General features: G+C 35.6%; 3 protein-coding genes, 2 long non-coding RNA genes and 3 pseudogenes across 18 annotated transcripts; 2 read left to right on the top strand and 6 right to left on the bottom strand.

Moving 5' to 3' along the window:
• Nucleotides 1–1,022: 1,022 nt before the first annotated feature.
• On the top strand, nucleotides 1,023–2,061 carry LOC149391311 (ethylene-responsive transcription factor ERF017-like). The gene has a single exon (XM_089621258.1). The coding sequence runs from the start codon at nucleotides 1,120–1,122 to the stop codon at nucleotides 1,687–1,689; it is 570 nt and encodes a 189-aa protein (XP_089477384.1). The 5' UTR covers nucleotides 1,023–1,119; the 3' UTR covers nucleotides 1,690–2,061.
• An 18,055-nt stretch (nucleotides 2,062–20,116) lies between these two features.
• Nucleotides 20,117–25,675, bottom strand: LOC149391312 (clathrin adaptor complexes medium subunit family protein). 2 transcript variants are annotated; one of them, XM_089619225.1, is made up of 12 exons: nucleotides 25,537–25,675; nucleotides 24,272–24,329; nucleotides 23,922–23,961; nucleotides 23,599–23,822; nucleotides 22,769–23,011; nucleotides 22,501–22,681; nucleotides 22,083–22,393; nucleotides 21,729–21,924; nucleotides 21,485–21,638; nucleotides 21,162–21,224; nucleotides 20,951–21,047; nucleotides 20,117–20,473 (listed from the first exon to the last, which is right to left on the bottom strand). In XM_089619225.1, exons 2-12 carry the CDS (start codon nucleotides 24,272–24,274, stop codon nucleotides 20,384–20,386), a joined length of 1,602 nt encoding a protein of 533 aa, XP_089475351.1. In that variant the 5' UTR covers nucleotides 24,275–24,329; nucleotides 25,537–25,675; the 3' UTR covers nucleotides 20,117–20,383. The 2 variants fall into 2 exon arrangements, with proteins under 2 accessions (XP_089475351.1, XP_089475350.1); XM_089619224.1 differs by having other exon boundaries at nucleotides 25,327–25,646.
• Nucleotides 25,676–30,510: 4,835 nt separating this feature from the next.
• LOC149391313 (uncharacterized) lies at nucleotides 30,511–34,528 on the top strand. 10 transcript variants are annotated; one of them, XR_016300185.1, is made up of 7 exons: nucleotides 30,511–30,646; nucleotides 30,804–30,964; nucleotides 31,203–31,345; nucleotides 31,538–31,618; nucleotides 31,779–32,087; nucleotides 34,034–34,092; nucleotides 34,296–34,528. It is a non-coding gene; the product is annotated as an uncharacterized LOC149391313 (long non-coding RNA). The 10 variants fall into 10 exon arrangements; XR_016300184.1 differs by having other exon boundaries at nucleotides 30,511–30,964; XR_016300187.1 differs by having other exon boundaries at nucleotides 30,511–30,964; nucleotides 31,788–32,087.
• On the bottom strand, nucleotides 32,374–33,348 carry LOC149391314 (proteasome subunit alpha type-3 pseudogene; annotated as a pseudogene).
• Nucleotides 34,529–45,994: 11,466 nt separating the features above from the next.
• Nucleotides 45,995–46,925, bottom strand: LOC149391315 (uncharacterized). Of its 2 annotated transcripts, none has more exons than XM_089621136.1 (2): nucleotides 46,803–46,925; nucleotides 45,995–46,557 (listed from the first exon to the last, which is right to left on the bottom strand). In XM_089621136.1, the coding sequence occupies exons 1-2, from the start codon at nucleotides 46,897–46,899 to the stop codon at nucleotides 46,148–46,150; spliced, it is 507 nt and encodes a 168-aa protein (XP_089477262.1). In that variant the 5' UTR covers nucleotides 46,900–46,925; the 3' UTR covers nucleotides 45,995–46,147. The 2 variants fall into 2 exon arrangements, with proteins under 2 accessions (XP_089477262.1, XP_089477261.1); XM_089621135.1 differs by having other exon boundaries at nucleotides 45,995–46,574.
• A 1,168-nt stretch (nucleotides 46,926–48,093) lies between these two features.
• LOC149391316 (carboxypeptidase SOL1-like) lies at nucleotides 48,094–51,634 on the bottom strand (annotated as a pseudogene). The gene is made up of 11 exons (XR_016300165.1): nucleotides 51,432–51,634; nucleotides 51,239–51,305; nucleotides 51,034–51,157; nucleotides 50,820–50,876; nucleotides 50,615–50,710; nucleotides 50,490–50,503; nucleotides 49,842–49,944; nucleotides 49,482–49,544; nucleotides 49,087–49,170; nucleotides 48,929–48,992; nucleotides 48,094–48,420 (listed from the first exon to the last, which is right to left on the bottom strand). The product of XR_016300165.1 is annotated as a carboxypeptidase SOL1-like (transcript).
• A 9,122-nt stretch (nucleotides 51,635–60,756) lies between these two features.
• On the bottom strand, nucleotides 60,757–61,654 carry LOC149391317 (uncharacterized). The gene is made up of 3 exons (XR_016300325.1): nucleotides 61,225–61,654; nucleotides 61,040–61,148; nucleotides 60,757–60,964 (listed from the first exon to the last, which is right to left on the bottom strand). It is a non-coding gene; the product is annotated as an uncharacterized LOC149391317 (long non-coding RNA).
• Nucleotides 61,655–62,399: 745 nt separating this feature from the next.
• On the bottom strand, nucleotides 62,400–67,837 carry LOC149391318 (carboxypeptidase SOL1-like; annotated as a pseudogene). Its single transcript, XR_016300118.1, has 15 exons — nucleotides 67,642–67,837; nucleotides 67,449–67,515; nucleotides 67,272–67,367; nucleotides 67,126–67,156; nucleotides 66,916–66,972; nucleotides 66,711–66,806; nucleotides 65,644–65,766; nucleotides 65,049–65,153; nucleotides 64,887–64,933; nucleotides 64,478–64,603; nucleotides 64,261–64,363; nucleotides 63,901–63,963; nucleotides 63,509–63,592; nucleotides 63,352–63,415; nucleotides 62,400–62,844 (listed from the first exon to the last, which is right to left on the bottom strand). The product of XR_016300118.1 is annotated as a carboxypeptidase SOL1-like (transcript).
• Between the last annotated feature and the right edge of the window lie 4,252 nt (nucleotides 67,838–72,089).

The following is a 72,089-nucleotide window of genomic DNA, read 5'->3' on the forward strand; positions in this document are numbered from 1 at the left end:
TGACAATTTTTAGGGATATAGCCAAATGGCTTATGTGGCAATAATTAAGTTCTGATTTGCCCTTATTTATTAACAAATTTGTCACTTTTTTCTCTCCTATTTTATTTTGCATCAAAACTTCAAAAATTCGTATTTTTTTCATACGAACTCGAAATTGAGTGATTTCAGATCCTACAAATTCGTGGCGTCGAGATCTTCAAAAATATAACACATTGTGTTTGATGAAAAATTATGTTTAATGCATCATATTTACATTTCCATTTATTTTTTTGATATTTAAAAAAAAATCAGTTATTTTCATATTTAAGGTAGTAACATGATTTTTCTACATCTACGGTATTAAACATGATTTTTCATCAAACAAAATAGATCTATTCTTGAAGATCTCGGCGTCACGAATCCGTAGGATTTAGAATCACTCAATTTCGAGTTCATATGAGATAGATATGGTTTTTTTGAAGTTTTTATGTAAAAAAAAAAGTGTAAGAAAAAAGTAGGAGAAAAAAAATTACGAATTTGTTAATAAATAAGACCAAATTAGGCCTTAATTATTGCCACATATAAACATGTTAGCTATTTCCCAAAAAGTTATGAAACGTAGACTAAAAACAAATTGTATAGTTTCATTTTGGTTATTTTGCTACACTACCCATATAAATGCTAAGATCATCGAACAAACTGAAAATTTTATATGTTCCAGGACTAAAACCGCATTAGACATAGAGATACAGGACTAAGACATGATTAAACAGAGAGTTAGAGTGCTAAATGGGTAGGTCTATATAGTATCAAGTTATTAAGCATGAGGTGAGAGAAAAGAACACGCACGTGGGCCAGAAGAAGAGAAAATAAATAGAAAAAAAAAGTCCAAGCCCCGCGTAAGCCACATCAGTGCTTCGATCATGATTCCACGTGTCAGGGCTTTGCGGCTTTATCCAAGTGTCTTTCCTACTAATACGCGCATACCCATCTCAGTGTTGACCAACAGTCCAATCTTCCACTCTCTTCGCATATGTATATATACAATCCAACACTCCCTCACACCCCCAACAAAAGAAAACACTAAAAGACGAACACAAGTACTAAACCGAATAACAGTCAATCAATTAACCAATTGCTATGGTGAAGCAGACTGTGACGGAGAGAGCGACGAGCACCGCGGGTAACTGTAGCAGCAGCGGCGACGAGCGAAACGACAGTCGTTTCAAGGGAGTGAGGAAGAGGAAGTGGGGGAAATACGTGTCGGAGATTCGGCTCCCCAACAGCCGCGAGAGGATCTGGCTCGGCTCCTACGACACGGCCGAGAAGGCCGCGCGTGCCTTCGACGCGGCTCTCTTCTGCCTGCGCGGCAGATCCGCCAAGTTCAACTTCCCCGACGCGCCGCCGGAGATCGCCGGAGGCCGATCGCTCACTCCGGCGGAGATCCAGGCCGCGGCGGCTAAGTTCGCCAACTCCGAGGTCGACCAGCGCCCACCACCGTCGCCGTCGGTTTCCGAGCCCTTGAACGACGCGTCGTTTATGGAGATCTTCAACAACGTTGATTCCGGCTATGGGCTGTTCCCTGGCTTCGACGATTTCGCCGGCGAATTTTTTGCGCCGCCGTTCTCCGCCGGGGATGATTACGCCGCTCAGGAAGATATTTACTTCGACGCGGCTTTGCCTCAAGAGTCTTTTTTATGGAACTTTTGAGGGCATTTCCGTAATTAACCAGCCCTGTTTCGCGGCTCAGGAAGTAATTTTTTTTTTTTTGTTGAGTCGCTTGGGTCTCTCTCTCTCTCACGCGCGGAAGATTTTTTAAAAAATTCTGCACGGGATGGACCAATTTTATTACGGACCGTCCTCGGTGATTATTAACCAAACCAAAGTTTGGTGTCTGAAGTTTTTATTTATTTATTTTTATTTGTTCATTTATTTATTTGTTTATTTTTGTTCTTTGGAACTTCGTACTTGTTACATCTATTACAATTGTAAAGCAGTGTCACAGTTGGTTTTAATTTTTTTTTGTAATAGTGCAATCTTTTATCTATGATGAGTTAATAGTATAATTACGCATGTTGCACATTTTTCTTATTAGTTTTGTTTATTACATGTTGGTGGGCTTCACTTGGACCTTTATATGGGTTCTTTTCTTTTTATTTCTTCCTTTTTAAGTGAATATTCTCTAGGATTTCCAAAAAAGGACAAAAAAAGAAAGCCCACGTATTTAAAGCACATGTTAAATATCTTCTTGGCGGCTGATTTATATTATCACTCCAACAACTACATCTCCAACCCGGAAGCTCCTCAGGCTCTACAGTCAGAAAAAAGGCTTGAAAAGAGCAATGCTTATCACTGGGTTGAATTTAATGAGCACGTAGAATTCAAAATAAGTATAAGACTATTCAAAAAAAAAAAAAAGAATTCAAAATAAGTAATCACACATTTTTGCTGACTTGTAACAAGAAGAAAAAACATTTATTCTGCATTAATGATTTAAAGAAAATTTAATTATGACACTTTTACAATGACTTTTTTATTTTATATACTCTTAAAAACATGTGCAACAGATTTAATTAATTATTAATTAATATAAGTGCTAGTTTAGGCTAATGCAAAAAGAATATACTTCTAAAGTTGGTCAGGCAAGCCTAGTGGACCACCCTTGTGGTTATTGAATTAGTGAAATGCTGATTTGTCGCGACCTGTTTTATCGGATATTCCTCCTAGAATGAGAATAAAACCCCAAAGAAAAACATTAAAAAAAACACTAAAAACTTGAGTTAATTTCTTATATAACGTTTGTTATTACTATATAGTCAACGTTTCGAAAAGTTTAGGTAAATAGTCACAAAGATGACGTCATCATATCAAGAAATTTTATGCTTTTCAGGTTTGTACTTATTTTGAATTTCAGAATTTTCGTTTAAAATTTGAAATTTTTTTCGTTTAAAATTTGGAATTTTTTCGTTTACTTTCAAAATTCAAACAATATATCGATTATTTAATTTTTCAATTAAATCCCTTTTTTCAATCAAAATTTATTTTAGCGCGGCTTTTTCTTTCTCACGCATAAACCTTCGAAGAATAGAGCAGTTTGATCCTCCAAGAAAGCTGGAGAGTTGAAAAAGAAACGCTCGAAAATCTGAAACAAAAATAGAAAGAAACGAAAGCTATGATTCGTATCAAAGCGAGGTCTCTGATCAACCGCCGCGCTTCCGCGGCAAATTTTATGGCCATGGTGATGGCGAGAGCGATGTCGAGCGTCGCTCCGAGAATTCAGACACCGCCTCCGCAGAAGCCATTGGAGGAGGTGAAGAGAAAATTGTCTCCGTCGAGTTCCTGGGGAATTTCGAGGCCGAAGATCACGCGTGAGGATGAGACTAAGTGGCCGTGGAATTGCTTCATGGTATTGATTATTTCTACTAATATATTTGTTGTTTTGAAATATTGTTGAATCTTGATTGTGTAGATTGAAGATCTAATGGAGTTTATTTTGTCGTTGTGAAATTTTTATAGCCATGAGACAATTATTTCGCTGATGCATCGATTGATCTGGGGAAACACCACGTTCCGAAGAGTTTTGCAGATATAGATTTGATCTATGGTTCCAACGAAGCTGCGTCAATCTAATCATTCTTTCATTTGGGAGCCTAGATTTTTCATTAATAGTTGTATTCAGTTATGAATAGTTGTAGTGTAAATACTGTTACATTTATGTCTTTCAGATTTGCCTTTGTGTAAATAGTTGTAAATAATAGTGTAATCAGTTGTAAGTAGCGGTAAATAATAGTGTAAATAGTTGTAACAATAATAAAAATTATAATCAGCAGTTTTTTTTAACTTGAATTTTATTTTTCGGAAATTTTATTGATTTTGAATTTAAATTTTTTCGATAGTAAATGAGAATAATAATATAGGCAAATTAGTTTTAATTTTGGAATTCTCAGTCAATCTAAAGAATATTTCCCTATTTATCGCATTTAGTTATGAGATTCAAGCCACTTAGTTTTAATGATACATAATATTTGATTGAATATTGATATATTACGTGTATTAAGCAGTTAAGCCATTCAATTTTTTATTTTAGGTAATTTAATTTTAAATTTGAATTATTCAGTCAATCTAGAATAATTCCCTATCAATTAGTATTTAGTTATGAGATTACGTGTATTTAGTCTTTAATGGTATATCATAGTTGATCAAATATTGGTATATTACGTGTACTAGACCATGTAAGTTATTCAAATCAATTTTTTTTTTTATTTTAGGCAATTTAGTTTTAAATTTGAATTATTCGGTCAATCTAAAGAATAATTCTCTATTAATTAGTATTTAGTTATGAGATTACGTGTATTTAGTCTTTAATGGTATAGAATAGTTTATCAAATATTGGTAGATTACGTTACTAGACATGTAAGTTATTCAAATATTTTTTGTAAGTCACAATTTGAATTACATAAAATTGTTATATTTTCCCAAAAGTTTTGTAATTATAAAATAAATAACTGTAAATGAGTGTTAATATATACAATTTTTAGTAAATATTTTGTGCATAACACAAAATTTATATTATTTTGAAGTAAATAACCATAAATTATAGTTAACCATATACAAATTTGCAGTAAAAACTGTGTAAATACAACGTCACATTAAATACATCATCACGAGTTTACAAAACTACAAAACGAAGGGGCACATAATTTATTGATTAACAAGCAATATATGCCTGCGCTTTGTTGCGGAATAGTTAATATATTTTAGTCTGAAAGAATAAATATACAAAGATATGTCCATAAATATTTAGGTTTGGAAAAATGTATTTAAAATTTTTTGAAAACATTTTTATTTTTTTTATAAAAAAAACTCGGTACGAATGAATACTACTTGTAGTAGGGTACAATCTTTTATGTTTTCTTAAAAAAAAAATATCACGAAACATTGTTCTCCTCTCCTTTATATATATCTATTGATTAATATGTCTCTATATCTACTTAAGTGTTCTGTAATTTTGATCGGCATTTTCTTCTGGTGTACTTTCATCGCCATATTAACATTCTGTGCACACAAGAAAATGAAGATTGTGTAAATAACTGTAAACAACTCATTTCCCGAACCTTTGCTAGAATCAAGTAAATAGTTGTAAATAACACCGTAAATCTCAGCTAAATATAATGTATATCTGACGTAAAAAATGGTGGCTTCACAAAATGGTAAAACTTGAAAAATGGGTCCGATTTACACAACCACCATAAAAAAAATGAAAGAACCCTAATATCTAAAACTGTAAAGATTTACAATATGAGTGAGAAAATTACTTGCGTTGGAAACAAATCTTGTCGACCAAAAAATTTCGTTTTCCCGAAATAATTTTTTCAGTTGGTTAGCTCTTCCTTTTTTCGCCTTTCTTTTCTTTCTGAAATGAGAAATGAAATGGATTGGATTGCGTGTAATATTTGACTTAGTAAGATATCTTCCCTTGATTTGCGTGAATATTAACTAGCTCGAGTTATTAATATTGGGAATGTTTTTCAATTAAGAAAAATAGTGTAAGGCGGAAATTTAATTCTGGGTACATAAGTCGTTTTACGTCTGTAAATATATAGAAGTGATTATTTACCTAAGATTTATAAAACGTTGGCTATTTAGCAATGTCAAATAGTGAAATTGACTATATACCTAATGGCCTTAAAAAATACAATAGCGACTGATTTATTCATTGATACATTATTATTACAATTATGTAGATCTTTATATAGCATTTGCATAACTAACTTATCAATTATGTATGACTTTATATAGGATTTGCATAACTAAGTTGCCCTCTAAAATAGTCTAGACCCTTACCTCAGGGTGTATCATTCTCCAATCCTTCGAAATCACATTGTCCTCAAGGTAGTAAGTAAAAATTACCGACTATCTCAAAGTAAATAATATATATATATATATATATATATATATATATATATATATATATATAAAAGCTTAATGCAAATTAAAAAAAAAAAGATACTTGAAATACCTAGGTCCAAGTAGTTTTGATAATAAACATTGAATGAACAAATCAGTCTCTCTTATTATATTTTCTCCAATTTTCTTTGTATTTTATCCCCACTCGAAGAGATTGGGTTGGATATTCATAATATTCATTCCAGCAAGAGATGAAGCAAATCAACACCATATTCAATCAATTTATGTCTTGGGTACTTGAGAAATAAAAAAATCTCCTTAGTTTCACATCCTACATATAATGTTCAGAGCGAAGATTACTTGTAACAACATCAGCGTTGGATCTAGCCACTTGTCATGTCTTCATCACCATGGACGTTGTAATCAGAAGAATAGAAAAACACATCGACTGCAGCCACAAATGAAATGTTTCAAGAATCACCAAATGTTAGGAAATTATTTTCTTTTAATGAGCTGTTATATTTTTATAATTATGATAGCGCTATTAATTTGTGATTTTATTTGGAAATGAATACTGATAAATATTTGTAATTGATATGGAATGAATGAGTAGATACTAAAAATTATTAATTAAGTGAGTTATGGGTTTCCTTAGTAAAAATATAGAGGCTCATACTTGGTTATGGTCCCCAATGCAAATCAAAATAATTTGTTCTCTTTTCATAGAGAGTTAGACCTTCAGTTTTCTTGTCGGAGGAATAAAGTGATTTTGCAAAGGAAGACCACGTACCACCCGACTCGTGTTCGTCCGACCACCGATATCAAAGTTTTTCCGCATCAAGTGGTGATCGACAAAGATGGATCCAAGTATTCTTTTAATCCTTAATAATCTAATAACATGTTGATTCTGGGAAATACTATTAGTATATAAGTTTAACATGACAAATCTCTTTGTGTTATTGCGAGTTTTTGAGACCTGTCCTTCATTGGCCCTCCACCTTGTTAATTTTGGCATCTCCCTGTATTTTGCTGCGTTGTTCCCGGCCTCGAGCCGTATCACACGATTTTCCCCGGTCTTTCACGAAGGTCAATCAAGTCATCTTCCATTGCAACTTGGTCTTACGTAACTAATTTTGGTAACTAGCGACCTCATTATAGAATACAGCGACTTCGTTGTGTCTCGACATTGAGGAATTCCATGAGTTTGAGGTACCATATGTTGTCTCCCTCGATCTTTCATGAAGCTCTTCGCCTACAGCCTCATCATTTTCTTCACCCCTGAGATAACGATGAAGCCGTAGAGAAAAAGCATGTCAAATCGTGTACCAACAATGCCAGTGATCTTAGAGAGAGAGAGAGAGAGAGAGAGAGAGAGAGAGAGAGAGAAGCATGACACCTTCACAAGCTTTAATTGGAATAAGAGTGGAATGAGGTCATTAATAAGATCAATAATCAATAATTTCAATTCGCGTTTATATTCGGCTAAAATTAAAAAGTGGTAAATCTCACCACGAATGAACTTGGAGAAATTTTGAAGCAGATCATGCGACACGTCATGTCTATTTCCACAATTCGTTTAAACAAGCGCGACTTATCACGTCTATTTCTTTTTGTGTCTGAAAGTAGCGTACATAGTGTATTAGTGTGACCATCTTTAACACTTTGTTTGGTTAGAAGGATGGAGAGTAGGAGGGGTGGATAGAAGAAAAAGGATGGAGATGATGGTGGAGCGAGGGAGAGGATAAGTGCTATCTTTCATGTTGTTTGGTAGGAAAGAGAGAAGAGAGGGAAGATTTCCCCTCCTTTGTTTGGTATTAGAAGGATTTTATGAAGGATTGATGAATTTTAATTTGTACAATTACTATTTTATCCAACATATTCTTGGCTATTGAATTGTGAAATAATGTTGCTATCATATATATATAAATAATAAATTTAAATCTATATATCCTTAACTTAAATAACTAAAGTTAACAAAAAAAAAAGTTATAGAAATAAATTGAACATTAATATAAAAAAAAAAAAAATACTATCACCAATGGAAGCCAATAGTTAGTATAATAATATTGATATTGATATGGATGTCAGCATTACAAAATATTTCAAGGTCTTACTGCATGTTTTAACAAAAGTTACAAAATATAGACATCAACAATACAAAACCATATCTCTAGACATATGTTCTAGAATCAAAAGATCTTATCTTCAGCTTTTTCTAAGTTTGATGTTTCATAGCTATGATATCTTCTTATAGAGACCAAAAAGAACATACAAAAGTCATCAAGTATATCCAATTGTCATCAAGCACAATCAAGAATCGTCAGCTTTGAGCATCATTTTGGAAAGCAATGCACACCTTAGTGCACTAGGGACGGCAAACAAGGCTCTTGTTTTTGCTAGATATTTAATAAGAAATAGAAAGGCGTCAAGTTGTAGATGGTCAGGAACACCTATGTTCAGTAACTCTGCATAAATATCTTGCTCTTCGTGAATTCTTCGTCGAGCCTTTTCAAAAGCAACTATTCCTTTCTCGGCAATAACATTTCCTTCTCTAATTGCTTCAGCCACATTATTAATACCAGATTGGATTGTTTCAACATGTTTCTCAAGTGGATCATGTACTGAGGCTTTTCTTTTTATGCCTTTGGAAGAGTTTTCGCCTTGAGGATTATTTTGCAAAGGTAAAATGCTAGGAGAATCTAATGTTACCTCTTCCAGGCGCTCAATATCTGGAAATTGATTAGAACTACCATTTTTTTCCCATCCTTGGACTTTTTCCTTTGCACTCATAGCACCATCACCGGTAGCTCTGTCCCTTGAAAACAACTCTGATAGCTTACTATAGTTTTGAATTTCAGTCACTCTCCACTTTTTTGCGTGAGGTTTAGCCTACAATTAAGGAAATAAAAAATTGAGAGATTTAGCAATGTACTTAATTTTTTTTCAAAAAAAAAGTGATGACTACAAATTTAAAAGGCACAAAGACTAACCTCAATAAGAGTATTCCATACTTCAGGTTCCGCTTCAAACATTTTTGTTATTGGATTCCAAGCAAACCCACCTAGACCTTTGAAAAGATTGATCTTCAAAGTTTTGATTCTATTTTTCAGATGATCTTTGTCAAATGGATATTTGAGTTCCTCTCGACAAATCTTGAGAATATTGCTATAAGCAGTAGAAGTAAATGTGCCGTCCACTCTATTTCCATTAGCTTGCTGCTCCAAGAGTACATCAATTAGGATGATATCCATATTCTCAATCCACTTCACTGTATCTTTTCTTTGTTGCTTGCCATCGTTATTTCCCTTTGCTTTTTTAGCCATTCTACCAATCTGTATAATCAAGCAATATTTAAAAACATGACAAAATATAACATGATAAAATATATAAGAACCAAAATATTATTAGATAACATGATATGCACTATAAAATTAAGAAACTAAGACCAACAAAAAGTACCAAACAATGGCACTAACACAATATTTTTCTAATTAACATAAATAGTTTTGCCACATTCTACATATAAGAAGTTCATTCTATAACATATTCTTGCCACATCCTTTGTGCTATCTCAGCTCTTATAGATGTTCCTTTTCTAGTCTCTTCATTATTGTTTTGTCTACTATAAAACTCTCCAATCGTAGAATTTTGATTACGGAGCTCTTCATCAATCAATTCTTGATTGGGATCTACGCCCATTAAATAGTTGTGCAATATGCAACACGGCAACACAATTTTTGTAACTGTTTCCACTTCAAAATGAGGCTCTGTTGCACCCGAAATGATAGGAAATTTTTTTTTTAGAACTCTGAATGATCTTTCTATAATATTGCGAAGTGACGAATGTCGGAGATTAAATAATTCTTCTAGATTTTCTGGGGCACGAGCAGAATATTCTTTTAAATGATATCGTACTCCTCGATAAGGTGTGATTAGTCCACTTCGTAACATGTAACCCGCATCAACCAAGTAATATTTTTTTGTCAACAAAGTTAAAATTTAGTCTGGTCATAGCTTTAATTTTTTTAAATAAAGAGAACAATTTTGATACGACTTATAAATTGTACCTCTTGGAATTAGAAGCTTATCATCTCTAACCAAAGCATTTTTAATAATTCTCGAGTCTGACGCGGTCCCTTATCTCGACAAATCATACGTAAATCTCATATCAAATCCACATGCGGCCATTACATTTTGAGTGGTATAATCTTTCCTTCCACGGTATCGTGGTGCTTCACTTTTAGAAACTTTTACCCGAATATGCGTTAACACAGTCCTAAAATTTAAATAACGATTTAGTATAAAAAAAATTAAATTGTTACCTTAAAATATGGATAAAATCTATGGTTGTTGAAAATTTCTTCAGGGACATCAACTCCGTTTGGTTGTCTTAAGAATTGGTCTTCCATAGAAATGATTGCCCACAACACTTCATGAAAATGCCTACTTATTGTCTCACCCGACCGACGAAAAAAGAAAGACATAGTACGATTTCTAACATTATGAGCTAACACATGTAGGAACTTTGCAACCCGTTCTTCAACTATTGAATTTTTGTTGTCTTTGAGTCAACCGGTATCTCGTAGTAATGCACACAATTTAGAAAATGCCAATGGGCTCATACGTATTATATCCTTGCATTTCTCACTTTTTATGAGTTGGCGCATAAGTTGATCTCGAACTATTTGACTTTCTTCACTACTATTTTTGAACTCGTCATCAACATATATAGTTAGAATGATGAAGTACACCCATAATATAAATATATTGGACCAAATAGCAAACAAATTGTATGGATGCCATACGTCTCTGTCTCTCCCAATCATTTAAAAACATTCTAAAACTTTGAGAACTTTGATTTATTTCATTGTTGTTCATACACTACTAGAAATATGACATTTAGCGACGGAAGTATTAGCGACGACTAAATCGTCGCTAATTTTTCGTCGCTAATCAACCTTTTAGCGACGATAATTCCGTCGCTAATTATTTGGTGCCAAAACTTCTAAAGTTTGGCGGCAAAGATAATTAGCGACGATTTTATCGTCGCTAAATGTGTATATTCGTCGCTAAGTTCGCGGGAAACAATTAACGACGATTAAATCGTCGCTAATAGTTTGGAATTAATTTCGAAATTTAACGAAATTCAAAGAGGGAAAAATCCCCCCAAAATAATTTAAATGAAACGATTTAGCGACGATTTTATCGTCGCTAAATGTGTAAAAAAATCTATTAGCGACGAGGAAATCGTCGCTAAATGCCTGTTTATGAACTGAAAATTTAAGTTGATTTAGCTACGAAATTTAAAGACATTTAGCGACGATTAAATCATCGCTAAATGTCTTTAAATACCAGGTCGCGACCCAGACCCCTCATTCGCTCCCAAACCCTAAAATCTCTAAAATCTCTCTCTGGTTTCTCCTCCTCCGCCGTGCGCTTCCTCCGCCGTGTGCCGCCCCGACGCAGTCGACGCCGTGTGCCTCCCCGGTAAGTCTCTCTCTCTCCTCACTTCTCTCTCTCTCCTCACATCTCTCTCTCTCCTCACTATCTCTCTCCTGTCTGCAGCTCCGCCGCCGCTCCGCCGCCGACGCCGTCGCCGCTCCACCACCAACGCCGTCCTCGTCCTCGTCGTCCTCGTCCTCGTCCACCGTCCTCGTCCACCGTCGTCGCGCGTCCACGTACGGTAAGTTTTTTTTTTTTTTTTTTTATAACTTTATATATAAAAATGGTTATATATAGTTATTTATATTATATAGTTAGTTATTAATTAGTATATAGTTATTTATATTAGGTAATTTAAATTATTTAAATTAAATTAGTTATAAAAAATGAAATTGTATGAATTAGTTATATATATATATATATATATATAACTTTATTTATATATTAGTTATAAATGGTAATGAATTAATTAGTTATAAATTGTTAATTAGCAGATTAGGTTTTAAAAATTGTGATATTATGCTTATTTGGGTGTTATAAATATTTATATATATATATATATAAGTTATATTTTATATAATTACATAATTTAGTAAATAGATATAAGTATTTATATAATTAGTTATAATTATATAGGATATAAGTATTTACATAATTAGTTATATATATAATTAGTTATAATTATATATAATTATTTAGGATATAAGTATTTAATCTATAATTTAGTATATAATTTAGTATTTAGGATTTAATTACGATATAATTTAGGATGTTTGATAATTTAAAATTGTAAATTAGGATTAGAGATTAATTATGTATATAAGTATAGTAGATTAGAGATTAATAAATTAGGAAATGTAATTTTGTTAATTACGATTAGAAAATTTAAAATTGTTTAAGTTTGTGTAGTTTATGTATGAATTAATGAATTAAAGGTAGTTTAACGAATTAGTTTAAAGGTAATTACTAACCGATTCTCTAAAGGTAACAAACTTAAATTAATGAATTAGTTTAACGAAAATTAGGTAGTTTATGTGAAATTAATTAATTGGTTATGGATTGAAATTGAAATTGGATTTAATTTTTGTTAGAAATGACTAAAAATGTGAAATTAATTAGTTGTTTATAGATTTAAAAATGATCGAACCACTGAGGTTTGATTTATTGTTAGTTTTAGGATGTTTCTATGCAGGTTTTAAAGTTAAAGGCTGATGCCGGGTTGTTAAGTTTATAAGGGAGGTTCTGCCGAAATTTCGGTAGGATCGTATTTTGTTTTCAATTCCAGATGGCTGCGGCTACAGGAGCTGGAGGCAGCGGAGACGGGGATGACTTCTTAGCCCGTCTCCCGAATTATTGCCAGTCGGCGCCCGTACGTGATGGCGTCGAAGAAGAAGACGAGCATATTGAACCGGCCGTGCGTGGGCCGACGGTCGGGATTCGATCTGAGCGTGCACGGCGCCCCGGGGTGAAGGAAGTCATCGTTTATAACGAGGAGTTTCAGTCGTTCTTGCAGCCAGAGCGCGAGATGGATCAGGATCTCGCGACGTTCGCGAACACGCTCGGGTTGGTCGTCCGAGACAAGATCTCGCCTACGGTCCCAAGGTGGACGAATGCGAACGTGGGGCCGGCGAAGGAGGCCGAGATCCGAGCAGCGATTCGAGACAAGTACGACATTCGAGTCGATGGTGATGCAACCGGAAAGAAGAAGGCGATTGTCGATGCGGCAATCATTCGAGACGCGAAGACTCGTCTTCGCGATTGGAGGCATACCTTGCGGTCATGGTTCGACATCGACTGCAAGAGCAGCGTACAGGTGGCGCGGTCGCTGAAACCGAGGACCGTTAAGCTCGATACCGAATGGGAGACGCTGATACAACGATATACGAGCGATGAATTTAAGGTAATCAAATCATTTATATTAAATATGTGTTTACCCTTTTATTAAACGATTTGTTCTTTACGTGTACGGTTACTTATATTACAGGCCATTCAAGCGAAGAATAAGGCGAATCGCGCGAAGAAGAAGACGAAGACTCGACAGGGGACGATTGGGTTCTCAACCCACCGCATGAAGAACGTAAGTTTTATGTTTATATGATACATCAAATCGTTAAAATTATCTAACACTTGAAGTTTTGTTTACATGCAGAAGAGCGTCGAGACAGGCGCATTCGAGAGCTTGTTTGCGAACTACAAGCGCCAACATCAGTCCGACAAGTCCGAATGGCTGACTCCTGAAGCCTCCGCACGTTATGTAAGTTTACATTTATTTTTCTTATTTTTCGATTAATATATACTAACTAGTTAATTATATCAGGATCGACTGGTCGCTAGGTTCAACACGTTGCGAGCGGAGGCTGAGCACCAAGGAGCGGACGTTGATAATTCCGTTCTAGAGCAGCAGGCGATCCGCGATATTATGGGTTCGCGGACTGATCACTTGACCGGCGTCGGACGTTTGGTGCCACAGGGAGCACGGATGGCGGCAGAAGTCGCCGAAGTCTACGGTTCGGAGGCTGGGACGTCGCAATCAGGATATGTCTCGCAGGAGGTGTTGACATCGACCATCGCCGCGTTCGCCGAGACAATACAGAGTCAGGTGCCCGGCCTCAACCTTAGCTCGTTCATGTCCCAATTTCAGCAGAGTTCGCAGCAGGCTCCATCATCCCACAGCCAGCAGACTCCGACGGCCGGCGTCCACACTCCGACACCCGACGTCCACACTCCGACGGGCGGCCAGCAGAGGACTCCCGACGCCAGCCAGCAGACGACGCCCGGAGGACCAAGTCAGTCTACTCCGACGCCGCAGCCTGCAGAACTTCAGCGCCAGCAAAAGAGCGTTTCACGTCGAGGAGGAGGAAAACGAGCGGCGGGACGACAAAGCAAACGTCGCGAGTAGTGTTTTATTAGAAATTTTGTGTATAGTACATATTTCTCGATAACCGAAAACGTACGTAATCGGATTTTTTTATATATTTCTTGATTTGGATAATATAATTTAGTTTTTATTTGATTTTTCATTTTAGATTTTCATAAACAAAAAACCATAAAAAATAAATAATTAACGACGAAAAAAAATAAAAAAAAAATAAAAAAAAATAATAATTAGCGACGACTTTGTCGTCGCTAAATATTATTACACAGACGTATTAGCGACGACTTTGTCGTCGCTAATTCACGCGGGAATTTTTCGCGCGTGAATTAGCGACGACTTTTTCGTCGCTAATTCCCTGTTTCAAAATGGAAAAAAACTTCTCGTCACGACATTTAAGGACGACATTATCGTCGCTAATATCGTCGGTAAATATTTAGCGACGATAAAATCGTCGCTAAATATATTTAGGCACGCATATTTAGCGACGATTATTATCGTCGCTAAAATCGTCGCTAAAGAGATTTAGCGACGATTACGGGGTTTTTAGCGACGAAAAAAATCGTCGGTAAATGTGGTATTTGTTGTAGTGATACTCTCATCTCCACTCAAATCCAAATTTCCATCTTCATCCATATCATTTTCGTTTTCCAGTCCATCCATCTACTAACCATATTCATATATTAAATATGCAATAATAAAAAAAATATTAAAATAATAGGATTGATGATATTTTAATAAGAAGTTAAAGTTAAAATAAAAGTTAAAAAGTAAAAAGAAGGTTTGATAAAGTACCTTTTTGTCTTGATATTTTGTTGAGGAAATACAGGGTGTGCGTAGAGAAAGAAAGAGAGTGTGGAAGATGGATTGAAGAAGATACAAATTTATAATATAAAAAAAAGTGAAAAAAGTGAGGGTAAATTTGTCTTTTTAGCTCTCTTAATATTCCCTTCAATTTTTTGGCTATCTCATCTCTTCATATCCCTAATGATTAATTTTTGTGGGACCCATTAATCATTTTCCCCCTAATTTCTTTCAACCAAACAATGGAATTCAACCTTCCTTCGACTCCTCTCCCTCCAACCCTCTCCCTCCACTCATCTAATCCACCCTGTCAAACAAAGTGTAAGAATTGATTTGTCGTGTCTGTTTTCCCAATTTTTGCGTCTAAATAGACGTGACAAGCCGCGTACGATTCCTTTCATCTTTGAAAGTATATTTTGTAGTAGTTGACTAGCTTTAAGAACTGTCTTGTAAAACTGACCATCTAAATTATTTGGTGATGCCACCATCTCTATTTTGTTTGTTTTTATATCTAATGAAATGTTATTCCATAATGACGCTTGTTATTTCTTTTGTGATAAGAAATATGATCTGCTTAAAACATTTCATTATTTATTACTCATAAAGATGCAATATTTTAAACAAAAGAAATACACGTTATTTTAGCATTAGTTTAATATTTCTTAGGTTAAAAAGAGAGTTTGAGCTGTTAAAAGTAAATCGTCCCTATAAAAAAAATTAAATAGACAATATTACATATTAATTTATTAGTGTCTTCCATGATATTTATCGGGAAAATGATGGCAAAAATACTCAATGTTTAGAAAAAACACTACTTATATACTCTCTTTTTTTTTCTTGAGCGAAAATACTCAAACTTTCAAATTTAGTTACACGTAAACACTTTGCCGTTTAAATTTATGTTTGAACTTAATGGTTCGAGTGATAACGACCTACTATAACGTAACATATGGTATATTTGCCAAAGAAAAAAAACTTTGAGTATATAAGTAGTATTTTGACGAAACATCACCATTTCCCCATATTTATCGTATGCATGAAAAAAATATTGACTGAACCATAAAACCAAAACCGAAAAATAAAACCAAAAAATCATCAGGGATTGGTTGCCTTGATTTATGTTTCTCATTTTTTAACTTGATTTTTATAATACAAAAAAAAAAACTAATAATTTTAGAATAGAAGATACACGCGTTTGGTTAAAAAAAAAAAACCAAATCATTTGGTCGGTTGAAGATTTATTGACATCCAAAATATTTATCGATAACAATGTCAATAAATCTTCAAACGAATTTCCAGATTTTTCAAACCAATTTTTTTTCTCAGATTTCCCAAAATATTAGGTATATACGAGATTTTGGAGGAGTGAAATAGTGAAGCACGTTGATATGGACATAAATCGCTCTCTCTCTTTCTCTTCACCTCCACGCCGATTCTTCTGCGCCGATTCTTCTTCTTCTTCTTCTTCTTCTTCTTCTTCTTCTTCTTCTTCTTCTTCTTCTTCTTATTTTCTGTTATTCTCCACCAAAAATGACAAAAAAAACACCATCTTCTTCTTCTTCTTCTTCTTATTTTCTGTTATTCTCCACCAAAAATGACAAAAAAAACACCAAGCCCAAACTCTAAAGTTAAAGCCATGATCAATAAACCTAAATCTTCGTCGGTAAATGGAGAGGCTCGAAACGAGATTGATTTTGGATGTGTAGTTGTTGATTTTCGTTTGGTTTGTTTGGAATTTTGAATCCACTTCCAGATTTTCCAAATTTCCCAACAAAAAAAATCGTAATGTCGACAATGTCAATAAATCAGATATATTATTGACGACTATGTAAATAAACTAGGCAGACGATATATAAAATAAAAATAAAAATATATTTCATTGAGGGTAGGTTTGTACCAACAAATATAAGGAATTCATACTTTTGGATTAATTTTGACATATTGGATTTTGGTCCAAAAGTATTGAGGAGATCATAGTTTAGGAATAATCTCTACTTAAAATAGCACAAAGACGGTTCAATTATGTATATCTTTGTATTATAAAATTCAAAAAATTCATGAAATTTTTTAATATGTAAAATATAATTGAAAACCAAGTGATTTACGAAATAATATTTCATCCGTTCTTAATTCTAGAAATATAACAAGAAGACAGGTTTATAATGATATAAGGATTTATAACATATGTAGTTGATTCGTCCAAAGACAATGCAGACGATGTTATGACGATTCTGCAAACAATGTATTAAAGAGAATTTGAATCGGAATATGAACATAAAACTAAAAAAATAAATACGAAAAAAATATATAAAAAGGATGTAAAACTATGAAAACCAGAATGAAGATGCTAAAACTAAGGAAACAAAATAGTTATTACGTAAAAAAAATTTAAGGATAAAATTGGTAATAAAAAAAGCAACCAAATATTTACTTATGGCTATTCAATTAAAAAATTTGAAAGGTTGTTGGCTATTACGTAATTTCCTAGTTTGATGTGGCTTATTGCGTGTGATTTATGATGATTTTCTTAGAATTTTAGCCCAAAATTCAACCTAACTAAAAATCAATCAGAACAGATAGCAAATGCAAATCTATAGGGATTCATGCAAGAGCCACATTTGTTTTATCATTATAATCAAAATTGGAAATTTGAGTACAATCCTCTCATAGACTAGGGGGGACACAATACGAGGTAGTTACCCGCGCGTTGCTGCGGGTTATCGTCTATGAACATTTTATGCTTTAGTAGAAGGTAGGTGCATTTTTTTTGCATCACTTTTTTTATTTGAAGGAATAAAGTATTATTGTGTTACAGATCAATATCTGAACAGATGATCATGTATATACAGACGGGATGTTGACATATATACATACAGATATAACGAATTTAAAAGCAAATATGCTATAGGTAACAAAAAGTATCCAAAAATGTTACGTATTGCACTACGTGGAAGACTGTGATAAGCCATCATAAACATATAAGAAGTAAACACAAATGATAAGTAGTACAAAATATTTAACCGCTAGAAATTTAAATTATATTCAAAGTTATATTTTGTATGGGTGAAAATATTCCTATAGAATTAATGAACATAAAGAATTATAAAACTTTTAGTAATCGTGTCTATGAAGCATAGAGATCCTAGAAACTTGTCTGTACCGAGAGAGAGAGAGAGAGAGAGAGAGAGAGAGAGAGAGAGAGAGAGAGAGAGAGAGTATTTATGATGTTCAAAGAAGAGCATGAACAAAGGAGGTTGGACTGCCATGAAAGACAAAGCTCTCATGGATGACATCAAAATCTATGGTCAGTAGTAGTTAAAGTAATTATTTAGTGAGAGTTCACATATAACAAAAAGTAGGTAACATACGCTTTTAGTTATGCTTTCATATTTACATAAATTCATACATGTGTATACATATAGCATATATGACTATTTATCCAAAAACAACTCTGTAACACAGTTGTGAAGTTGATTTCCAATTTGATACCTCATATTGGTGTCATGAGGTTTTTGTAGTTCTGCAAATACATAAGATGACATAAATAGAATCAAATTTTAAAAAATATGTTATTAAAATAACATGAGATAATGATTCGATAAACAACATAAATAAATAAAATCATAAAGATAAATCATGTAAACTTATAAATGAATTACAGTGAAGTAGTGAAGTAAAAAATCTGAGTGGTAAAAATTAATCCCAGTCTATGATGAGTATATGAATTGTATGTTGTGTGTTAATGTTACTAACCTAATAGACTTCTTCTTTAAATAACGCAATTAAATTTTAGAAATAATAAAACCAAATCATGAAATTTTAACGTTGACAAATGAAGAACATCAAGCTGTAAGTAGTTTATGTTATATGAAGTTGATTTTATAAAGAAAGAAAGATATACATATGAATATTTAAAATGATATAAAATACCTGAGTGGAGTGTATGAACGGGTTGGTTTTGCGCCAAAATTTGTCAAGCTGTTGTAGACATATCTATGTATATGTTTCTTATTTTTTAAAAAAAAAAAGTAGAATACATATACGGTAAGGTATTAGCGCTTCATCTTTTTCGGGTCTTTTTCTTCTTCTTCTTCTCCACTGAACATTAATATAAGAGTGAAAAAAAGTTTACAACATAATATATGGAATTCCATTTGTATACCTGTAGAGTTTCAGTTTCATAAACGTAGATCTTGTTGCTGATTTCTGAGCACTGTATCAGGGAAAAAGATTTTATTATGTCACAGATTTATAATCCGGTCTGAATATTTTATTAGAGTTTTGAATACCTTAGATTCATTTGTATAGGCTTTGGAGTTTTGGGGACAGTTTGTTTAATTTTTTTTAAAATCATATATGTAGATAAATGAAAGCTTAGAAACATGTTACACCGACTCTTTTCTGTCTACTCTATCCATATTCACAGAAGTAAATCCTAATTCTTTTTTAATATACACTGACTACTTTTTTATATTTATGGATAGCCATCACTTTTAATACTTAAATATTAGTTGGTTATTTTTTTTTTATATATACATTTATAAAAATTGAGCAGAATTAATAGCCAATAGGAAGAAAAAAATGTCCGAGTCATAGTACATATTTAGTGAAGACCCAGCTCACCATCCGATTAAAACAAAAAAAAAAACAAAAAAAACCACAACTTACAATATATTTACATTAGGATCCACACAAAAAAAAAACAAAAGTTCACATGCAACAATAATGACGTGGCACGCCATGATTGGAAAAGCCGTTGCTAGAGTGAAAAATCCCTTTCTTATAGTTACAAGTATAATTAGGCTCTACCACAAGTCAACAATCTCCCATTGGCTCTTAAATTCGAAGATTTTGCCTCTTGGTTTGGCTCTGGCCCTCCAGATAATATCAAGTCTGTCACACAACAATTGCCTTAATACTGGCTCTGTTTAGTGAAATTGTTATACCTTCCTGTAAGAAAAACGTCAAATATTCAATTACCACTCTTTTATATATATATATATATATATATATATATATATATATATATAATATATATCTCAAGCAAATCAAATGAGACGAATCATATGATTATTTTACTTAAACTGTGTATTCTATAAGTGGAGGCATGTATGAAAACAAACCCATAATAGGATAATAAGCTCATTTTGTATGATAAAATCCGAAAGGAAAAGTGACCGATACATCTTCAAAGATTACTCATTACTCTTATTACAAGTATTCCAAGAAAGAAAAAGAGAAGTCCATACAATCAATTCGCTCCACATATGAAAACATAAAAGCTAAGTTATAAAGAGACACCAAAACTATAAATGAGATGTTTAATATCCGCCTTAAAGATTAAAAGAGGAGAAAAACGCGGTGGTCGTTGTAGTACACTCAGGCGACTTCGTAGTTCTCTGAAACCAACTGCGTTCTCTGAGAAAACTTGGGTTGAGCTCCTCCTTTCAGGGGCAAGATATTCAAAACCTGAAGTAGAATTAGAAAAGTTGTGAAGACTAATTGGAATATTGACTGAAAGCAGAGCCATACTCAAACACAGACCTAATAAGAAAAACAAATTTCTTACAGATAGATCCACATATAGGAATAAACCAAAGCCCAAACAAAATTAGTTGTAGAAAGCTGGGCAACAAACAATTGACTTTCTAGTGGGAAAAGTAAATTTAAATGATTTTTTTTTTTTGGGGGTATCAAATGGGAGCACTAAACACTTCCAGGGTCAGGAGTGTTCAGCTAAGAATTTAGGATCAAGCATTGTAATAAATTGTTTATATTATCCACCTGATGAAGCTTACATTCCCTACAACACTCTTCTCGCAAGCATTATGTTTTTCCAATAAAGTGATGCAAGTAGATAACTACCATTAATGCAGAATTCAAGAAAAATGTCTGCCGCTCTAAAACCATAGTGATAGCTTGAAAAAGGAATGAGGAGCACATTACCTTCAAATCACTGAATGTATTGGTGGCTGAGAAGCGCACAGAAATCGGGAAAAATACAGATGAATCGGCCGGCGGAACAACAAACTCCATGGACCCGCTGCAAATAAAGGGACGATTGCAATTAGCATAGCATAAATTATCTTTTATTAGCATGCTGTACAAAATACAATTTTTAAAATTGAATGAAAAGAAAGGAAACGAAAGCACAAACCTGCGGTTTGAGTTATCAATGAGAAGTACGGACCACTCCAGCACGGAATTCCTCGTGTCATATCTAAAAAGTCATATAGTGCAAGGAAAGTAAGCTTCAAATGCCTCGAGGCTTAACAGTCCTCAATTAATGGTGTCTAATAATGATTCTCCATGGCGCAAAAGCATATTGCTTTTTTCAAGTGATACGGCGTTTTGAAGCTAAAAAATCCAGTTATCCGAAGATCAAACATAAAACGTGGTCATTAATCCAATTAATTGATAATCTCATGATTTCTCCAAGTTGCAGCTACAGTACTGATGTAGAGGGATTCAAATCCTTACCTCCATTCACCATCGATTTGTCTCACACTTGGGGCCTCGCGGAGAGCTGGAAGAGGAACTGAGATCACAACATTTCTCAGATCGAACATCGACGAAGCTTCGTACTCAATGCTAACATAAGTTTCATTTCCAGAAACAGATGGCCAACAGTTTACTGCAACAAACATACACATGTATATAACCCTGCAATGAGAAACAAAAAAAATACTTATAAAAAAATAATATAGAAGAGACATGAACCAACTTGTTAATGGAACCATGGCTTCATCAGCGCTCTGCATTCTCCACTTCAAAAGACCAACACCCGCTGCCTCGCCAGCGCCGTTAGGAAAAGGCCTAGAAGGGTCCTTCAGGCCAAGAATATTTTCGTTTGAAAACAATTCCTTGTTTATGTTCGGGTGTGTCTTGAAAAGGATGCCAGGATTGCCACCAGTTTCGATCTGAAATAGGGCAGAGAATATTTAAGTTATGTCAGAGAAACAAAATTGCATATGGATTTCTGGCCAGCTTGAGAATAGATAACCAAATGATGGTTCACTATTCTCCCAGTGTAGAGCAGGAGCGGGACCGAGTTGAACGAAACATGAACAGTCCGTACCTGAACTTGGATGTGGGCATCATCGGCATTAAGAATTTGCAACGACAGTGTTCCCTGTAAATCAAAGTTACTCACTCCCCCATCTCTTTTAAGTGTCACATTGAGTTTCTCTTCCACAGTCAAAGTGATGGGATCAGTGAGAGGCATGGCTGCCGATCTAGACTGGGCAGCTTTTGGCTGCACATCTTCGAGGATAACCTCTCCTTCTGCTTTCAGGGACTCCAAGAACTGGTTAGCTTTTTTAGATTTTCCCAACTGCATGCCAGAGCCTTTAGGAGGAGCATTAGCAGCAGATGTTGGGCGGCCTGAGGCTGTAAGGGAAGATTCATAAATATAAGAGTCCAATAATCTAACAGGTGTTAGGATAAAGAACGTATGTTTAATCAACATAAGAAACTACAAGCAGACATGGACAGACCTTTAGGCTTTGTAGAGAATGAGTCGGTATCACTGCTCAATCCAAAAGAGCTACCGCTACCAAAACCACCACCACCACCACCACCAGAGATGCTCATGTCACTAAAGCTGTTCTCAACTCTTCCTGAACCCATCGATTGTAAAGACATATACCCTCCCTTTTCACCTCTATTTTTCTCAATCTGCAAGAGATTCCAAAGACAGAATATTGTAGAGAAGACTTGAGGGGATAATCCAAGGTAAAAAGTCTTATGACGCTTAGTACATACCTTGCTTTTGTCAATTTCATTGGCTTTACGTTTCATGAGATCCTTAGTCTCATTGATCTTGCTCTGCTGCACCAGCTTGAACAGCTTTTCTTCATGACTCTCCATCTCACAGTACTGTTTAACCTGTGCCACAGTCACATTTTCCCTGTGTCCAAGTGATATGACTTCATCAAATGCAAAAATATGCTCAAAAGCCGTTTCGCAAATCCCTTCTTCGTCTAGTGACATGGCGTATTCAGGTACCTAGGAATAAATTAAGGAATAAACTGCATTCAAGTGAAACCGCAAGATACACCATACACATTTCAACATATTTGACACAGCAAAGAATAATAAATATAAATCAGGGAAAGATTAAACCAGAACCATATTGCATACACTTGAAACTAAATTTTACAGTGACGTGAAAAGACTCAAGAAGGTAAATGCAAAGCATCCACATGAAGCAGCACATGCACATCCAGGTTAAGAACGTTTTTTTTTTAATAACCGTGGTGTCCGGGTACACCCGACTAAAATCCACGAGGCCTGGCCTTATCAATCGGGAGACTACCCCAGTGGCCCCAATTGTTGCGTCCAGGGAGAATCGAACCGCGGACTTACAAGGTCCCAAGAATCGCCCTTACCACTAGACCAACCCCTTGGGTTCTTATTTTTGAATTTATTATATGGCGCATATATGTTTTAATGGTATTTTCATGCCCTAGAACATACTAATATGTGACTCTAATTTCTGTGTACGGAAAATTTGTCCAGGTCAGCAATATGCATGGGTATTATGTTCTAGCTTTCAAAGGCAAGAAAAAAACAAATCAGAAACTGAAGGATACAAGCTTAGAGAGTAGCCGCAGGGTCTCCAAATCCTCCAGAATATTGCTCTGTTTGTTTGTCACAAGTAGCAGATACAGTGCCTCAATAGGCTGGTAAACGTATCGAACATTTTCTGTCTCAACATATGTGTGTTGTTTTCCAGTTCCAACCAACTTTGGGAAGGCTGCAAGAAGACCTTCTATTCTTATACGATTCATCTCGACGAACTGCCTCGATACAAGTACTGTCAAACGAAGAAACAGAGCGATCAATTTCCTTTTTTTGTGGTTTCTACCCACAAGTAGTCTTTCTAATGAGCTACTACTGGCTACAAAATACTAACCTTTACCGGACTTGCTTATAATTGAAGCAGCAAGAACAACCTACGCCACAAACCATCAGAATATGTTACTGTAAAATAAAGGTTAACAACACCAAAATTCTAACATACTGGAATAACAAAATTAGTAAGATAATTTTTTTTTTCTTCAGCTAGATGGGTTATAGGAAGGGTGTAAAAGTGCAAGTATGATACAAATCTTCTTTCACCACAAAAGAGAATATTCATTACAAATGATTATAAAGGTCGTGAAGTCGAAGATGCCATAGAAAGTCCAAAAATAAAATTATGGAATCACATAGTTCAACAAAACTAAATTAATACGGAATATCAAAAAGGAAAAAAATGATTACCATCTTGATCTATCAAAGAAATAAGAACCAGCCAACAGCAGCAACTAGAACAGAGCACCTAAAACATTGAAATACAACGCATATTAGATGATAAGAATTAATTGAAAAAAAAGTAGAACACAGACAATCATAACTCAGTTGCCTCACAGTTGTGTTCAGTTATGATAAATCTATCGACTACCAATATATATTCATATTTTATAAAGATATCCCTTCCAAGGGCAGGTCTAAGTCAAAGCCATCAAACAACCAAAGTGGATTCACACAAAAACTACCAATGATCAAATTATCAGTATCACGAACTGGGGAAACATCACCTATAAAAACCATAAGAGATTGATAGATATAAGCTAAATTCACCACAAGACTATACATTCATCGTGTTGAAAGAAATTTTCCGGCCCACAATTCATTTCCTTACACTGTGAATGATCTATTGAAGAAACAAAGTACTTGAATATTTTGGAGCTTTGGATTTAATACCAGGGAAGAAGATCAGACAGTCAAAGCCTCAGAATGGATCTGAGAAAATCACAACTCAATAAAAAAAAATAGCATACAAATACTGAAAATCTTGAATGATATACCCATGCAAACAAGCCAGCCCAATTACCAATGTGATTTACCATGTATCACAATAAAAGCCTACAATTCAAAATTAAACATAAAATAGCTTTTCAATATTCAAATGTGGATCGGGATCCGAACAGCGACACAACTCCTCATTTCCATTCCCGATTACATTCTATTTTACCAAATCTCATTGGTATTAACTAAGCAGATCTCTTTTTCACAAACGCATAGACAAACAGAAACGCAACTCACACATACAGAACCATAACAAAATCAAAGATACGCGAAATCACCCAGAAACACAGAATGAACACTCTGTAACAAGGGCTTTTTGATTAAACTAGAAATCGGATCTGAAACTGAGTAATTCTCACGAGTAAATACCAAAATTAGGTAGATCTATCTAGCTCTACATCACGGTCGCGAAATTGAAATCTATAAATTATTCAAACTAAGAAAAGTTTACCGGCGGATATACGGACCTGAAATGTCGGTAATTTCGCAGAGTCTAGGTCGCCGGGATTTTGACCTGAGAGAGGCGAGAGAGAAAGAGAGAAAGAGGGATCTCGGTTTTGAAGAATTATAACTCTTAACTCCAAAGCATGTATGAATAAATAATCCGTTTTTTATTTTTATTTTATAATTAAAAAATAAGGAAAGCTACGTAATAATTAAAGAGTCATCGTATTTACCGTCTGAAATGTCGGTAATTTCGCAGAATCTAGGTCGCCGGGATTTTGACCGGAGAGAGGCGAGAGAGAAAGAGGGATCTCGGTTTTGAAGAATTGTAACTCTCAACTCCAAGCATGTATGAATAAATAATGGGCTATTTTGCTAACTAGCCGAAGTTTTATTTAAGGGAAATTTGCGTCAATGTCACAAATTCGTCGGGTTTTTGCATTTGTGTCACAAAGTTGTCAAAATTGCATTTGTGTCACGTATTTACATTCGTGTCACATGTGCAAATTTCAAATTACTCTCTCTTATCATTTAATCTTTTTATTAGTTACTTCATGTCTTATGAATTTTTACAATACTTAATTAAAAATCACTACATCTTCCTCTAAAACTTTCTAAAATTTTTGCGCGTGACTTATTTGCAATTGGATTGCCAATTTGTGACATAAGATGCAAATACCACTTTATTTAATTAAGGGAATAGCCCAACTAATCTAAATTACCTAAATTATCTTTTCACACAACTCTCTCTGTCTCTCTCTTCAGTATATTCTTCTGCGACGAAAACGCCGAGTCCTTCGGGATGAAGATCGTCACTCCCTCCTCTGTGTCGTTGGCCTAATTCTGTACCGTTTCGATGACCTTCGTCGAGATCAGGTGGCCGAGGAACGTCTTGAACGGTCCGACCACGTTGAGGAGCTCCGTGAGGTTCACGAACTCCTGCGTCGGCGTCGGAGCCGACGTCGGAGTCAGCGACGGAGGCGACTACGTCTTCTGAGCTGAGCCGTTTCAGCTTTTCGTCGTTAGGGATTTTCTGGCCATGGTTGACTTGGTCTGCGTTGAGATTGCCAGGAACGAACCCCAGGCCATGGTTGAATACAACAAATTTCACAATAAATAATCCGTTTTTTATTTTTATTTTATAATTAGAATCATCGTATTTACCGTTTTAAATTACTATATACTCAACGTTATGTAAATAATCATGTTCATGTATATAATGACAAACCAGGAATGTCACATCATTTTTATGATTATTATCTAAGATTTACGAAATGTTTACTATATTACAATAACAAACGTTTTAATAGGCTAATTTTTTTTTTTTTTTTTTTATAATAAATGGTTTGCTTTGGGGATTCTTAATTTTGAATGTTAACTACGTAAAAATAAGGAAAACTAAACTCTGAGTTTTTTTTTCCTCGAATGTTAACTCTAAATATCGCAATATTAAAAGATCATTGGTTGAGGCATAATGAATTACTTCAATTTTTTACTCTATTTAGAACTATTTATATATTATTTATCAAAATATTAATTATGTATAATCTGTTTTGAATGAAAATTGAAAAAAAAAATCATTATCAAATCACGAGCATACCGTTGGAAAGTAATATTGGTCCCGTTTGACATAGCTTTGTCTTTTTAAAAAGTGCTTTTAGATTCAGTTTTTGAAAAAAAAAATGTTTTTTTTTTCAAAAACTGACAAGGTGTTTGGTAAACTGTTTATAAAACAGTTGTTGCTGATAACAAAAACTGATTTAGCGTTTGATAAAATAAATATATTATAGTAAAAAGACTAAAATAGACATATTCTAAATAATTAAATAATAATTATTAATATGCTTATTTATATACATATATATGGAATAATATTTTGTACGAGGATATTATAGTAATTTATATATCAAACTTAAAAACACTTTTTCTAAAAGCTAAGAATACTGGTTTTTCCATCTCATGTACAAAATCTAAAATCGCTTTTGAAGTTTTTTGTAAAAACAGTTTTACCAAACACCAGATAAACAGTTTAATTTTTTCTAAAAATAAAAACAAGACTTTTTAATCTGAACCAAACGCAGCCATTGTATCTACAAACTCATAAATCAAACTATAATCAACTCGTTTTTATTCTTTTAATTGAGTCTATTGAGGTATCAAGTGATGTGGGAGATGTAATCTCACTTCTTTTCTTGTGTCACAAATATGAGAGTTTCATTTCTAATTGGGATAGCATAAATTCTACCATATATAACACAAAATTTCTACTTCAATTCATTGTATTTGAGCCTTTATGTCTGTCATTATACTTGAAGATATAGAAAGAATTACAATTCTCATTCCGCCTAAAATTCTCAAGATTCCTTCATAGTTAAAATAGATTCGTAGACTGGGTCGACTTATCTATTTTAAATTGAAAATAATTTTATTTTGTCCCGCCTTATATTTACTATGTCGTAGGTTAAAATTAAAAAAAACATGTATTGTTTTTCAGATGTTTCCTCATGTTTTCCATAAAACTTTCTCATAAAAGGATTTTAATAATGTTTTCACCGATTTTAGTATATGATATTCGAATTGTTTTTTTTTTTTATTCATGTCAGTATTTTGTATATAGAGTTAATAGGTTACTAATAGTGTCTCTTACACATAATAAACTACAATTCCAATTGTTCTCGAATTTTGATATAATCAACATGCTCTTTTTGAATTACTTGTTAAACATTTATAAATTATAAAAGACGTATAAGAGATACAAACAACTACTAAATGAACTTAAATATATTTATTTCATTGAAATATGATAAACTGTATTATAACCTAATCTTATAATACTTCAGGTGCTAACAAAACTATTTTAGTGAAATTTAATTGTCTTAATTCCCGGGCAATTCGAGTTCTTTTTGGATTTCCTTCTTGATCAATAACAACTGTAGCATTTTCATCATATCGTATTATCATACCATATATGTTTGAGTTCTTTGCAGGTTCGGACAATTACGGCTTTGATCACTTCTAGTGTTCCGAGTGGTATAGACCTTTTATTTGTAAAATATACATGCATTGCTTTTTGACCCATAAAAAAATGCCCTTTCAAAACATTTAACTATCTTTCTCTCTAAATTGTCCTCATTTTTTATATTCTCTCTCTAACTCTAAAATCCCTCTACGTCTGTAGATTTTGTGTATTTTTTTCTCCAAAATAGGTAAGTTCACTTATTAAATCATTTTAAATCAATTTAATTAAAATATTTTGTCTATAATGACTTAAAATTTTAGATTTTGCACAAAAAATTTCCAAAATTTCTTATATTTTACGATAGAATACGATGGATTATGATGAAATTCAACCTATTTTACGATGACAATTAAAAAAAATTCCGATGGATTATGATGGGTTACGATGAAATAAGATGGTTATGGATTTATGATGGTCTACGATGAATTAAGACGAGTTACGATAAGATTTGTTTTGAAATGTATTTTTTTTGTCAAAAGTCCATTTCTTGATATTTTACAATTAAAAAGTTATGTCTTTAATATTTTCTTACTTAAAAGGTCTACCTTGGAGAGACATTAAACATTGTTCGATCAAAAAAGGCAGGAGTAGAAAAATGTGCTTGATAAAAATATATGCAAAATACATTTTATTGATATATTTAATTTATAATGTTGTGGAAATTTAAAAAACTATGTATGTCTTTCAGTCAGTAGAAAAAAATTCCCATGAAGCCTTAAAAATATTTCCTCTCACTTTCTCCCAATTATTCCCACTGTCATGACCATTTTCCCCTCAAAATAACACAATTTTTTTTTTTTTTTTTTATTCTATTATTTAATTTTTTATACAACTTTAAACAAATTTTATCACATTCACGAACTAATTTTAGCTAATACATATAGTCGAAAAGTAAAAGTCATTGGTAAGTTTATTTACTATATTTATCTTTTTATTGCATAAGTTGAATATATATGTGTTACTCATATAAATTGCTTGAATCTGAACACCTACTCGGAGGCACTGAGAACAGAATGAATCCAGCACCGAGCTCGAGTCAAATAGGCCCGAGAGCTCATGAATGATAAGAAACGACCCGTTCATAAGGCAATAACGATCCCTAGCGAGAATAACTTCAAAGATAAGAGAAGCTGGTAGGTCAAAAACTAGTCAAAACAAAACAAAAACGTGTAAACAAATGAAAGTCAAAGCAAAACGCACACCTTAATGGTTACAGGCCGAGGAAGAGAAGAATAACCGCCCATTACACACGTCATAAGAACGGTTACTCGAGAAAAGTCAAGAACGTGAGACTGATCACCCCACGTACTCGACCCAAAAGCCCTATTTATTGAGAAGGAGCTCGCTGAACAGAGCATGACACTTTTTACACAATAGGCATTCGCCTCAAACTTCACATATCGTTCAGAACCTTCATCATTTTTTTCTCTTTTACTAGATTTATCTGTATTTAGAGATAATCTTACCTAGACACTTGGAATTCTCGGACTGCGTCCTCGGAATCAGTGCTCTTCGTGAGATATTTGTTGTACTAATTTTTCATGTCAACAAATTTTATGTTGTTTCTTTTAGAAATGGAATATCTAACTTATAAAGAAAAGTTTAGGAATATGAATATATATCTCATCAAATTTAGTAAAATGTTTTGTTAGTTTTTTAATTTGAAAATAGATTCGCAATTCGTAAGAAGAGATGAGCATCTTCAATCTATGCCAACATCGCTTTGTAAGAATTGGCTTCAATCTACTTCGATTTTCACATTGGAATGGAGTAAACACTACCAGAAATATGGGATACAACTACAGTTTTTTTTTAAACTCTGGTTTAGCCTTTTAATGGAGTCTCTTAAGACAGACTACTGTCACCTTTTTTTGGGCCTATATTAGACTCTAGTCGAATATAAAGCTGTAGTTAATGACATTTTTTTTTCTCTACAGTCAATATAAAAAAGTAGTGATAATACTCAAAAAATTAAAAATTACTAAAATTTCACCACTTTAGAATGGAGGGAAATTTCCCACTAAAATTTAGTACATTTTCACTACAGTCAAATATAAAGAAGGAGTGATAATACTCAAAATATAAAAAAATTACCAAAATATTTACAATGAGAGAAATTTCCCTCCACTATTTTATTTGGCCAAATTGACTTAAGTATAGAAACATGTGAACGAAAACAATTGAAGAGAAATATATGCAAAATTTCCCTCCATTATATCCAATTGAACGAAAACAAAGAGAAAAAAGGAAAAAAGAGAACTGAAGAGAAATTGATACACCGCGCGAGCACCACCACAAATTTCTCATCCCGACCATGCTCGCCGGTAAATCCCTCTCTTGAATTTCAGATATCTCTCTCATCAGTCTTTCCCTCTTCTTCTTCTTCAAATTTCTCGAAAGATAAGTCCAGTTTTGGGAATAGTCGTTGCCTCTTCATAAATTTCCCTAAATCTAGTTTTGGTTTCTCGTATCACTTCACAGCCATGTGGCGGCGAATTCTCTCTCCCAAAACCCTAACCCTAGCCGCCGCAGCAATCTGAAAGACTTTCGGTTGATCCGCCGCCGCCTCTAAGTTGCGCCACCATTCGCCGATTTCTGCTCCTACGACGTTTTCTTCTCCCTCAATTTCAGCGTTGAATCAGGTACGAAACGATTTTTCCTTTCTGTTATCAGATCTTGTTGAACGTATAGATATGTGTGAGTATGCTTTTTTAATCTGGATTGGGATTGTGGTTGTTATTCCTTGGGAGAAGATGACGGTGTCATGGGACACATTTCCTTACTTCTTTCAATAATTACTGTCAACTTGTTTTCAGTCTATTGTTTGCTTTGCCTTTGCCTCTGCTTATGAAGTTTGCTAATTTATCATTATTTTTTTAGTGAAGACACCAAAAATATTTTGGTGGAATGTGCTGCTTCCCACTTGAAGCAAAAACGATTCACTGAGGCGGCGTAGACTGTGGTGCCCAACATGAAGCCCGAAACTGCCGTCACCATAGTTACGATGAAGCTGGTGGGAAGAGGTATATAAGTTTTCACCTTTTGAATTTTTATTTTGCGGGCTGGTTCATAACTGATGGCTTTTCATATAGCCATAATTGAATACTAAGTAAATTAGCTTTATGTGGATGTGAGTGTTATGTTGTGATGATGTTAGATGAAAAGTAAATTAGTCCTAAATTATAAACGAGAAGATGGATTAATTTTCCTGGCAGGGTTTAAGTGTCGTGTTACAAACTTAAATCGAATGATTCTTATTTCCAGATTCGGCATCGAAACACGCATACTCTTGTTCGGTAAGAATAGCTCTCTCTCTATCTCTATATGATGTTCAAAAAAGAAATTGGTTTGTAGCTTCTGAATCAGCCTATTATTATTATTTGAATATTTCTCGTGACATTAACTATTTTGATTGCTATACTTTTAATTGATTTATTGATGCATATTTTGTGTTAGCGGATGAAGAATGGAATCTAGATAGAACGAGTCGATCCTCAAAACTTGATGAATTTCGATTCCATTATGTATGGTCAATGAATCTGAGTCTGTAAATAATGGACCATTGAAAAGCTTTGATTGTGACATATTGAAGAAACGATGTCTTTGATTGCCGTTGACGAAAAATAAAGGTCAATGGAGAGAGCGCCAAACACGACTCCAATGGAGAGGAAAACAACTTCCGATCAGAGCTGATTTCTATTTCCGACACGCCATCGCCGGATGTGAAAAGCTAACTTTGACTCGGGGATTAGCCTTCAAAATTTGGTATGGTTATTCTGCTTGTTCTTCTTAAACACGTAAATAATTATGCAAGTGTTGAATAATATTTGGTATTTTGTGGCTCTGCAAATGCCTCTATTGGCGTCTGAGTAAGAATGAATAAACCTCATTCTATCCTTTTGGTGTTGTTTTGTTATATATAATAAAATAGTCTTGATACGTCTTTGGTTATTAACTACAAAGTAAAAAAAAAATTGTTTTCGAAAAAATGAATATCAATTGGCACCGTCTGATTTTTAAGTAAATGAATATTCTTGTTCATTTTTTTTAGCTGAGGAAGTGCTAGTATAGGTATATAGGCTAATCAAATGAATGGATGAGTGCAATTGGTTTCAAGAAAACAAAGTTGACGACAAAGGGGAAATAAGTTGGGGAATTCAGTGTGTGTTCATCATCTTATACATGACTAGAGGAATTATAAAAAAAAAATTAAAAAAAAAGAAGAAAGAGAAAGAGCAATGGAGAAAAAGCTTAGTCGGCATCCATTTCTTCCAAGGCAGCTTTGGCGGCGGTCTTGGCCTCCTCAAACAGGTGCTGAGGAACCTTCTGGTGTTGGCGGTTGGATTCGCCGCAGACCCAGGTGAGCTCGAGCTCAAAGTCTTTGTCTTTGGTGTCGTCGTGGACGGAGTAGATGATCTTGGCCACCTCCACAATGGCTTCTCGGCACGTCAGCTGGGACAGAGGGAGCTTCTCGATCTCAGTCTTGGCTTGCCGATGGCGGCGCCCAAGTAGCGGTAGGAGACGCCGGACGGCTCGACCATGTAGAGCTGAGGGCCGTCGCGGTCGTAGCCGGCTAAGATCACACCGTACCCGAACGGCCGCAGCCACCAGTAGAAGGTGCAGAGGTGGACGTAGCTCGCCACCCGCTCCGCCAGCTCCTTCACCGGAATCTGCTCTCCGTAAACGCTCTGGTAATTCCCTGCCTCCGACTTGGCGCGTGCCACAATCTGCCTCCCATCCACGGCCAAGCCAGCCACGGCCATGCCGGAGTGGCTGTGGACGGAGTGGATGCGGCGGTTGGAGCCGGGGAGCATCATCTTGGAGGCGACGAGCTTCTCGACGCCGAGGACAACGCCGTCGCTGCACTTTAGGCCCACCACCGTGCCGCTGTTGTCCACCACCTTCGCCGCGTACTCGATCTGAAACACTCTCCCGTCCGGCGAGAACGTCGTCACCGACAGATCGTATCCTGTCCTGATGCTGCTCATCCTTCCTCACTTCAGATTCAAATCACTAAACCTCTTTCTCTGCAATATTCTTGTTCATTAGAAAATGATATTTACAAAGGGCTAAGATACTGAAGCTAAATTACGCGAATAAGAATGATAACGATCTGCTATACTACCTAAAGGTAAAAAAAGCAAAATGGAACTAGAGATGAAATTTCCATACACTACCTATTTATGTGGAATATGGATTAGGGATTAGTTTTTTTTTATCCAAATTGGTTAATGTCGGCAACAGAGAGTTTGTGGCGGTGCACTTTAGTTTGTTTTTGTATTGTACATATATCACTATAAGGGCATAGTACTTAAGTATTGATGGTATATATATGTAAGCTAATATCAGTGTGCTCGTTTTGGTATTGTCTGTATTATTAGAACTTTTGTTTCAAGTACAGTAAGTATTGATGGTATATATATGTTACCTAATATCAATTTACTCTTTTATTTCGTTCCTTGCCAAATTAATTTCATATCCCCACGTGCGAAGCACGTTTTACACCTAGTATAATAATATGAATGAATAATTTTTTCTGGTATATGTTTTCTCATACATACCATCCTGTTTTTTTTTCATCTAGCTTAGATTTTGTATACTTGTGCAAGCATTTTCTGCCATGATATGTATTGTTTTATTTTCTGTGCTAATGAAGTAATAATGCAGCCCTCAAGTTTATTTCTTAAGTCATGGCTTATGCTCAAGTTTAGGTAATAGTGGTGGTCTTGCCTGCAACGACCAAGGGGAGTGCATTGGTGTGGCATTTCAGGTAAAACTTATGTCATACTGTTTGATCTTCCCTTTCTTGTTATTTGGGTTTCCTCACTAAAGACCTTTGAATGGATTGTGAAAAACAAATTATACTTGGTATATTTGGATATTATTATTATGTGTTTGTATGCTACAATGATATTTATGTAAATGAGATTTATTATTGATTTAATGGTTGTGTCCGCCATCTCCCGCCTTTAGGTTGGCCTCCTCATGTCTCACTGGCAGCGTCGTTGTGAAATCTCTGATAAATAACGAGCTCCGAGAAGGTGAGGTCTCCAATTCCATAATGATTTGGTACATTTTGTGAACGTCTTGACTTTTGAATGCCATACTTGTAATTTGTTGTGGAAGTTTTGGAATTTGTTGTGTGTTTGACATACTTGTAATGAAATGAGATTTATGATTGATTTATTGAAATATGAGTTTTTTTTTTGAAATTATTAGGTGTTTTTTAGATATTTATTTATTATAAATGTATTTTACTACACCTAAAAGATGTAGTCTATATTGTTAAAATATAACTTCATGAATATAAACTACACCTAAAAGATGTAGTCTTCAACATAAAAGACTGAAGTTATAGACAAATAGATAAGACTCTAGTGCAATAGATGCCACAAAAACACAGTAGTCTGTCAAATTCAATTAATTAAAACTATTTTCTAAAGCTGTAGTGTTTATACACTCTTAACTTCAACAACTACATTTTAAAGATGTAGTCTTCAACAGAAAAGACTGGAGTCATAGACAAAGAGATAAGACTTCAGTGCAATAGATGCCACAAAAACGCTGTAGTCAGTCTAATTGACTCAATTAAGACTACTTGTTAAAACTGTAGTTTTTTTTATCTTATGTAATTGAGTTCTATATAACTACAGCATAACGTTGTAGTGTTTATAGATGCCACTAGTAAGACTACATCTAAACAATGTAGTTATATATTTTAACTACAGTCTTAAAAAACAGATACACTACGGCCAAACACTGGAGTCATAATCAAAGAGATAAGACTCCAGTGCAATAGATGACAGTCAGTAAACTGTAGTGGATTTAAAATGACTACAGCGTTCGGCAGTAGTTAGAGGCCAAATTTTTTGTAGTGAAAACTTATTGGGAAGAATAATGTCCCGTAAAAGATTTAGGGGCACTGCTCAGGATTGTCGAGATGAAGTTTGAATTGTCACCTAAAAATTAAATAATAAATTTGACTCTATTGTTATATTTTTTTTTATAAAGGTAGCTCAAATTTTTTTAATAGATAATGAATATATGAATCTAGAGTACAAATATCTTTCATTTCTTAACAACGTAAAATGAGATCTTAAGACAACAATAATTCAAATATGGAATCAGATGAAAGCACATTGTATGAGAACTTCCGACAAACGAAATAAAAACCACACTAAAATTCGAGCAACTTATTAGCTCTTTCAGAATACCCTCAAAGGTTAATGAATGGACCAAATACTACTACAAAAAGGCAATTAAAAGCGACAAAAAATCGATTATAAAGGTCAAAAAGTCGCTTCTAAATGATCTTTGAAAGTGACAAAAATCGCTTCTAAAATGTAGTCGCTTCTAAAAATTAGAAGCGACACTTTCGAAGCGACCTATCGCCTCTAGGGTCACTTCCAAGTCCAAATTCGACGTCGAAAATGGCTCCCGTGAAATGGCGAGGAAGCTTTTTAGAATCTCATTTTCGCTTCTAATGTTTTCTCACCATTTTGCAGATAATATTTAGAAGCGACATTATAAGCGGATGGTTGCTTCTAATATTACTGTTTTTTTTTTGTTTTTTTTAACATTATATGTTCCGAGACTCTAATTAAAATTTTCAAATTTCATTTAATTTAAGTTTTAAAAACATGAAATCCCAAATTTCATTTATACCAAAATACGTAGTAACAAAACTAATTAAAAGTTTAAACAAAATAAAAATAGTATGAACATAAGAAAATGTCTAAATAACAAATATGAGATCAACGTCAACCGCCTGATGCGCGTTTTCCACCTGGTCCATATCCGGACACATCACGGTTGGAGCCACGACTTCATGTACTTGCTCGAGCCGTGATGATGGATGATCCTCAGATGATCTTCGTCGTGCCTCCGGGGGGCGCTTGGATGATATACGCAGGGAGCTCGATAATCGCGACCCGTAATAAATCGCAATCTGGCTGAACTTCGACGCAACCTCTGGGTCGAACGCTCCTTTAGATAAGGCGTCGTATGCACCAGTTAGGTCTATCAATGCCCTTCATAGCGTAAACATCTTTTTTCTCTTGCGTGGGGTCCTTGTGGACTTGAGCTGATGAAGGTTCAGTCTCGATATTGTGAGCCTTGACTTCTAACTGATCCGAACGAGTGATCAATTGACCTATTCCTGTAGTCCAATCATGTCGCGTGCCAAGAACAATAGCCATCGCAGCCTCCTCCGCAGTGTCTTGGCTCAGGTATTCCCCTCGGACCTAAGCTTGTCGTCGTATATCAACTACCTGATCTACGATCCGAGCCTGCATATAATAGTTACAAAATTAATTATATTAATTGAAGACATGAAGTGTTACTGAAAATTAAATTAAACTTACATAGTACTGTCCAGCAGCAAGCGTAGTCCATTCCCATGAGTGGTTTGATGGAGTCTCTCTCACGCAACGAGTGGACTTAACGTCAAACCATTAGAATGCCTCTGCGAATATAAATAACGAATTAGTATACTTGTTAAATAAATTGAATAAGTTATGTTTTAATTAAAAATACATGAACAAAATAGATGTACAGTCTTAGTACAAAATAAAATTTCAAATGTTGCATTCGCTCATATGAACAAGCATACGATATCTTACTCGTTCAAGCTATATACCATAGGGAGATTGACACTAATAATACCAAATGGATGTCACTTGCCAAATATAGCCCAAAACCCAAAATTTGACACAAGTAGTACTAGAAGTATGTGAGAGAATTAATTTTTTTCTGAACTACCCTCAAACTAAATTTTCCCCCCACTTTTCTTGACAGTCACGTCTTCTCCCTCTTTCTTCAGTTTTCATTCTTCTAAGCCGTCCGTTCTTCTTTGTGCAGCATAGTTGTGCCACGGAGTTCACAACCGGAGTTATGCCATAGAGTTCACAATCGGAGTCGTGCCACGGAGTTCACAATCGGAGACTCAAAGGGTTTGACTGTTTCGACCGATAACACCGAGCCAGACTACAATCAATGAGCCGAGAAGAAAAGATTTCATTTCTTTAGTTTTCATTCTTCTAAGCCATCCCTCTTTCTTCAGTTTTCGGTCACCAGAATCCTTCTTCACGAGGCTCACCGGAATCCTTCTCTCTTCCTCTTGCTGGAATCCAAACGCACGTCCTATTTCTGCAAATTCTAGGTTTGAATGCTAAACCAATTTTAAAAGTCCAAACTTGAAATAAATATTCTCATCTTCTTCGTTGGTTATTGTCTCAGCGTGGGTCGGGGTTGGGCTCGTCTTCTTCCTCGTATGGAACTCTGAACTCGTCTTCTTCGTTGCTCAAGAGATTTGGGTTGAGATCCAAAAATTATTCCAACATATTTTGGTTAGTTCGTCGTATTTTTAACAAATAAGAACAAGTTTAAGTGATTTCATTCATTTTGAAAGTGGTTTCAATACATTTCTGAGCGATTAGTTCGCCAAAAATGGAGTTTTATTGTTTTCACGAGTTTTACAAGTGTCACGACGAACTGGATGTATTTCGATGTTAACAACCTTGTTTTAGTACTTATATCTAATGTGACCAAACGTATACAGGGATAGCGAAAATATGTTTATATGCTAAGCATAGCGAGAAGTGGGTATAACCGGTCATAGACCAAGAAGGTGGTACTCTTACACTTTTACTGCCTACTAACTTGAATTACCCAAGCTTGATGTAAACATTGTACGCTCGGTTGAACGTGACCCCTGCAACGCATTCAATCATCGTCAAACACGAATTTGACGGCTCATACCACCAACCATAGACGACAATGAAAGTTTGCAATATTATTTGCATTTGAGGAAGAACGAACCCAGCCGGACGAAGTTGAATCTTGTACTTGAGATTAGTCAAAAGCCATTTGAGGATAAAAAAACGGATGGAACCTCTTCTCCACGGGTTGGATCCACTCTAACACCAAACACAAGCGAGAATGGATTTACTGGCAATCGAACCAGGATCATTTCAAACATGCCGAGCCTTATATCTGAGTCACGTGAATGAGAGTTACCAAGTCCGGAGGCTTTCGTCAATGTTACCATTGGGTTGGATGACATCAATACTTTTATCCAGGCGACATCGACATCCCAACATAGAGGGCCTCTGTCACCGATTATTTTGTCGCTAGAGGCTCCACCACCGACTCAACACCAGGCAGAGCCTCCTCTTCCGCCACAGCCACCCACTCGATCCCAAAGAAAAGAGAAGGTATCGAACCAAGACAATGGAAGGTGTTCATGTACGGCTCCAGAATCATATGATACTATCGATACTGACGTGTTGGACATTTTATCTCCGATAAGCGTAAAAAAGGATTATATACAAACAAAGCGGCTTTGTTGAAGCATTTGCGGATGGATGCAATCAATATGGCAATGCCTTTCTAGAATGAGTAAACTTATCGGGGCTGCGTCTATATCAGGTCTATTCTATCATCAAAGGTGATTCTTTAATAAGGATGAGGGGATTTGATGTGTTCAGGTCATATATCTGTCAAACATAAAAAAAAAACAATTTGCTTAATATCACGAAATGTATAACAGAAGAGGAATACAAAAATGAGGTACCTCATGAACCCCATGGATCCCTAACAAATCATATTCATCCATAGCCTCTTCATTCATTTGAACTTCCAAACTAAGAGGTGTATATTCACCGTCTCAAGCTTGATGGCCCTGTGTGTTTTCCACAGCCATTTCCTCCATTTGCATGTCCCCAAGTCAACAAGCAGGAACGACGAAGCAGGAACGGACGATGCACACGCTCTAATTCCTTTAAACTCAAATTTGTTGGGCCTTCTATGTAGTTAACCACTTGAGAGCAGAAAAATGGGTAAGTTTCGATCCCTAATTCGATGATATTTTGTAAGAGATTTGTTTGATTTGCTGAAAAAATGAGTTTGGGTTCGTCATTTTATTTGGGATCCAGGAAAAAGTTCGAATTTGTTGTCTGTAATTTCGAACTTTATAGCTCTTATTTCGATTGCATTTCGATCTTTTTACCTTGTACAGATTTGACTTCTAATGTATACTTTTTAACTTCTTAACAGGTCCAAACGTTAATATATGTTGTTTATTTAATGGTACTTTGGTGAACAAAGGTACAAAATGGGAATATACTAATGAATCGCGATTCGAACTGCGTGCACTAGCGAAAGACATATCTTGGGCAGAGCTATTAATCGCTATGTACGAAGCTTTTTGTGTCGATGAGTCGTTATACAATTTGAAACTTGAAGCTGCTTATGTTTGGGCTGGAAAACCAATGCCTCCTCTCATTTTGGCATCGGACGCTAGTGTGACGGCATTTATTTTAGAGAATTATGGTCACTCGAAGCCGAGGATTTCATTGTGCGTAACCCCCGTGAAAAGAAACATTGTTGATGCAGCTCTCAGGGGTCCAAGCAGGGCAGTTTCACCAAAACCCCAAATTCTCAGGTAGCATGCTTAGGTACTAGCGTCGAGGTGAATGATTTTCAGGCGCCATGTGATGAAGAGGGTGATGATGAGGAAGATAAGGATGGTGATGATGAGGAAGATGAAGATGACGATGATGAGGAAGATTTTGATGTAAGAGGGTTTTATTGTGAGGATGATCCGGTTATAAATGATAATGATATTCTCATGTCACAGCCAGTACCGGTGACGCCTCATAAGAAGTCGAAATTATGGGATCCACGTCTTTCAATTCCCGATTTGGAGGAAAATGGAAGTACGCCTTCATCCATCGGCATTTCTTCGGACATATGTGTTGGGCAAATTTTTTATAACAAGTCTGATTTGAAAACTAAAGTTGCCATGCTTGCCATGAGAAAGAGCTTTCAGTATAGGGTCTTCGAAACAAGCACGAGTCAGTGGGTAGTCAAGTGCAAAGCTGGTGATTGTACTTGGAAATTGTGAGGGAATAAACCACCAAACAGTGATTTGTTCGAAGTGAGTGTGTATGTTTCTGCACATACTTGTCGATTGATGCCCCTGCTAGTGGCCAACTTCAAGCTGCACCATGGATTGTAGGACATGTTATCAAGCATAAGTATAGTCTTCAATCAACATCATATACACCAAGGAACATCATAGAAGATGTAAGAAATGAGTATGTGATAAATTTGAGTTACGAGAAGGCTTGGAGATGCAAGGAGACGGAAATTGGGTACATGAGGGGTACACTTGACGAGTCATGCAAGCGGTTACCTGCTTACTTCTAAGCATTAAAACAAAAAAATCCAAGTTTGGTTACTGACTCCGGTAGTCGATTTCGATACTGTTTTTGGGCCCTTGGAGCTTGTATACGGGGATTTGCATCGTGTTGACCTGTGATATGTATCGATGGTAATTTCTTGAAGACAAAGCACGGAGGGCAGATATTATCAGCGATTGCATTAGATACAAATGACCAATTGTTTCCACTTGCATTTGATGTTGTAGACACCGAAAATAATCACTCTTGGACCTACTTCCTTCGAAAACTGAGAGAGACCATCGGTTCCCCGTAAGATCTTTGTTTCATATCTGACAAGTACTTAATTTCGAAGATTTTAGTTTTGTTTTGACAATTTTGGAATGTTATTTCACAGATTTTAGGTTTTCTGAAAAGTAAATTTCGAATATTTAGTTGATCTAATATTTATGTTTCAAACGCTTTGTTTTAGGCACATAAGTATCCTTCATTCTATATCATTTGTGTATCCAGAGTGTTATCACGGGATCTGCTACCAGTATCTAAGTATGAATGTTGCTCATGTGTTCAAAATCGATGTTTGTGGCCCAGAGATGTATAGCGCATGTTATGCTAGAGAACATCTGTTTTTCATGCTCAATTTGAGAAGCTAAGGCGTAAAGATCCAAACATTGCTAAATATCTCGAAGACATTGGAATTGAAAGGTTTGCTCGGTCGTACTTTCTTGGAAAAAGGTAAGTTCACAAGCTGGTAGTACTTAATTTCGAAGATTTTGGTTTGTTTCTTAGCATAACAACAGAGATATGTTGTAGATTTACAAAGCGATTTCGAATATTTTAACAACAGGTACAATTTATTGACGAGTAACTATGCAGAAAGCTTCAACAAGAGGATAAAGGACGCTAGAACATTCCCAATTTGTAGCATGGTGTAATGCATTCGATTAACTCTTTAAGAATGGTTCTTCAAGCGGAGAGAAAAAATCTGGAAACGCGAAGACCAAATTGAGTCCAAAATTTGATGAGGACTTACGACTTCAAGTTCAAAAGGGTCGTCATTTGCAATATTCGGGCTTATGCAACATGAGTTCTTAGTACTTGATAGAGACGAGGATGACACAGTAAACATGTTCACAAAAGAATGCACATGCGGGTTGTTTCAACTTCTTGGTCTCCCTTGCCTGCATGCGACGTGTGTCGCAACAAAGCGTAACATCGATGTGTATTCATTGTGTCACCCTTTCTATCGAGTAGAAAGTTGGAGAGCAGCGTACATGGATGCTGTGTACCCTTGTGGTCCTGAACACGAGTGGAATGCTCCAGAAGACTTGTTGAATATGGAGGTCAAGGTACCTGTTGTGAAAAACCCCGTAGGTCGCCCGAAGAAGAAGAGCAATGAAGGAAGGCGCAAGATCAAACATTTGCCGTCTCAAGGTGAAGTAATTGTTGTTCAGCGTAAATGTAGTATTTGTAGAGGTCGAGGACATAATAGGAAGTCGTGTACTTTTCGCAAGTAGTATTGGATTCTATGTCTTGGATTTCAGACATTAGTTATTTTATGTCGTGGATTTCAGACATTTCAGAAATTTTATGTAATAGATTTCATATTTTTCAGTTATTTTATTTCTTTGATTTCAAAACTTCGAGTTATTTATGTGTTGGATTTCAGACATTTCAGGTATTTTATGTAATGGAATTCAGACTTTTCAGTTATTTTATGTCATGGATTTCAGACAATTCAGAAATTTTATGTAAGGGATTTCATTAAACTACCAAAGTAATTATCATCAAACATTACAAACCCAATTTTCATCCAAAAAAACTAGTCTCCAAAAATAGTACAAACTTTTTCATTGTTTTCATCCAATTTTCATCACCATTTTTTCATTGTTTTCAGTTTGGTTGTGTTCAACGGAGTGTAATCATCATATTTTATGGGCCACTTGCTCCTTCTCTTCGAAACTACACAATCCAACATAAAATAATTAAAAAAACACAAACAAATTTGAAATTGAGAAAATAAACCATTAAATATATGCAAAACAGTTTGAAATCAACATGAACTTACCATAGACGCGGACAGATTCTTTTGCCGGAGGGTCTTTTTTCGCCGGAGGGTTGACGAAGTCGTCGTCATCAGGGGTTGCCACTGTGCTTGCCGTCTCGGGGGCTGCCACAGTGCTAGCCGTCTCGGGGCTTGCCACGGTGCTTTCCTTCACTTCTTCATCATCGTCTTCATCTTCATCCTCTCCATTGTTGTCATCAGCTTCATCGTCATCTTCCTCACCATCCTCTTCTTCTTCACCATTACCGATATCATCATCATCCGGAGGATCCAAAGTTTTATCATAAATATTGACAGCTTCGTCACACTCAAAAAATAAACCTTCATCATTCATTACTACCCAAAATTCAGTCACAAAACACCAAGAATTAATAAGTAATATTCGAAACAGTATATAACAAACGCCATAAAACTTCGAAATCAGTAACAATATAAAATTAAAAACTACGAAATTAACAGTTGAGACAGATTACCATGTGGAGATGATGACCTCTGTTGTGGATACTTCTCCGGTGGATACCTCTTCTCTTGTGTAGCGCTTCCCGGGATGACACTCACCAAATAATTGAGTTTCTCAGTCATGTCTTTTTGCCACCTCATGATTTGCTTCCTCATGACCTTCTGCTCTCTACACATTTTCATAACATTATGCTCCACATCAGTCAAACGCCGTTCTAGCATTGAAAACTTCTCATCTCCAGGTGATGGGCCAACGCCCTTTTCGTTCACGTACGCTGACTTCTTGTGCGCTACAACAGAACTGTAACCCGGATAATCTGGTATAGTGATGAGTGTCTCTCGAGCATGGGGAGATACTTCTTCTCACCATCGGTAGGCTCAAGAGTCGGTGTTGCCTCCACCTATAAAACAAAACTTTGAAATTAATCATACGTAATAGTTCTAAAACATCGAAATGAACCTGAAAATGTACATAAAATCTTCGAAGAAAATAAAGTGAGAAAACATACGCTCTGTCGGATTAACTTTTTTGTGAACCCATTCTGTCTTGCTTGTTTCATACTCACCCATTTGAGCAGTCTCGGAATGCTATCCTCGCTCAATTTCTTGCCATATTCTACACCGACAAATTGTATGGCCTCGTACGCCCAAAATTGAACCGAATGAAGAAACCCGGGACCACATACTTTGCGTCTTGAACCTTCTTCTGCTTCTCACATCGCTTCTCGTATAAGTTACGAGGGTGTTTTGGGTCCGTCGCTAGCAACCCCTCGAGAGTGGCAGCCCAACTAATGTGGCCCCACGGAAACGCCATAAAGTATGTGAGCTCATCAATCATACTCAACAACTCCTCACAAATACCTTGCAAATTATCATTTCCTCGTATCACACCTCCCACAATCAAACAAAGTCCAAGCTTGTAACAGTCTTCTTTGTTCGTGCATTTAAGAACAGCTACCTCTAAATCGGCAACAGACGGTGGCTTGTGAAGTATTTTTTTTGTCGTTGTCGTCATGGTGTTCGGGGTCAGGAAAATATGTCTTCAACAGACGGTTGCTTGAAATGCGCTTCTTGAATTCTTCGGTTGACGGAAGGGCACTAAACTGTAGTCCGGTCATCAAAGCAAACTCATTTCTTCCGAAACGGATAGGTTTCTTACCGATGCCAAATAAATTGCATCCGGACCTCTTTGTTGGATGCGTCGTTGCAGAAGTTAGTCTACAATAACACCTTTGAAATTGAACCCCGTAAAGTAAAGGGAATCGATCCAACTAAACGGTGTGTCCTTCAACCTAGCGAGTAATCCGAACACATTAAACCGTGTGCTGGTTTCCTTTAAGTACCTGGTGCCTCTGGAACTTAATTGGCCACCGTACTCCTTACAGATAAGAACTAACAATATATATTTTGGTGGCTGCAAAAAAATGATAAGTTGTCATAAAACAATGAGAAAAGTTCGAAATAAAGAATCAATCAAAGGTAAAAACTTCGAATTTTGACACAAATATTACTAAAAGTATGTGCAAAATATCCAAACTGCATAATCCTCACAAATCTTTCCAAAACAAATCAATGATAAATCTTCGAAATCCCTTCAAATAATACCAAAAAGTAACCTTAACGGTGTAAACTTCATAGCAAAAAAATCCTAAATGTCTAAGCAAAACAAACCCAAAATTTCATACAAAAAATACTCAAAATTTCATCTCAAAACAATCTTAATCACTGAAAATTCATGGAAAACTTTAAACCCTCAGACCCAAAATCTTCGAAACAAAACCTAAAATCACAGAGAAAATAATTCATACTATAAACAATCCTAAGAACTCCATACTCAAAGATTTTGAGATAATGTCATATAAATAATTATGAAACCATTTAAATTTAACAAACCCTAAAACAAACTCACCATTTTTGTTTATAAGATGGACAAAAAAAATGAAGCAATGTGAGGGAAGTTCAGAAGAAAATCAGAAGGAATTTTTCCTTTTTTTCGTTTAAATGAATATATCGTGGATATTGGGCTATATTTGATCAGTGACATCTATTATTAATGTCAATTTCCTTATACCATAATTGCATCCAAACATGCTTCGGAAAATGTTGGCCTGATAATGCTCCAAACGGTCTAAGATATCATTTATTAGACATAAAAGAGATGCTCACTGATATAAGTTGACACTGTCCGCTCCAATTTGCAGAGGAACTTGTTCTAAGTTTTATAAGTGTAACTATTTCTATGGAACAATTTTTTTTACTGAATAGTTGATAAATTTGCAAGGTGAAAATTCTGGAGATGGAACAAACCCTAGGCCCTCGGACCTCACGCAAAACAAACACGCCGGCCCGAAAGGGAAGGGATCCCAAAGAAATAAAAATAAAAGGCCAATCTTGATCCTGAAAATAAGGAACTCTAGACCACTTTGACACCAATCCAAGGCAAATAATATTTGGATTTCCTGTCTCTTGTTCTTCCCAATTTCTCTTCAGATCATTGTCCCAATCATTCCTTTGCTGTATGTTTGTTGAGCTTAACACAAAGTTCTTTGTTGTCTGGCATGTGAAATCATCCTATCAAAATTAAAATATTATCAAATGTACAAACATACTATGAAATTACATGATTTAGTATTAAAAAAAACTTACACTGAAAGTGCCAGTTATATGCTTCTGTCCCTGTCGTTCGGCTTGCCGTGTGTCGGAAAGTGATCACGTCAAGCTAATAACTAAAACTTACCATTTTCACGACCGGCTCGTTTCGTCGTCGATGTGATGGGACATTTACTCGTATATAAACAATGTGATACAGACAACGAAAGATAAAATATATAGCCATTCGATAATATAGAGTACTCCCAAGTAAAATAATAAGTTTATGCTAAATTAACGCAATATAAACCTTAAGTAAACTGAATTGAAAGCAAGAGAATTAGTTAACATAGTAAAACAATAGAACTTAAATAAAATAAGAAACACGAAACTATACTATTTGAATCAGCAAAAATGACAAAGTAATAAATGTAAAAAAAAATGTCCTAAATTTTTTTAAATAGAAAGATCTTTTATTTTTTTATTATTGGCGTACAAACATTGGGGACCGACCGTCTTAATCTCAAACCCTAAAACTCCATCTGGTTAGGGTCGGAAGAGGATTTAGGATACCCATTGTAATCGAGCTTGGCTCCCATTGAAGCGCAAACGGCTCTGAATTTCAGTCTGAGGCCGTCCATGATCTCCTGAACCTTGTCGTCCTCTGGCTCCATCAGTGGGTACTTGTCAACCATCTCTTCCAACTGCGTTATGCTCTTCGAGACCCGGGGCGAGAACCGGGTCGGGTCTAATCTTGCGGCGGAGATCCAGATCCCGACGCAGCCTCTGTAGAAGCCGAGTTCCTCGCCGACCTCGAAGCCCACTTTGAGCCCCACTTGCCGCGCCTCTTCCTCGCCGGAGACTAGGCCGTCCTTGAACCCTTCCTCGAAGCCTTCCTTCAAGTGGGTTTGCTCCAAGTTCAGGGACGAATCGAATATGTCTGCCATGGAACACTTTCTGTAAAAAAAAAAAAAAAAAAAAAAAAAAAAAAAAGTCCTAAATAAACCCCAAGCAAGCGACCCATAAGATAAAAACTCAGCAAGAAAATATAAACTATAACAGCATATATAGTTGAGTTAACAGTATAACGAAGAACTAATATGAAAATCAGCAGAATAGTAAGATAATGGAAATAAAAGCAAAGAAACTATAAGATATAACAACAAATATAACGGAGTTATATACCTCTTCCGACCCCTTTTTGATGGCTGGAAATTCGTAGATTTACTTGAGTGCGATTGAGTGTGGCGAAGAACGGCGTCGGAGCAATTGATATCGTCATCTTCTTCTGATTCCGCCTCCATTTGTATATATATATATATATATATATATAGTGTAGTAATGGGCTTAGGTTTGAGTGGGTTGAAACTTGAAACAGCGAATGGACCAGGCCTGTCCGATATTGTCCATTTAATTTTATTTTTAAAAATTGCATTTTTTTTTCCTTAAACTAAAGCATATTTTTTTATCACGAAAATGAAACACGATTATGTGTCTTCAAAATAATAGTTTGAAGACCTTCAAATTCGGTTTGTCTATCGTATTCAATTTAATGTAAGCTTTCATTGCCCTATAGTTTTACTATATACAAATTATATCATTTATATTTTCTTCAAAGTTCTCTCAAATGGTATTTATTATGTGGCATCTAGTAAAATCTTCGAACTATATGTATTGGTTCATAAATTTACAAGTTCCTAAAAACAGTTAGGGTATATATTTGCAAAACTAAAAAGTTATGGTATCATTTTGTATAAAATTAGAGTATATTTTATACAATAAAGAAGTAAGGGTATGGTGTGCAAGTATATATCTAGGAAATAAATTACATGATCAAAATAGGTAAAGGAGGCAAAGGTTCCTTTGCGGCAAAGGTTCATGTCGAAGGGGACAGAGCGGTATGGTGCAGCGGCTACTACGCTGTGGAGTGGCTCCTCGGCGACGGAGTTTCTGCGACGTGGTCCCGACGATGCAGTGGCGTGGTTACTCGGCAACGGGGACGATGAAGCGAGGCTCTTCGGTGTAGGCTATCAATCTCTGGTGGCGGTTTTAAATTTTATTTTGATTATACGCTTTAAAAATATTTGAGACTCGTTTATCTTGTTACAACGTTTTGTCTGGTTTGATTTGTTTTGGGGGCGGATTAGCCGTCGTCCACTATCCCGATGTGGATTTCCTGTTAGGTTTTAATCTATGCAGGTTGAAGAGCCACCCTTTTCGTGGTTATCGGACCAAGTTTGATTGGATTTTTTCATCGCCAATCTTTGGGCTTTTTAACGAGCCTCTTGTGTGCTCTATTGGTGCTTGTAATTCTTCCCGTTGTCGGAAGTTTGCACATATCGTACTCTTACCGGATTTTAGTGTTAGATTCACCTCGACTTAGGTCTTGATAATCCATGTACTATGGTGTTATTCTCCTGTATTGATGGGTTTTTTTACTCAATTTTAATGGAAAATCCTTACTATTCAAAAAAAAAAATATAGGTAAAGGAGGCTCAAACCGCAAGGGGTCTTCTATGCCCAAACTGTCTGTGTTTTGAAAGGTTGAGTTTGATTCTCCTTTGGAACAAAAAGCAAAGGAACACTAAAACTGCAACAAGAACCAAATACAACTCGAACTGGGCTCTCCGGATAAAGTACACGATTTCGTATCCGTTCAAGCCACCGCAATTGCACCCGAACGTGCTTCGAAGCAGAATTGCCTCCGGAGTAACTTCCGGATCAAGAACAAAATCAACGGTCGTGTGTTCTTCTAGCCAGAAATTTGTGGTCTTTGGTCGGTACCCGGGTACAGAGGCCGTGACTGCGCATGATCATCACACAATCACTACCAAGCAAAGGACAATGCTAAAACCTTGATAACTCAATTACTTATATGTATTCGGTTCTAGTAAAGACAGTTCCAGCAAAAAAAATTGACTGAAATATAGAGAAAATAGTTCTGTTCCATATAGTGATGCTTATGATAAAGGCTAGCAATTAAAGAGATTTGTTGAACTCTCCATTATTTACTGTGTTTGAGCAAGGAATTCACTACTTGCTAGTGAATTATTATGTGGATATGCACATTGTAAAAGTCCATTGTGTGTTTTGCTTAGCTATATAATTTTTTTTATATATAGATAATTAATATAGTTAAGACTGAATGTTAGCCTCTGAACACATTTCCAGCACTACAGGTTGTGTGGAAAACTTAATTTATACTTCTTTGATTATGAATCCTTTTTTTCGTTTGTTTTTCTATTTTTCCCTTTTTACTTGTCTCTTCTTCATTTATTTTCTGCCATTTCAATGATAGTATCGGTAAGTACCTCTATATCTCCCTCCAGGGGTAAGCAATCTGTAATAATCCCCCAAATCTGTGCTTGTTTCAACCTGAACTCAACAAATATACGATTGATGAAAGAAAAAAAAAAAAAAAGAGCTGTAGTAAAAAAAAATTTGAAAAGAATTTTATTGGGACGTTAACAGTATAATTTATTCCCTCAATGGCAACAAAGCCATGCAATGGCTTCCCGGTATCTGATGAAAATATTCTTCCATTCACTGTCGTCTAAAAAAGGGTAACACGACAAGACGACTATCAGAAACTTGGAAAACAAAATAGAAGGATATTAGATACAAAAGCTAAAAAATATTCTTAGGCATGATTGGTTAAGAAAATCTCAGAAAGATATGTCAAATAAATGAAATTAGACCACCACAAATGACAGGTACAACCCAGGAGACTTCAAATATATATATATATATATATATATATATATATATATATATATATATATATATACACACACACATAGAAAAAGAAATATGGCATAAAAAAAAAAAAAAATAAAAACAAATCGATGATCAAGCACTTTATACCTGCACAACGCTCAGAGCAAGATTAAGCATACTCATTCTGTTGTATCTCCAAAGAGTACTAAGCTGCATAGGGCATACAACAAAAGGATAAACCTATTTTACAAGCTTATTATATACATATAAGCAAATGCATCTCTTCAATTGAAGTTTCCATCAATCTTGTTAGATACTTCATATCATTAACGGAAAAAAAATTGACAAGGTAGTCGCACTAAAGTATGTTCGCTTTCCATGAGGTGAATTCTTTATATCAAACTTGAGAAGGAAATATACAGAAGCAGCAATTAATTTCCTGGTCATGGATCACTCAGCAAGATAAACTGAACAATCGGCGAAATATGAGTCAGGCTAAAATTAAACCTCATTAGCAGGAGGCCATTTGTTGTCACTAATCTCTAGAGTCAATTCAAAACAGCCAGCGTGAATGTAGTTCCAGTCTTGCATACCTCCATATATAGGGTACCTTCAAACAAAATTATGACAATGAAAAATTAATATTAGAGGTCTTAGATTAGTGGACTTGCAATGTCCGGGTTAAAATAGACGGAATTTGATCATCTCTCTCTCGCTCGCTCATCCTTTGGAACAACCATTTCGATTTCTAGGTTTTTCAATGGAGGTTTCCAGGGTAAATCGTCTCTCTCTCTCAGTTCATTTAATTTTCCTTCAAATTGATTTTGCGGCTTCATCCAGTGTGTTATTTCCGTGTTTGGACAAAGAGAAACTGACACTGTACGAACGAAATCCAGAATCTTCATTCTTCGTTACTTGCATTTTGTTTCTCGACAGATTTATTTGCGGTTTTAGAACGAAATCCTGTCCTGTGTTAGAATCTTTCGTCTGCTTCTTTTTTCGATCACGTCTAGTTACTCGTTTTATTAAATCGTCCATTAATGGCTGAAACTTGAAAAATACTGGCTGTTCTTTTCTATTTAATTTTTATTGTTGATGAAAGGTAAAACTCTTCAGTCCAACTCGGTATTACAGACATCAAAATTGTATGGATACGCATGTGATTCTTGCTGATTTCCATGTTCCCAAAAGTATTAAGTTTTTTTTTGTTCAGGGAGCAACATGTTAAAGGCGACATAGTTGAGGGACCAAAAATGTCATTAATTCTAAAAAAAAAGTACCAATGAATCTTTCTGGTAATTGTTACAGATCCAATTCGCAAGCAACATTAAAAGCTCACGGCCTACTGGTTCATCTCCATGCACATTTCCTATGAACTGTAACAACCAGCATCTTCGAGTTTCAGTCGGCTCGAAAAACCTCACCATAAGATTTTCAACAAAGTTCTAATCTTGGCTCGTGTGAAATCGTAAAATATAAGCTCACCTTGAATGCAGGTTCAGCTTCTATCTCCCCGGGCTTGTCAGAAATTTCTATGACCCACTATGAAATTTCGACCAAACAAATATATTAAAATTAACAATTTTCAGGTATTCTTTTCCATATTTAAATATTTATTTGCAACTGAATTATAAAAAAAATAAAAAAATAAAAAATAAAAAGAGGCTTTTTTGGAAACTGACTTCAGTGAGACGATTACCAGTGGTACTCCATTCACACATAATTACCTGTAAATCCTTGAAATGTTACTGCATCTTTTTCCAAAGGCCTTTATAGCTGCTTCAAGCTCGGCATTTGTCATATACCCTTCAGCAACATCAACACTGCATCGGAAAATATCAATATCAACACACATTACATTCATTAAAAACGACACAGTTTTAGCTTGATTCTTAAATTTATACCTTGTATGAGACTGGGTTTTCTCGAGCAACATCCTCGCGTGACCGTTATAACTGTCGTTTCCAAGACCTGAAATTTCCATGATTAAAACAGAACTAGTTATGTAGGCCCGTCCAACGAGTTCAGAAAGTGTGGATCTTCGGTTTCTTATTCCCAATTTGGCAATGGATTTGAAAGAGAGTAAATCGAAGAGACCTGAAGCCGCAAACCCATTGTTACTACTAGAGCCTCCTCTAGCGAAAGCATGGACTAGTAGAGAATATATACTCAAAAAGAAGAAGAATGTTGAGCAATTCATCGAAGACGGTTATGGCATCTCTCTGATGTCGAAAACGAAATCACTCTCTCTCTCTCTTAGCTTTAGCTTTGACTAATTCCGCACATAGAAGAAGAACAACGACGACGACGTTTAGCTCTTCTAATTTAGAATTTTATGGAGACGTCAAGAATTGGGCCAGGTGTATCATATTACCGGCCCATGTTTGGTTTCTTCAGGAATGACCTTCCGATTGTCACAAAATTATTGTACTTTTTTTTCTATTGCGAAATAGCAAATGTTTGGGACGGTTTGGGTTTCATATTTATGTAGAAATAGAATAGGGAAGATTATGAAAACAGTGGATTTTTGTCGCTATTTTACGAAAACAGGGGATCTTTTAAGACCTTACGAAATGACGGATTTTACTTTTTGAATATCAAAATGCCCTTATTCAAGGTACTCAATATACAAATCAAATCTACGAGATGCAAAAATATGTCGAGCTTTGCGTACCCACGTCGGAGCTCGAATGCCCGTGGGATGTCATCTCCACCGTCGCCGTGGCTCCGACACTTCTCTCTGTTCTCGTCGATAAGCAGCTCAAACGTTCGTGGGAGACCGTCTCCGCCATCAACGCAGCTCTGATGCTCCTCTCTATCCTCGCCGATAGATTCCAATGCCCCAATGGATTCGACATGTGGTATCAATCTACAAACCAGATCTACGAGATGTGAAAGCGCGTCAAGCTCTGGGTTGCCTCGTCGGAGCTCGAACACCCATGGGAGGCCACCTTTTTCTTCGTCGTGGCTCTGTCGCTAACAATATACAATAATCACATTATCAATATATTGTATACAATATATCCGACGTCGCTGTAACTCAGACGCGGACTGTATACAATAATCACATTATCAGTATATTGTATACAATATCACATAATCAGTATACTGTATACAAAAGCCAGTATGTGATGAAATAAAATAAATATGATAGATATATATATATATATATATACTACTGATTAAATTATATATATATATATATATATATATTGTATGTTAATCATAAATTGTATACATTAAATATATTGGACAATGACAAAAAGAAGTCATGGCCGGAGAATAACCTAAGAGTAACCGGGAAATAAATGAAGTAAGGTAAAAAACGATCATTCACATTTAAAATCCGCTTTTTTCGTAATGTAAAACGTTCATTTGTCGTTTTTTTTTTAAAAGATAAAAGCACGCTATTAGATGTCATTTTTTCAATAGAATATGTAGTTAGATAACCTTGTTTCAATTAAATATGCACAAACATTATTGATGGAAAACTTTCTTCCTAATAAATAAATTTAATGTTTGTGAAAGAATATTAATCAAACAGAGTTGTTATATTGACGTCCATGTATGTGTGCGACACTTTAAGTAAATAAAATAGTACTGATATATCAAAATGGGTTCAAATAACCTAAAATTTGGACTAACGTTTTCGCATCCAACTCCATAAACGCTTTGTGGCAAAGTTTCCATCAATTATGAATGAAAACTTCAACATCGGTGCAATTTAAATCACATTAGAGTGAATCATTGACTATTAAAAGACAATGACTCTATGTAATAGAGATTTGACCAAAGAAGGTGAGGTGATTATAACTTTCTTTGAACCCGACTATACTCCTCATAGTGATCGAAGGGCCGATCTATATCCTCAGCTCCCAGATTCTACCTCGACCCCTGGCTAATAGGGTCGTCCCTGGCTCTCGGGCAAGATACCACATCCTCAAGTAATACCCATTCGCTCTTTAGGGATATCTTGTAAATTTACTTCTTCATGCTAGTCCCATAGCTCCTCATAAATACTCGCTCACAACACAAATTTACCCATCTCTCTCTCTCTCTCTCTCTCTCTCTCTCTCTCTCTCTCTCTCTCTCTCTCTCTTTTAAATGAATTACATTCCCCACATCCAAATAATGGTCATCGTCGGAGTGTACATCGGGGGAGACCCTTTAGTACCCCAATATTTCATAACATCTTTTCTTAAATGACGAGACACTAGAGACTCACTTTCTTACAAGATAAGAAAGACAATCATAAGAGCCAACAATCATCTAACCCACATAAATGGTCGGACTTAGATTAAACCACATGCGTTTCAAGTGTCATTCCGAAAAATTGACATTAACAAGCTTCACTCAAATTACCGCTACAAAATAAGCCATTGATGTGGTCATTAACTACTATCTCATTTTCCTTTTCAATAACTTGTACTTTATTACTTCATATTTTCTATTATAACTTAAAAATCTACTTTAAAATTCACGAACAAAATGTTCGCAATTTAAATTAATCGTTCAAAACCTCATATATATAATCAGGTTGTAGTATAAATTTTTGTGTGAATTGAAAAATAAATATCAAAACTTCATATATAATCAGGTTGTAGATCTCATATCAAAGTAAATGTATAAATAAGGGAAAACCATGGAGAGGGTTTTAAGGATTTGTTTTGCATGTATTCATGGACAATTAAAAATTTACAATATCTTAATCCCAAATCCCATCAAATACAATTTTTTTTATATATAGAATCTGGAAACATTCTAGAATATATTGCATACTACAAACTTTAGACTAGTCTTTCATGATCTTAAGAGTCACAGGCGAAATAACAAATCCCAACCAGCGAACGTTCAAGAAAACATCACTAGCAAATCTAGCATTTTTTTGAATAGGTACTTATTCGAGTGGTTGCTGTACAATTCAATTTATATTTGTTATTGTAGAGAGAGAGAGAGAGAGAGATAGATAGATAGAGAGTTATGAATTATCATAATGTATTCTACTTGATTGAGTGAGTTTGGCAAGTTCGATACTGGAGTGGTGATTGGGATTATTGGGTTGGAGTTTGAAGCTGAGATCGAGCTGAAGTCCGGATTAATGATCAGCCAATTCGGCTAGTCATTATTGCTCTCAACTGACGACCAGAATTGAGGAAGTAAGGACTTAGATCGTGGAAGGAAACATTCATTGATACAATGAATTTTCAAGATGTGGTTTCATAGCACTTATATCCCTTATGAGTTGCTGAGTAACTGAATAAGATACATTTCATTTATTTTGGCTCGAGTTTTCTTTGATGATAGGTGTGGATAAATACGAAACAGCCAAACACTTATGGAGGAAGAATGGATATGAGTCGTGTTTAAGGATATCTGTCAAGGAGGACACGAGCTGGAATTTTGAAGTTGAGGACACAAGATGGCATCCGATTTTTGAGGTAGGGTCGGACTTTGCGAGGTTTGTTGTTAACGGATGCTCGGGCTGCAAGACTTTTGTCGCAGGTGATGAGACGATGAGTTAGTGCTCAGAGAAGAGCTAGGATTAGGTTGGTTGCCTACAAGCATGATTTCCTCCTACTTTCTTCGTGTTGGACTGCTAGAAAGCTTCCCAAAAAGATGGTAGTGGTTTCGTACCGAGAATCCAAACTCGAACTTCATCAAAGTCCTTGTTGAGTCCGGATAACATCTTGAACACACGTTTGGTCTCCTCGATTATGTGGTAGAGCTTTGCGTCTTCAGGGCAGTTCAACTGGTGGTGTTCGTAGAGATCGATCATCTGCCATAGATGCGTGAGGGAGCTAAAGTACTGAGTGACATACATCTCTCCTTGACGTAAGTCGTGGAGAGTGTTCTCAATCTCAAATAGCTTAGACACGTCTTTCTAAGTGGCAGGCGATTTTTCTAGCAGCTTCCAAAATTTATGTCGTTGTGGAGTAGAGGATGAATGTTTTCCTTATTTTGGGGTTCATTGTATTTATGAGTCATGACATCGCCATGTTGTTTTCAGTCTTCCAACCCTTATATGCGGATCTTCGCACTTCAGAGCTTTCGCCATGCCGGTGAGGTAGTCGTCCTTGCTTTGCCCAAAGATGATATGTGTACAAATCATGCCACTGGAGAAAGTTGTGGCCATTGAGTTTGTAACTCGTGAGATGATGGGAGAATTGATAAGGATTTGACTGAGTGTGCATTATTTGAGAGGCGGATGAAGTGGTATTGAGAGCAAATGAGTTTTCGAAAGTGTTCATAGTGATTGAGTTTCTGGGCTATGATACAATGTAGAAAATGAGATAAAATCGGAAGATGAGAGAGAGAGAGTTCCAAATTTTCTGAATGTATTCTACTTGATATATTGATATGAGACGAGAGTATTTATTTATACACGAAGAAAATAATATAAAGAAATATATTTGTACATAGAAAAATGTAGAAGACTATTTAGGAAATATACAATTTCATGAAAAATAAATTGTTGGATCTTTAATCCAATATGTTGGATCATTATTCCAACGTTGGGCTTATATGTTAAATAATTATGTGTTGTGAACTGTCAATAAAGATGGCCCGTTAAAAGTGATCTAATTTGGTGTACTTGGAAATTGAGAGGGAATAAACTACCAAACAGCGATATGTTCGAAGTGAGTGTGTATGTTTCTGCACATACTTGTTCGATTGATGCCCCTGCTGGTGGCCAACTTCAAGTTGCACCATGGATTGTAGGACATGTTATCAAGCATAAGTATAGTCTTCAGTCGACATCATATACACCAAGGAACATCATAGAAGATGTAAGAAATGAGTATGGGATAAATTTGACTTACAAGAAGGCTTAGAGATGCAAGGAGACGGCAATTGCGTACATAAGGGGTACACTTGACAAGTCATACAAGCGGTTACCTGCTTACTTCTACGCATTAGAACAAAAAAATCCAGGTTCGGTTACTGACCTTGTTCTTGACTCCGATAGTCGATTTCAGTACTGTTTTTGGGCCCTTGGAGCTTGTATACGGAGATTTGCATCATGTCGACCTGTGATATGTATCGATGGTAGTTTCTTGAAGACAAAGTACGGATGGCAAATATTATCAACGATTGCATTAGATGCAAATGACCAATTGTTTTCACTTGCATTTGCTGTTGTAGACACCGAAAATAATCACTCTTGGACCTACTTCCTTCGGAAACTGAGAGAGACCATCGGTTCCCCGCCAGATCTTTGTTTCATATATGACAGGTACTTAATTTCGAAGATTTTAGTTTTGTTTTGACAATTTTGGAATGTTATTCCACAGATTTTAGGTTTTCTGAAAAGTACATTTCGAATATTTTAGTTGATCTAATATTTATGTTTCAAACGCTTTGTTTTAGGCACGCAAGTATTCTTCATTCTATACCGGTTGTGTATCCAGAGTGTTATCACGGGATCTGCTACCAGCATCTAAGTATGAATGTTGCTCATGTGTTCAAAACCGATGTTTGTGGCCCAGAGATGTATGGCGCATGTTATACTTGTAGAAAATCTGTTTTTCATGCTCAATTTGAGAAGCTAAGATGTAAAGATCCAAACCTTGCTAAACATCTCGAAGACATTGGAATTGAAAGGTTTGCTCGGTCGTACTTTCCTGGAAAAAGGTAAGTTCACAAGCTGGTAGTACTTAATTTCGAAGATTTTGGTTTGTTTCTTAGCATAACAACAGAGATATGCTGTAGAATTACAAAGCGATTTCGAATATTTTAACAACAAGCACAATTTATTGACGATTTCTAATCGGAAAGCTTCAACAAGAGGATAAAGGACGCTAGAACATTCCCAATTTGTAGCATGGTGGAATGCATTCGATTTACTCTTCAAGAATGGTTCTTCAAGCGGAGAGAAAAATCTGGAAACGCGATGACCAAATTGAGTCCAATATTTGATGAGGACTTACGACTTCAAGTTTAAAAGGGTCCGCATTTGCAATATTCAGGCGTGTTATGCAACATGAGTTTTTAGTACTTTTGATGGAGACGAGGATGGCACGATAAACATGTTGACAAAAGAATGCACATGCGGGTTGTTTCAACTTCTTGGTCTCCCTTGCATGCATGCGACGTGTGTCGCAACAAAGCGTAACATCTATGTGTATTCATTGTGTCACCCTTTCTATCGAGTAGAAAGTTGGAGAGCAGCGTACATGGATGTTGTGTACCCTTGTGGTCCTGAACACGAGTGGAATGCTCCATAAGACTTGTTGAATATGGAGGTCAACGTACCTGTTGCGAAAAACCCCGCTGGTCGCCCGAAGAAGAAGAGCAATGGAGGAAGGCGCAAGATCAAACGTTTGCCGTCTCAAGGTGAAGTAATTGTTGTTAAGTGCAAATGTAGTATTTGTGGAGGTCGATGACGTAATAGGAAGTAGTGTACTTTTCGTGAGTAGTATTGGATTTTATGTCTTGGATTTCAGACATTTCAGTTATTTTATGTCGTGGATTTCAGACATTTCAGTTATATTATGTCGTGGATTTCAGACATTTCAGAAATTTTATGCAATGGATTTCATACTTTTCAATTATTTTATGTCTTTGATTTCAAAACTTCCAGTTATTTATGTGTTGGATTTCAGATATTTCAAGTATTTTATGTAATGGATTTCAGACTTTTCAGTTATTTTATGTCTTTGATTTCAAAACTTCCAGTTATTTATATGTTGGATTTCAGACATTTCATGTATTTTATGTAATGGATTTCAGACTTTTCAATTATTTTATGTCGTGGATTTCAGACATTTCATAAATTTTATGTAATGGATTTCATTAAACTACCAAAACTACCAAAGTAATTATCATTAAACATTACAAACCCAATTTTCATCCAAAAAACTAGTCTCCAAAAACAGTACAAACTTTTTCATTATTTTCATCCAATTTTCATCACCCATTTTTCATTGTTTTCAGCTTGGCTGTGTTCAACGGAGTGTAATCATCATACTTTATGGGCCGCTTGCTCCTTCTCTTTGAAACTACACAATCCAACATAAAATAATTAAAAAGCAAAAACAACTTTGAAATTGAGAAAATAAACCATTAAATATAGGCAAAACAGTTTGAAATCAACATGAACTTATCATAGACGCGGACAGATTCTTTCGCCGGAGGGTCTTTTTTCGCCAGAGGGTTGACGAATTCGTCGTCATCAGGGGCTGCCACAGTGCTTGCCGTCTCGGGGGCTTCCACAGTGCTTGCCGTCTCGGGGGGCTGCCACAGTGTTTGCCATCTCGGGGGTTGCCACAGTGCTTGCCGTCTCGGGGCCTGCCACGGTGCTTTCCTTCACTTCTTCATCTTCATCCTCTCCATTGTTGTCATCAGCTTCATCGTCGTCTTCCTCATCATCATCGTCTACTTCTTCATCATCTCCATTGTTGTCATCAGCTTCATCGTCGTCTTCCTCGCCATCCTCTTCTTCTTCACCATTATCGATATCATCATCATCCGGAGGATCCAAAGTTTCATCATAAATATTGACAGCTTCGTCACACTCAAAAAATAAACCTTCATCATTCACCACTGCCCAAAATTCAGTCCCACAAAACACCAAGAATTAATAAGTAATCTTCGAAACAGTATACAACAAACGCCATAAAACTCCGAAACCATTAACAATATAAAATTAAAAACTACGAAATTAACAGTTGAGACAGATTACCATGTGGAGATGATGACCTCCGTTGTCGATACTTCTCCGATGGATACCTCTCCTCTTGTGTAGCGCTTCCCGGGATGACACTCACCAAATAATTGAGTTTCTCAGTCATGTTTTTTTACCACCTCATGATTTGCTTCCTCATGACATTCTGCTCCCTACACATTTTCATAACATTATGCTCCACATCAGTCAAACGCCGTTCTAACATTGAAAACTTCTCATCTCCAAGTGGTGGGCCAACGCCCTCTTCGTTCACGTACGCAGACTTCTTGTGCGCTACAACAGAACTGTAACACGGATAATCTGATATAGTAGATGAGTGTCTCTCGAGCATGGATAGATACTTCTTCTCACCATCGGTAGGCTCAAGAGTCGGTGTTGCCTCCACCTATAAAACAAAACTTTGAAATTAACCATACATAATAGTTCTAAAACGTCGAAATGAACCTGAAAATGTACATAAAATTTTCGAAGAAAATAAAGTGAGAAAACATACGCTCTGTCGGATTAACTTTTTTGTAAACCCCTTCTGTCTTGCTTGTTTCATGCTCACCGATTTGAGCATTCTCGGAATGCTATCCTTGCTCAATTTCTTGCCATACTCTACACCGACAAATTGTATGGCCTCGTATGCCCAAAATTGAACCGAATGAAGAAACCCATGGACCACATACTTTGCGTCTTGAACCTTCTTCTGCTTTTCATTCGATTCTCGTATAAGCTACGAAGGTGTTTCGGGTCCGTCGCTAGCAACCCCTCGAGAGTGGCAGCCCAACTAATGTGGCCCCTCGGAAACGTCATAAAGTATGGGAGCTAATCAACCATACTCAACAACTCCTCCCAAATACCTTGCCAATTATCCTAATTTTTCAATAGCCTAAACTCAATCAATTACAACGAACAAAAACAATCAAAACACTCACGCACACACACAAACAAACACATACGAATATATTCTAAAATTGAAATTTGAAATACACACATACCGAAATTAAAACACACACAAACAGAAATCTCCAAATTGAAATCTGGAAACACATACATAAATCCTCAAATTAATTTTCATACCCAAATTAATTCATGCAAACTTGCAAACATACAGAAACATACTAACATAACAAAATTAATTCATGCAAAACAAACAAACACACACAAGCATACATACCGAAGAGAGAGATGCAAAACAAACAAACACACAAAAGCATACATAGCGAAGAGAGAGAAAGAGAGTGAGGATGCAGTTGAGAGAAATAGAGTGAGGATGGCGTGAGAAATTTCGGGGTGAAGAAGAGGATGGTTTGAGAAATGTCGTCGAGATTGACAAAAAAATATGAAAAAGCAATGCGAGGGAAGTTTAGAAGAAAATAAGAAGGAATTTTTCCTTTTTTTTCCGTTTAAATGAATATCGTGGATTTCGAGCTATATTTGATAATTGACATCTATTTGGTATTATTAATGTCAATCTCCTTATACCATAATTGCATCCAAACATGCTTCGGAAAATGTTGGCCTGATAATGCCACAAACGGTCTAAGATATCATTTATCAGACATAAAAGAGATGCATATAAGTTGACACTGTCCGCTCCAATTTGCAGAGGAACTTGTTCTAGGTTTTTTATAAGTGTAACTATTTCTATGGAACAATTTTTTTACTGAATAGTTGATAAATTTGCAAGGTCAAAATTCTGGAGATGGAACAAACCCTAGGCCCTCAGACCGCACGCAAAACAAAATCCCAAAGAAATAAAAAAATAAAAGGCCAATCTTGATCCTGAAAATAAGGAACTCTAGACCACTTTGACACCAATCCAAGGCAAATAATATTTGGATTTCCTGTCTCTTGTTCTTCCCAATTTCTCTTCAGATCATTGTCCCAATCATTCCTTTGCTGTATGTTTGTTGAGCTTAAGACAAAGTTCTTTGTTGTCTGGCATTGTGAAATCATCCTGTCAAAATTAAAATATTATCAAATGTCCAAACAAACTATGAAATTACATGATTTAGTATTAAAAAAGACTTACACTCAAAGTGCCAATTATATGCTTCTGTCCCTGTCGTTTGGCTTTCTTTTTCTGTATGTTTGTTGAGCTTAAGACAAAGTTCTTTGTTGTCTGGCATTGTGAAATCATCCTGTCAAAATTAAAAAACTTATCAAATGTCCAAACAAACTATGAAATTACATGATTTAGTATTAAAAAAGACTTACACTCAAAGTGCAAATTATATGCTTCTGTCACTGTCGTTTGGCTTGCCGTGCGTACGAATGTATGTCGGAAAGTGATCACGTCAAGCTAATAACTAAAACTTACCATTTTCACGACTGGCTCGTTTCGTCGTCGATGTGATGGGACATTTACTCATATATAAACAATGTGATACATACAACGAAAGATAAAATATATAGACATTCGATAATATAGAGTACTCCTAAGTAAAATAATAAGTTTATGCTAAATTAACGCAATATAAACCCTTAAGTAAACTGAATTGCAAGCAAGAGAATTAGTCAACATAGTAAAACAACAGAACTAAAATAGAATAAGAAACGCGAAACTATACTATTTGAATCAGCAAAAATAACAAAGTAATAAATGTAAAAAAAATGTACTAAATAAACTGCAAGCAAGCGACCCATAAGACCCATAAGATAAAAACAGAAAATATAAACTATAACAGCATATATAGTTGAGTTAACAGTATAACGAAGAACTAATATGAAAATCAGCAGAATAGTAAGATAATGGAAATAAAAGCAAAGAAAAGATAAGATATAACAGCAAATACAACGGAGTTATATACCTCTTCGACCCCTTTTAGACGCAACACTTTTTGATGGCTGGAAATTTGTAGATTTACTTGAGTGCGATTGAGTGTGGCGAAGAACGGCGTCGGAGCAATTGATATCGTCATCTTCCTCTGATTCCGCTTCCATGGTCTGAGTTTCACGGCCTTTCGCGCGGAAGAGAGAATAGAGTGTGTGTTTAGGGCAAACTATAAATGAATATATATAGTGTGTAGTAATGGGCTTAGGTTTGAGTGGGTTGAAACAGCGAATGGACCAGGCCGGTCCGATATTGTCCATTTTTTTTTTGCATTTTTTTTTTTTTTCTTAAACTAAAGCATGTTTTTTTATCACGAAAATGAAACATGATTATGTGTCTTCAAAACAATAGTTTGAAGGACCTTCAAATTCGATTTGTCTGTCGTATTCAATTTAATGTAAGTTTTCATTGTCCTATAGTTTTACTATATACAAATTATATCATTTATATTTTCTTCAAAGTTCTCTCAAATGGTATTTATTATGTGGCATCTAGTAAAATCTTCGAACTATATGTATTGGTTCATAAATTTACAAGTTCCTAAAAACAGTAAGGGTATATATTTGCAAAACTAAAAAGTTATGGTATCATTTTGTATAAAATTAGAGTATATTTTATACAATAAAGAAGTAAGGGTATAGTGTGCAAGTATATATCTAGGAAATAAATTACATGATCAAAATAGGTAAAGGAGGCTCAAACCGCAAGGGGTCTTCTATGCCCTAACTGTCTGTGTTTTGAAAGGTTGAGTTTGATTCTCCTTTGGAACAAAAAGCAAAGGAACACTAAAACTGCAACAAGAACCAAATACAACTCGAACTGGGCTCTCCGGATAAAGTACACGATTTCGTATCCGTTCAAGCCAACGCAATTGCACCCGAACGTGCTTCGAAGCAGAATTGCCTCCGGAGTAACTTCCGGATCAAGAACAAAATCAACGGTCGTGTGTTCTTCTAGCCAGAAATTTGTGGTCTTTGGTCGGTACCCGGGTACAGAGGCCGTGACTGCATGATCAACACACAATCACTACCAAGCAAAGGACAATGCTAAAACCTTGATAACTCAATTAGTAATATGTATTCAGTTCTAGTAAAGACAGTTCCAGCGGAAAAAAAGATTGACTGAAATATAGAGAAAATAGTTCTGTTCCATATAGTGATGCTTATGATGAAGACTAGCAATTAAAGAGATTTGTTGAACTCTCCATTATTTACTGTGTTTAAGCATGGAATTCACTACTCGCTAGTGAATTATTATGTGGATATGCACATTGTAAAAGTCCATTGTGTATTTTGCTTAGCTATATTAATTTTTTTTTTAGATAATTAAAATAGTTAAGACTGAATGTTAGCCTCAGAACACATTTTCCGGCACTACAGGTGTGTGGAAAACTTAATTTATACTTCTTCGATTATGAATACTTTTTTTCGTTTGTTTTTCTATTTTTCCCTTTTTACATGTCTCTTCTTCGTTTTATTTTTTTCCATTTCAATGATAGTATCGGTAGGTACCTCTATATCTCCCTCCAGGGGTAAGCAATCTGTAATAATCCCCCAAATCTGTGCTTGTTTCAACCTGAACTCAACAAATATACGATTGATGAAAAAAAAAATAAAAAAAAAGAGCTGTAGTAAAAAAAATTTGAAAAGAATTTTATGGGGACCTTACCGTATAATTTATTCCCTCAATGGCAACAAAGCCATGCAATGGCTTCCCAGTATCTGATGAAAATATTCTTCCATTCACTGTCGTCTAAAAAGGGTAACACGACAAGACGACTATCAGAAACTTGGAAAACAAAATAGAAGGATATTAGATACAAAAGCTAAAAAATATTCTTAGGCATGATTGGTTAAGAAAATCTCAGAAAGATATGTCAAATAAATGAAATTAGACCACCACAAATGACAGGTACAACCCAGGAGACTTCAAATATATATATATATATATATATATATATATATATATATATATATATATATACACACACACATAGAAAAAGAAATATGGCATAAAAAAATAAATAAATAAAAACAAATCGATGATCAAGCACTTTATACCTGCACAACGCTCAGAGCAAGATTAAGCATACTCATTCAGTTGTATCTCCAAAGAGTACTAAGCTGCATAGGGCATACAACAAAAGGATAAACCTATTTTACAAGCTTATTATATACATATAAGCAAATGCATCTCTTCAATTGAAGTTTCCATCAATCTTGTTAGATACTTCATATCATTAACGGAAAAAAAATTGACAAGGTAGTCGCACTAAAGTATGTTCGCTTTCCATGAGGTGAATTCTTTATATCAAACTTGAGAAGGAAATATACAGAAGCAGCAATTAATTTCCTGGTCATGGATCACTCAGCAAGATAAACTGAACAATCGGCGAAATATGAGTCAGGCTAAAATTAAACCTCATTAGCAGGAGGCCATTTGTTGTCACTAATCTCTAGAGTCAATTCAAAACAGCCAGCGTGAATGTAGTTCCAGTCTTGCATACCTCCATATATAGGGTACCTTCAAACAAAATTATGACAATGAAAAATTAATATTAGAGGTCTTAGATTAGTGGACTTGCAATGTCCGGGTTATAAACTTCATGAATTTTTTTTTTTTTTTTTTTTTGCATACCATGATGTTCCGTTTACGATCCCTCCCTCAAATTCCTTGCTTGTTGACATGTTGTAGTGAGAGCGGCTGTACAAACTTGCCAGGTTCCGGAATGTTTCATCATCAGGGCAGGCATAGTAATTCCGCCTGAGAAACATAAAGTCAGGAGTATGAGAACAATGCTCTGAGAGAACTGAGAAGACCCGAATCTGAAAATATCGGATAATTCTGATACTATTTACTGGCCCATATTGCAAGAAACATAAAAAGAAAGAACAAAAATAGCGCATAGAATGATACACTTTAAGGGCCAATATGAGATATTTGGCACCAGAGATTAAAAAAAAAAAGGACAATTATTCATTTAGCTTGACTATGTGATAATTTCCATTTATTCACAGTGTCAATTTCGAGAGCGAAAAAGTATTACCTTTTATCTTGAGTTCCATCCCACGGATAATTTGCTACAAGTGCCCCCTGTGAACAACATAAGATGTTTTAGCCAAAAACAATGCAACGCAAATTGGAACATTAGAAAGGAAGACGAAATTTCCGCAAAGAACCAGAATTATTGTTAATGAGGATCTCCTACCCCGTGCAAACTGGCAGATGCTGTAAAATGTACATCTTTTGACCATTTCATGATGGCTCTTGTTTCAGGTTGACGTTCAAACTCATCGTCATTCATCGGAAAAATCTGTGTTTGCGCATACAACATTCGCATCATAAGATTATCACCAAGATCAACTCAAAAGAGAGCACTAACATTTCTTTTTATGATAAACATAAACTAACACTTCTTTTTGACAATTTCCCTTAAACTTTAGCCAACCCATTAAGCCTAGGCTTGAACCTTCTCTAGTTATATAATATGTATGTACTAATAATGAATAAAGCTTTTCAAGTAATTAGAAATTTATAAACAAGCTCCCAAAGCAAATGTAAGGTACCCTAGAGAATCACCAGGTCATCTAAAAAAAAGTACATGCATAGCCTTTTATGAAGACAGTTTTAACCCTACGATGGTTGTAAATTATATAATAAAAAGATAGGCACTGGGTACTGATACCTTTCTATTTACCCCCCAAAAAAAATTACAAAAAGTAGAGTGCTTTTTCAGTGATTAAAAATTGCTATAAAAAAAGCTCGATAAGTACGTTTAGTGAATTGATGTGTGATTAGAGTACCTGATCTGGGAAATCCCGGTTCAGATCAATATTGTTTGCATTGGCACGCCGCCTAAGGGTAAAGCCATCTGGATTCATCGATGGAAGAATATGAAGATGCATATTTTTTACAATTAAAGTAGCCTGTTGAGATCAACGAACATTTCAGAGTATTTATGAAATTATACAATCAATCAAAATGTGTGCAAAGAAGATTTCAAAGAGAAAGGTGAACATGGAGCTAAAGGATATGAGACAATGGAATAAGGTGAACATAGAACATAGACCTAAGAAAATACCATTTGAAAGCAACTTCGTTATAACAAAAATACTATTAATGAAAAAGGTTATAAAAAAAAGGGTTAATGATATTTTTGGTCCCTCAACTATGTCGCCTTTAACATGTTGCTCCCTGAACAAAATAAACTGCTTTTTTACTCTTTCGTGATAGTATCAAATTCATCTTTAGTCCTTCTGTTACTTTTTTCGTTAAAATAGACGGAATTTGATCATCTCTCTCTCGCTCGCTCATCCTTTGGAACAACCATTTCGATTTCTAGGTTTTTCAATGGAGGTTTCCAGGGTAAATCGTCTCTCTCTCTCTCAGTTCATTTAATTTTCCTTCAAATTGATTTTGCGGCTTCATCCAGTGTGTTATTTCCGTGTTTGGACAAAGAGAAACCGACACTGTACGAACGAAATCCAGAATCTTCATTCTTCGTTACTTGCATTTTGTTTCTCGACAGATTTATTTGCGGTTTTAGAACGAAATCCTGTCCTGAGTTAGAATCTTTCGTCTGCTTCTTTTTTCGATCACGTCTAGTTACTTGTTTTATTAAATCGTCCATTAATGGCTGAAACTTGAAAAATACTGGCTGTTCTTTTCTATTTAATTTTTATTGTTGATGAAAGGTAAAACTCTTCAGTCCAACTCGGTATTACAGACATCAAAATTGTATGGATACGCATGTGATTCTTGCTGATTTCCATGTTCCCAAAAGTATAAGTTTTTTTTTGTTCAGGGAGCAACATGTTAAAGGCGATATAGTTGAGGGACCAAAAATGTCATTAATTCTAAAAAAAAGTACCAATGAATCTTTCTGGTAATTGTTACAGATCCAATTCGCAAGCAACATTAAAAGCTCACGGCCTACTGGTTCATCTCCATGCACATTTCCTATGAACTGTAACAACCAGCATCTTCGAGTTTCAGTCGGCTCGAAAAACCTCACCATAAGATTTTCAACAAAGTTCTAATCTTGGCTCGTGTGAAATCGTAAAATATAAGCTCACCTTGAATGCAGGTTCAGCTTCTATCTCCCCGGGCTTGTCAGAAATTTCTATGACCCACTATGAAATTTCGACCAAACAAATATATTAAAATTAACAATTTTCAGGTATTCTTTTCCATATTTAAATATTTATTTGCAACTGAATTATAAAAAAAAAAAAAAAAAAAAAAAAAGAGGCTTTTTTGGAAACTGACTTCAGTGAGACGATTACCAGTGGTACTCCATTCACACTCTCCCCAACGCTGATAAATGATAATTCAAAAAAAAAAAAAAAAACACCTTGATGAGAGAAGAGAACAAGTCATCATAATTTGCAATGGAAAGACAAACTTTTTATAGTCAGAAGTGAAAAATTACCTGTAAATCCTTGAAATGTTACTGCATCTTTTTCCAAAGGCCTTTATAGCTGCTTCAAGCTCGGCATTTGTCATATACCCTTCAGCAACATCAACACTGCATCGAAAAATATCAATATCAACACACATTGCATTCATTAAAAACGACACAGTTTTAGATTGATTCTTAAATTTATACCTTGTATGAGACTGGGTTTTCTCAAGCAACATCCTCGCGTGACCGTTATAACTGTCGTTTCCAAGACCTGAAATTTCCATGATTAAAACAGAACTAGTTATGTAGGCCCGTCCAACGAGTTCAGAAAGTGTGGATCTTCGGTTTCTTATTCCCAATTTGGCAAAGGATTTGAAAGAGAGTAAATCGAAGAGACCTGAAGTGGCAAACCCATTGTTACTACTAGAGCCTCCTCTAGCGAAAGCATGGACTAGTAGAGAATATATACTCAAAAAGAAGAAGAATGTTGAGCAATTAAGCTTCATCGAAGACGGTTATGGCATCTCTCTGATGTCGAAAACGAAATCTCTCTCTCAGCTTTAGCTTTGACTAATTCCGCACATAGAAGAAGAAGAAGAACGACGACGACGTTTAGCTCTTCTAATTTAGAATTTTATGGAGACGTCAAGAATTGGGCCAGGTGTATCATATTACCGGCCCATGTTTGGTTTCTTCAGGAATGACCTTCCGATTGTCACAAAATTATTGTACTTTTTTTTCTATTGCGAAATAGCAAATGTTTAGGACGGTTTGGGTTTCATATTTATGTAGAAATAGAATAGGGAAGATTATGAAAACAGTGGATTTTTGTCGCTATTTTACGAAAACAGGGGATCTTTTAAGACCTTACGAAATGACGGATTTTACTTTTTGAATATCAAAATGCCCTTATTCAAGGTACTCAATATACAAATCAAATCTACGAGATGCAAAAATATGTCGAGCTTTGCGTACCCACGTCGGAGCTCGAATGCCCGTGGGATGTCATCTCCACCGTCGCCGTGGCTCCGACACTTCTCTCTGTTCTCGTCGATAAGCAGCTCAAACGTTCGTGGGAGACCGTCTCCGCCATCAACGCAGCTCTGATGCTCCTCTCTATCCTCGCCGATAGATTCCAATGCCCCAATGGATTCGACATGTGGTATCAATCTACAAACCAGATCTACGAGATGTGAAAGCGCGTCAAGCTCTGGGTTGCCTCGTCGGAGCTCGAACACCCATGGGAGGCCACCTTTTTCTTCGTCGTAGCTCTGTCGCTAACAATATACAATAATCACATTATCAATATATTGTATACAATATATCCGACGTCGCCGTAACTCAGACGCGGACTGTATACAATAATCACATTATCAGTATATTGTATACAATATCACATAATCAGTATACTGTATACAAAAGCCAGTATGTGATGAAATAAAATAAATATGATAGAGATATATGTATATATATATATATATATACTACTGATTAAATTATATATAGTATATATATATATATATATATATTGTATGTTAATCATAAATTGTATACATTAAATATATTGGACAATGACAAAAAGAAGTCATGGCCGGAGAATAACCTAAGAGTAACCGGGAAATAAATGAAGTAAGGTAAAAAACGATCATTCACATTTAAAATCCGCTATTTTCGTAATGTAAAACGTTCATTTGTCGTTTTTTTCCACAAAAAAAAAAAAAAAGATAAAAGCACGCTATTAGATGTCATTTTTTCAATAGAATATGTAGTTAGATAACCTTGTTTCAATTAAATATGCACAAACATTATTGATGGAAAACTTTCTTCCTAATAAATAAATTTAATGTTTGTGAAAGAATATTAATCAAACAGAGTTGTTATATTGACGTCCATGTATGTGTGCGACACTCTAAGTAAATAAAATAGTACTGATATATCAAAATGGGTTCAAATAACCTAAAATTTGGACTAACGTTTTCGCATCTAACTCCATAAACGCTTTGTGGCAAAGTTTCCATCAATTATGAATGAAAACTTCAACATCGGTGCAATTTAAATCACATTAGAGTGAATCATTGACTATTAAAAGACAATGACTCTATGTAATAGAGATTTGACCAAAGAAGGTGAGGTGATTATAACTTTCTTTGAACCCGACTATACTCCTCATAGTGATCGAAGGGCCGATCTATATCCTCAGCTCCCAGATTCTACCTCGACCCCTGGCCAATAGGGTCGTCCCTGGCTCTCGGGCAAGATACCACAACACAAATTTACCCATCTCTCTCTCTCTCTCTCTCTCTCTCTCTCTCTCTCTCTCTCTCTCTCCTATAAATGAATTACATTCCCGACATCCAAATAATGGTCATCGTCGGAGTGTGCATCGGGGGAGACCCTTTAGTACCCCAATATTTCATAACATCTTTTCTTAAATGACGAGACACTAGAGACTCACTTTCTTACAAGATAAGAAAGACAATCATAAGAGCCAACAATCATCTAACCCACATAAATGGTCGGACTTAGATTAAACCACATGCGTTTCAAGTGTCATTCCGAAAAATTGACATTAACAAGCTCCACTCAAATTACCGCTACAAAATAAGCCATTGATGTGGTCATTAACTACTATCTCATTTTCCTTTTCAATAACTTGTACTTTATTACTTCATATTTGCTATTATAACTTAAAAATCTACTTTAAAATTCACGAACAAAATGTTCGCAATTTAAATTAATCGTTCAAAACCTCATATATATAATCAGGTTGTAGTATAAATTTTTGTGTGAATTGAAAAATAAATATCAAAACTTCATATATAATCAGGTTGTAGATCTCATATCATAGTAAATGTATAAATAAGGGAAAACCATGGAGAGGGTTTTAAGGATTTGTTTTGCATGTATTCATGGACAATTAAGAATTTACAATATCTTAATCCCAAATCCCATCAAATACAATTTTTTTTATATATAGAATCTGGAAACACTCTAAATATATTGCATACTACAAACTTTAGACTAGTCTTTCATGATCTTAAGAGTCACAGGCGAAATAACAAATCCCAACCAGCGAACGTTCAAGAAAACATCACTAGCAAATCTAGCATTTTTTTGAATAGGTACTTATTCGAGTGGTTGCTGTACAATTCAATTTATATTTGTTATTGTAGAAAATGAGAGAGAGAGAGAGAGAGAGAGAGAGATAGAGAGAGAGAGAGAGAGAGAGAGATAGATAGAGAGTTCTGAATTATCATAATGTATTCTACTTGATTGAGTGAGTTTGGCAAGTTCGATACTGGAGTGGTGATTGGGATTATTGGGTTGGAGATTGAAGCTGAGATCGAGCTGAAGTCCGGATTAATGATAAGCCAATTCGGCTAGTCATTATTGCTCTCAACTGACGACCAGAATTGAGGAAGTAAGGACTTAGATCGTGGAAGGAAACATTCATTGATACAATGAATTTTCAAGATGTGGTTTCATAGCACTTATATCCCTTCTGAGTTGCTGAGTAACTGAATAAGATACATTTTCATTTATTTTGGCTCGAGTTTTCTTTGATGATAGGTGTGGATAAATACGAAACAGCCAAACACTTATGGAGGAAGAATGGATATGAGTCGTGTTTAAGGATATCTGTCAAGGAGGACACGAGCTGGAATTTTGAAATTGAGGACTCAAGATGGCATCCGATTTTTGAGGTAGGGTCGGACTTTGCGAGGTTTGTTGTTAACGGATGCTCAGGCTGCAAGACTTTTGTCGCAGGTGATGAGACTTGATAAGTTAGTGCTCAGAGAAGAGCTAGGATTAGGTTGGTTGCCTACAAGCATGATTTCCTCCTACTTTCTTCGTGTTGGACTGCTAGAAAGCTTCCCAAAAAGATGGTAGTGGTTTCGTACCGAGAATCCAAACTCGAACATAAGGGGTACACTTGACGAGTCATACAAGCGGTTACCTGCTTACTTCTACGCATTAGAACAAAAAAATCCAGGTTCGGTTACTGACCTTGTTCTTGACTCCGATAGTCGATTTCAGTACTGTTTTTAGGCCCTTGGAGCTTGTATACGGAGATTTGCATCATGTCGACCTGTGATATGTATCGATGGTAGTTTCTTGAAGACAAAGTACGGATGGCAACTATTATCAACGATTGCATTAGATGCAAATGACCAATTGTTTTCACTTGCATTTGCTGTTGTAGACACCGAAAATAATCACTCTTGGACCTACTTCCTTCGGAAACTGAGAGAGACCATCGGTTCCCCGCCAGATCTTTGTTTCATATATGACAGGTACTTAATTTCGAAGATTTTAGTTTTGTTTTGACAATTTTGGAATGTTATTCCACAGATTTTAGGTTTTCTGAAAAGTACATTTCGAATATTTTAGTTGATCTAATATTTATGTTTCAAACGCTTTGTTTTAGGCACGCAAGTATTCTTCATTCTATACCGGTTGTGTATCCAGAGTGTTATCACGGGATCTGCTACCAGCATCTAAGTATGAATGTTGCTCATGTGTTCAAAACCGATGTTTGTGGCCCAGAGATGTATGGCGCATGTTATACTTGTAGAAAATCTGTTTTTCATGCTCAATTTGAGAAGCTAAGATGTAAAGATCCAAACCTTGCTAAACATCTCGAAGACATTGGAATTGAAAGGTTTGCTCTGTCGTACTTTCCTGGAAAAAGGTAAGTTCACAAGCTGGTAGTACTTAATTTCGAAGATTTTGGTTTGTTTCTTAGCATAACAACAAAGATATGCTGTAGAATTACAAAGCGATTTCGAATATTTTAACAACAAGCACAATTTATTGACGAGTAACTATGCGGAAAGCTTCAAC

Source organism: Urtica dioica, chromosome 7 (genome assembly GCF_054948205.1).
Source record: "Urtica dioica subsp. dioica isolate 48M chromosome 7, U.dioica_male_clone48M_v1_H2, whole genome shotgun sequence".
Classification (NCBI taxonomy): Eukaryota; Viridiplantae; Streptophyta; class Magnoliopsida; order Rosales; family Urticaceae; genus Urtica; species Urtica dioica.

Bases quoted from the DNA above. Each gene is read 5' to 3' on its own strand.
- LOC149391311 (XM_089621258.1), top strand. From the start codon at position 1,120: ATGGTGAAGCAGACTGTGACGGAGAGAGCGACGAGCACCGCGGGTAAC.
- LOC149391315 (XM_089621135.1), bottom strand. From the start codon at position 46,921: ATGGAGGCGGAATCAGAAGAAGATGACGATATCAATTGCTCCGACGCC. The intron at 46,575-46,802 runs GTATATAACTCC...TTTTTTTTACAG, and splicing joins TCAAAAAGGGGTCGGAAGAG to AAAGTGTTCCATGGCAGACA.
- LOC149391312 (XM_089619225.1), bottom strand. The intron at 21,925-22,082 runs GTACGGACTGTT...GCCCTATTTCAG, and splicing joins ATGCCCACATCCAAGTTCAG to ATCGAAACTGGTGGCAATCC. The intron at 21,048-21,161 runs GTTTGTGCTTTC...CTTTATTTGCAG, and splicing joins ATTGATAACTCAAACCGCAG to CGGGTCCATGGAGTTTGTTG.